The 60948-nt window shown below is 44.2% G+C and overlaps 2 protein-coding genes and 1 long non-coding RNA gene across 6 annotated transcripts; 1 reads left to right on the top strand and 2 right to left on the bottom strand.

The window, feature by feature from the left end:
- Positions 1-719: 719 nt before the first annotated feature.
- On the bottom strand, positions 720-12529 carry sec23b (SEC23 homolog B, coat complex II component). The gene is made up of 19 exons (XM_037108927.1): positions 12348-12529; positions 10169-10396; positions 9684-9741; positions 9450-9536; positions 8700-8936; positions 8432-8520; positions 7980-8124; positions 6441-6599; positions 6231-6346; positions 5976-6099; positions 5783-5863; positions 5588-5677; positions 5233-5339; positions 4722-4875; positions 4434-4511; positions 3559-3720; positions 3335-3421; positions 2963-3184; positions 720-1733 (listed from the first exon to the last, which is right to left on the bottom strand). Exons 2-19 carry the CDS (start codon positions 10387-10389, stop codon positions 1644-1646), a joined length of 2307 nt encoding a protein of 768 aa, XP_036964822.1. The 5' UTR covers positions 10390-10396; positions 12348-12529; the 3' UTR covers positions 720-1643.
- A 3140-nt stretch (positions 12530-15669) lies between these two features.
- Positions 15670-43080, top strand: ccdc85al (coiled-coil domain containing 85A, like). Of its 3 annotated transcripts, none has more exons than XM_037116276.1 (4): positions 15673-16552; positions 17851-18949; positions 39096-39153; positions 42007-43080. In XM_037116276.1, exons 1-4 carry the CDS (start codon positions 16307-16309, stop codon positions 42023-42025), a joined length of 1422 nt encoding a protein of 473 aa, XP_036972171.1. In that variant the 5' UTR covers positions 15673-16306; the 3' UTR covers positions 42026-43080. The 3 variants fall into 3 exon arrangements, with proteins under 3 accessions (XP_036972177.1, XP_036972171.1, XP_036972187.1); XM_037116292.1 differs by lacking the exon at positions 15673-16552 and adding an exon at positions 17202-17350; XM_037116282.1 differs by lacking the exon at positions 39096-39153 and having other exon boundaries at positions 15670-16552.
- Positions 43081-43088: 8 nt separating this feature from the next.
- LOC119029473 lies at positions 43089-52509 on the bottom strand. Of its 2 annotated transcripts, XR_005078003.1 has the most exons (10): positions 52290-52509; positions 51934-52075; positions 51632-51719; positions 49279-49309; positions 48919-49117; positions 48246-48362; positions 46414-46568; positions 45756-45878; positions 43992-44168; positions 43089-43723 (listed from the first exon to the last, which is right to left on the bottom strand). It is a non-coding gene; the product is annotated as an uncharacterized LOC119029473 (long non-coding RNA). The 2 variants fall into 2 exon arrangements; XR_005077999.1 differs by lacking the exons at positions 48919-49117; positions 49279-49309; positions 51632-51719 and having other exon boundaries at positions 45756-46568.
- Between the last annotated feature and the right edge of the window lie 8439 nt (positions 52510-60948).

The following is a 60948-nucleotide window of genomic DNA, read 5'->3' as shown; positions in this document are numbered from 1 at the left end:
CAACTGATAAAATGCATCAGCCTTTGGTATTGTGTTGTGCATAAGTATCCATGTCAGAGGGGATTAAGAGCCGTTTCACCGCATCTACTTTTTGGCATCGAATACCTTTGGAGCATATGTGGCTCCGGAGAGCAGCACTGTGAGGCCCCTAAGCTCTCGATGGACACAGACTTCATTTGTGTGTTTCAGCAGCAACTTCCGCTTAAAGCTGCTAAGAGTAGAATTTTCCTCTAAACAGATAGCCCCTTAGGATTAGTCTTCATAATCTGCCTTTCACTGATCCTCGAAATCATACTGTCTGGGTGCTCTGAAATCAGCTTACAGTACTACAGACAGTAGATGGTGTGTGAGTGGTTTCGTGATTGGGATTGCATGCTGTCCGGGCTTTATGTACAGCAGCACAGGATAAGAAAAAGACAATTGTTTAGGGAGAGTGTCGCTTCTAATCTGCACGGAGGATATGTCAACTAGTATTGTAGCGACATGCTGTCTCCTGACATCTTACACACAAGTGCGCACACACACACAGGCTGGCACGCAATCAGTCATCTCGCGATGCTAGACTGCAAGGCCTTTCCCTCTGTCGCAAACAGATGTCTGGTGTATGAACTGAGCATCCCTGGTAACCCCAGTGACTTCCGTGTGAAAATCCAGAGCAGTACGACTAAACGGCCTCGTGGCCTAGGTGCTGGTGCGAGGACAGACGACACGAGAGCCGGTTCCCTGCCAGCAAGCCTTTATATGAACAGACAGGACCTAGATCAAACAACCGCCCCTTTCATACAGTCGTACAGCATATTAAAGTTTGATTACAAAGACACTTGTGCAGTCATCAGGTGCAAAATACCAGACGGTGAAGGAGACGGGATGAAGAGGACTGAACTACACGGAGCGGAATTTAAAAAGAAATGTTCGTCATTGAAAACGGAGTCAGTCTCCGTTGATTTGATGCGACGTGACTTCCATTCCTCAGAACGTTAAGCCTCATTTTTCTGCGGGAATTTTCTTGGAAAACTAACGGTATAATCCACATAGGATTTAATTCTTTTGTTTTTACATGATTAACAAGCCATCAGTGTTGAGACCTTTCGGCCCCTGTGAACATCTCTTATCATTATAATTTATTCATGAGAAAATTCCAGGCATTTCTTTCTTTCTTTAGCTATAGACAAAGCAAACATGTAGAAGCATTCTATTAAACAGCACCTTCAACCAAGTGTGATGCAGTACATACACATTTTAGGACAAACAAAAACAATTAAATTATTAGTCTGATCATTCTGTGTGTCAGAGGTAATATCAAATATAAAAGAGAGATAGACAATTTGATATTGCTTAAGGACAGTCTGGTTGTGAAGTACCGGAGCCATTTCTCATAAATAACAAGTTAATGAACATGAGTACAAATGTCACTTGTTTTTCTTATTAGGAATGTGCTGTCAACCCCCTTGTTTCTGTTCCTTTTCAGCATGGAAATGTCACATGCAACTCCATTAAGGGCACAGTAAAATCAAGCACGCACACACACACAGTAGAGACTCTCTGGGTTTGGCTCCTTTACAAGAACAGTGGAAATGTTAATGGATCCCTAAATGAGAGCGGGAATGTCGGATCACTCCTCCTTTCTCTTTGTTGTGGATGTCTTATGCCGAGCTGGAAACGGCCAGTTTCTTCAAGTGGTCCATGAAGACCTGCAGGCTGACGTCATCGGTGAGGATCGGGGCCCCCGTCTCCTGCGGGTGCACCAGAGGAAAGGTGAGACAAAAACAGTGGGTGAGTGATTTACACGAGCGGATCTTTATGTGACATAACTTGAAGCTAACACGTTTACTGCCAAGATTGGCTTACGCAAGACCTTGATCTCTCAATAATCACATTTTCAGACTGTCATGTGTATTCACAGTGTTGATAGACTGCAGGTTACGGCTCCTCCTTGACTTGGAAAATAAAGGATTAATATCATTTTTCATCTTTCAATCTCCCTCACTTCAGTCAGAGGTCGACTAATCCAGGGCCTGTGTTTGCTGACAGTCTGACTTTAAACCCTTCGAGTCATCAGAAATTGTTTTTTCACCCAGTATATAGACATGTCTGGGGTTTTAAAGTCTGGGTTTGGACGTATGAAGGAAATGAAACATTTTCGAATTTCATTTACTGGTTTATACGATAAACACTTGATGGTTGGTCTGCTCAAAATATTAAACCTTTACATTTGACAGTACAGCAGCTGAAAAAAGCCATGCTTGCTTGATTTTTAATACTGTTATGGAGATCAAATTATTTCATTATCAAAAAAGTTTTTAAAAAGTCTTTACAAAGTTTTCTTGTGATAACATGCTAATTTAACTAAATAACTTGAGGCAGATTTCCATGAAGTACACACACCTCTGTGAGGTGGGTTTGGGCATTACAGAGCCAAACATAGAAACTTTTGACAACAGTTTTAAGAATGTTTTCCAAAGTGACTCCATGTGAAGGTAATTTACAGCTGATTATCAGAAGGGATAGGCTAGCAGTCAGCGTTAACCTACTCCTACTTGCAGTAGCCTCCTCTTTCGACATGGCTGCTACTCCATTTAACTCTGGCAAACCAATCTTTGCTGGTTGCATCACTACTGGTGTGAAACAATCGTTTGTTTTCTTGTGATAATGTGTGATTATACCCTTATGTCTAGATAAAAAAACAACTTGTTTTCTCAATATATCAAAATTATACATTTGATCTTGACAGAATGACAAATTTTTTTTTATTGATATCATGGCCATTCTCAGCTTTCTTAAAACTGTGCTGAAAATCTGGAAATCATTAACTTTTAAAAAACAACATAATCTGAAAGAATTTACTGACTTGCCATGTCTTCCCTCAGTTTTTATACCCACAGGCTGTTTCTGCCTTGGATGAAGAATTTGACCCCTCTGAATATTTTCACATCTTAAATCGTAGTAGTTTATAACACTGTACCTGTCCCCAGGCGTAGAGGTTGTTGTGGGTCTGTGACGGGTTGACCTTGGAGAGAAGGAAGCGAGCCTGTGAGCCTCCGTGCTCTGTGTCGATGTAGCGCGGCATGGGGAAGCGTGTCTGTAGGATCTCCTGGGCATCATCGAGCGGAGCCTGCAGCAGCTGTTTGAAGTTCTCATATTCGGCCATTTCCTGGTAGCCAGCCTTTCGCCACTGGGCAATGGTCTGGGAATAAACAGATAAACGACTGCATTTAGAAATGTATGTACATATCATCAAATGTGTTTTCATTGTTTAGAATGAGAATTTTGGTGAGATTTTGGATTACTAATGGGGGTTAATGGCGTGCGGTCATTACTATATGATCTCTCTCACCTCTCCATGGAAAATAACCAACTGGAAGAAGGTGTCCATCAGCAGGATTCGATCTGGCAGGATGCTGCTGCTGTCTAGGAGAACGGGCTGTGAATGACACAAACATTTGGATCAGGCACCAAAAACATCAGCACTGTCGGACAGCAAACACTCTGAAGCTTCTGGAAAAAGGCCACATCTGCCTCCAACACTGATGATAATGATGGGGAGGGTGTGAGGCTGACCTCTGGTGGTCCGTGGAAGGAGTAGGAGTAGAGGATGGGCTGGACCATGATCAGAGACTGGGTCAGGTCCTGTCGGACGAAGTGGTGCCTGTAGTAGGATGACTCATCTGGGCTGTTGTTGAACACCTGCAGGAAGGGCGACCGCCGCAGGTGGAACATGAACTGCAGGTGGAGACGAGAGGAAGAAAATGAGCCTTTAAAATGAATTATCACATCATGTAAGCAAAGACAAAGCACACAGTCCCAATGCAAAGAGGTTCAAATAGGGAACAGTGTTATAATGACCTCTGCCAAGCAGGTTATGTATTTGCCTGAGTCCATTTGTTTGTTTATCAGCAGGATTACACAAACAAACCATTTATTTATTCATTTTTATGCTCAGACCCTGGGAAAAAAAGTGCTTTACTCCAACTGTGACGGCAGGATAGTAAGTGGTGGTAAAAAGAGATTCAAAAACACTGCAAACATGGCTCCAAACCGGAACTACTGGGAAGAGAAGTGTGGAGCAGATGGGGAATATTTCTGGAAGCACTGTTGAGTCTTCAGTTAACAACGGCAAACTGAACACGAGTGTAAGAAACAATTTAAGCAGTGCCGCTTAAGCGTCCACAACACTGGTTAATGTTAGCAGTAAACAACGCAAAACAGTAAGTTGAAATGAGCCTACACTCTGTCATAATGGTTTAACTCGGTGAGCCTTGTTTAAATATATTTTTTGAGGTTGTACACTATGTAAAAAGTTTCAGAGACACTTTTTTCATTTGATCTTGGACCAGACCTTCGATTAGATTAAAAGGGGACTGTTGGGCTTTTGTAGTAATAATTGATCCACCTCACACTGAAATGTGAGAGAAAGATTGCTCATCAAGGTGTACCTGTGGGTAGAGAGACAGAGACTCTGACAGTCTGAAGGATGTCGGATCGTCTTTGTTGAACTGGCCAAACTTCTGACACTGAAAACAGAGGAACAAAACATTGTTTAAATACTGAACATACTGTGTCATGGAGCAACCCTTATAACCTGCTAAGCAACACAGCTGTCAACAATCAGAGATTGTTTTTTGAATGATGTTCTACTGCTTTCATATATATATATAATCCTGACAGTGCCAACTATGCATTGTTCCTCTCATCACAAAAGGACCAGCAGGTGTGCCACTCACCAGGCGGATGAGCTGCCTGTCGAGCCAGCGCAGCACATCAGGTCCCTCCTCTGATTCGGCTCTGAAGACCCCCAGACGGGCCATGAGCACGGCGGCCGCTTCCTGGTCGAACGACGACTCGATGTGCTGAATTTGGGACTGTGCATCTGCCCAGCTTTGGTAGGGATAGAGAGGGAGAGAAAAGGGAGAGGACGGAAAGTGGGAGAGGTGCAGGTGAGCGTGGGTGTGGTGTGAATGACGCACACAGGTCCCTGAAGGCTTTGTCACAAATTGCCGGAATGTAAACATCCTTTCAGGCAGGGCTGATATTGATTTTAGATGACACTTTCTTGACACTAAGCAAGGCTCATTATCATCTCTAGACATAAAAATGTTAATGCTAAATATTTACTCTCTCAGTCTTTCATGCAAAAATAACCTCACTTCTTAACAATGATATTCCAAGCTGACATGGAATTACTACAGTTTCTGTACGGTCCTGTCCACACTAACAAGAAATCCAGAGTCTTACTTCCTGGCGATGGTGGTGACCCGTATCCTCCTCTGTGTGTTGGAGTGCTGGTACTGGGTTACAAACTGGACCACCCCTCGGCCACCCTGGGGGACTGGTGCATTGTGCTACACAAACAAACGCACAAGACAGTAAGACTACAATCGTTGATCACTATCCTGTTTCATGAGCTGAACAAATGGCCTTCTGCTACAAGCACAAAAAAGCCATTGTTTGGACAGTTCTGCTAAACAGAGCCTTCATCACAGTTATCCTCTGGTTTGATGTGATTAGCAGCTCAGCTTTCATCAGCCTACAGTAATCCCATCACAGCTCACAAGCTAAAGGTGAAAGTAAGTGGTTTTTTTTCGTTTACCTGATTCACCACCTCGAAATACATTCCCAAAGTGGTGGAGGGGTTGAGACTGCACACTTTCCACTGGCTCGTGCCACCAACACCCATCTCCTACACAACAACAGAGAACACATTGTGATGAATGGCGGCTCTCAGATTAGAATACAACTGTGAGAAGGAGAAGGGAGGAATCAGAATCTGCAGGCAGGGACTCACATTCTCTGAAACACAGGAGCCCTTGGAGTTGAGTGAAACACAAGGCCCGATGGCACCGCAAACCTTCAGTTCCCTTGATGTCTGTACACACACACACAACGTTTACACAACAATTCAACACACAATTTAACTTGCACAACAGCTAACGTTTGATTTAGCAAGTTTTAATCTGTCGACACTTTTGACTCTTTACCTTGACTTCCATGACGCCTCCAAAGGCCATGCGGAAATCGCCGTTGTAGTCTTTGCTAAAGACTCTCTGGAAGGTCTGCTTGAACAGGGAGGTGTTGAAGGAGTCTCCCATCACAATGTGACCCCTGTTCATACAATACAACAAATCATTTACAGTCATTAACATTTCCAAATAATTTCTAAAAACATCCTATCCTTTAGTTAGACCAATGCAATCCCACAACCATGACCAATTAAATGGTGAGTGCTGACGTACCCGGTGAGATTAGACAAACACTTCATCTCCAGCAGTCCGGTCTGGTCTAGAGCACAGGCGTAGATATCGATACTGTGGCCATTTACTGCCGAGCGGTTAGCCATGGCTTCATAATACTGTGAAACAAAAAGATATAAAGCCATTTAATTTGAGTACGCTGTGGATGATGAACACAATCACTGTTGCGTTGGCGTTCATGCATTGGCTCACCTTGGTGGCTTTCTTCAAATGGCGAGCGTTGTCCTTCTGGATGTCGTGCCAGGAGCGGATGGGGGTTTTCAGCTCGTCTCCCACCACCATGCCCGGGCCCTGGGTTGGCGGCCCTCCGATGAACAGCATCACGCGAGCCCCTGTGTTGGGGAATGTGCCCTGAGGAGAAAGAGAGGAGGAAACTGGCTTCATATAGGTATCTTTTTACATCCTCTGCTCAGGTCACATGCTTCTTATTTGACTGTCATGTAGTAGTCATACAAACAAATACATAGTTTGCAATAAGTCACTCTATAGTCATACCCCTTTTGTATTTCAGTGCAGCCAATTTTCCTTTTTTCCTTGGACGAGGAATGAGGAATGAATTCTTTATCTAATCAATTCTTGAATAGAAGTTAGACAAAAGAAGCAATATGAAGAAGTCACTTTGTGCTCTGGGAAATTGTTACAAGCTTTTTTCATGTATCTTGACATTTTATAAATGAAACGATTAATCATGGAAATAATGTCATTTGAGTAAAGACTACTTCTTTAAAAGAATACGGATCACCTGTGCAAATACAGCAAAGGTATTCAGTCACAGATAAAGATGTGATTTGAAAAAAAATTAATATGGGTAAGTCAGAACAGCAAATAAGATACCATAAAAATACAGAAATGCATTTTCTGCTTATGTTGTCAGTTATTTAGGCTGTTTTTTTTAACATAATATGACAAAAGAATGCAGAAATCCAGCTCAACTGAATGTATGTTTAAAGAGTGTAACGAGTCTGAATGAGAGCATTAAGTGATTCACTGTCAGCAAACATCAATGCCAACACTTACAACAAAGTCCACAGTCCAGGAGCCTGGGAAAGCCCAAGACTCAGACATTTGGAGGCAGGCCACACAGTAACAAAGTCACTGGAGAGAACTTTAAATACAACGTGGCTATTTGATAACGGCTTCTACGTAAACGGTGATTCATTTCTACAGGAAAAAGTGTACTCATTCAAACAGGAACATGTAAACAGATAAGCTTGCGAATAGTGGATTCTAATCACTTTCTGCATTTTATCTGTAAAGACCAGTTCATCAAGTCAAATGCCTCTTGACAAATCAGTGACTTGGAGTCACTGAAAGAGTCAAAATTTATTCTAATCATCGGGCCACATCTCCTGTCGGCTGAAGGGGAGCAGAGCGGGGGAATGATTTAGTGCATCAGTTATGTAATCACACAGATTAGCAGCAGGAGAGGAGAGGATAATGATAGTGGGGAGTAAAGACAGAACGCAAACATGGAACCAGCCTTTGGACTGACAAAGCATATGTACTGTTCCTGCAGAAGATAGCTATCCCGTGGTTTGTATCTCTGAATGGTTGTGGCTGAACATGTGGCACAGCTGTCTCCAAGAGGCTAAAGTTCAGCTTTTGTGAAGCACATGTGTGTGCTTGTGTTTGACAATAATATGTTGTACCCAGGTATAGTACAGTTTGGCATGACCTCTATCCACTCAATGTACAATGTTTTCCGTGTTTCTGCATATGTTTGTATTGTACCTCAAGCAGACCAACGGCAACAGACAGTGCAACGCCAGTGGAGCGGAGGGGGCGTTTGCCTTGAGGGACAGGCCACGGGTCTCTCTGGAGCTCGCCGAGCAAGTCAGTCAGATTCATGTCGACTCTGTGCACGGGCTGAAGGAACCTGAACAGGAACAAACACGCCTTAGATGACAAAGGCAAATAGCTGGAGGAACACAGGGTTTATTTATTTTTTTTTCCCCCATCTATTGAACGTGTCATGCTCCTTCTGAAATCACGCTTCAAGCTGTGTACTCATTAGTGCAAAGGCACTGAACCAATCAGTGTTGTAAGAGTGGCTACAGGCATGTTTTAGGTGTGACTACCAGCAAGAGAAGTTAGCATAGAAGTTTCTAGCTCGCCTTCACAGATCTCACTGAGTAACACTGAGTAACAAACGATCTGGCGGCGTGCGGTTAGCTCCTCCATACCTGCAAGTGGCTGCAGCTTCCTGAGGTCCCGGTGGGCGACCTTGCTGTTGTGCTGCTGCTGCTGCTGGCTTCGCTAAACCCAGCATCTCCTGAAACGCACAAAACATTGAGTTTTAACATCTGCTACTTTGTTCGTCGCTATTTATCTTGGCTTGGAACAATATATTTACTTTGCAAATGGAGAAAATCCCTTGAAGATATTTGCAAACGCCTTACTCTTAAAGGCTTTATGACTGCTTTTCCTATGTTTACACATGCCTCCACACACCTGGATCTGTTTGGAGGAGAGGTCCTTGGTGCCCCTGAACACATAACTCTTGGCGATCCCCTCGCAGCTGAGCTCGTGCACCTGAACCATGCGTCCGAACGTGATGAGGCCCACGAGGGCGTTGGGTGGAAGCAGGCTGAGTGACATCTGCAGTGACTCCTTGAGGGCCTGGAGGTCCTCTTCTTCTAAACATGTATCCACCACATACAGGAAGATGAGAGGAGTCGGGGGTCCACGCTGCAAAGATGTGGAACAGAATTGTTACACTCTTCAAATCATGACTATTCATTTTCTTGTCTGCAAAATAATAAAAAAATGTTTTGAATGAATGTTTAATGCTTGGTTTGTTGTTTATATGTTTGTAAACTTGCACTTGCAGAGACATCAGCCGCTCATATTACTTTTGTGCATTATTTATGATGCTCCACTCGTAAGCCACAGTAATAGTCCCGCACTCACTGGTTGGTTGCAAAGACAAGGATGCAATAGCGAAGTACAGAATCTTTTTTCAAAACCCTGAGCTTTTTATCATGGGAAGTGATCCATAACGAAGAGTGCTACATTGTTCAGAAGTGTCAGGGTTTCATAATTACACTAAACACATCGATTTGACTCATTACTGAAAAACTCTCTCCTATGGAGGCAATATTGGATACCATTAATATTCACCTTTGCACAGAACATCTTTGGTACGTGTAATCTTCCTGCATGTGGCTATGTTCAAAGTGCAGACATGTATGTAGTATTTACCTGTACTATGTACTCGATGGTAGAAAACTGTGGCATGAGTTCAGCTGGCTGGTTCACTTCCGATATGCCTGCATAAGAGGGAGGGAACTGCAGAGAGACAAAGAGACAAAGAGAGATCAAGTTTAGCCAGCCTGATAAAGGAATGTAGCTAGTCCACATGAAGCTATGCAGACTATTCTAATTATACAATTATATATGTCGAACTAAATCATGCAGGTGGAGGTCAGTACTTACTGGGTTTCTCTGGAAGCAGAAGTTGCACGCCCATATCTTTGCCCTGAAGTCAACTTGACTGTAAAAAGAGGGATCAAAACAATTTAGGGTTTGCATCCAATTGGCAGGAGTGTCACTGTGACTGATAGAGGGCTACACATGATGTATTTACTTTTCTTATGCACCACACCTTGTGCTTACGCTTATGACACCTCAGCATTTCCAAGTGCTGAGGTGTCCAAACATATTCACACACACAGCATCAAATTCAAATCCCATCCACCCCTCTCTTTCATCCCCATTATCTTTGACTTAAGAAACACTACAAGTAAATGTCCTAAAAATAGTTGGCTGCCAGATGGTTAAACACAACATTAAAAAAAGGTTCAATTACTCCAAAAGACTAAATTAAGGCGGAATACTCACTGTAATAAAATATCTTTTCTGATGCTTTGCAGCAAACAAAAACATCTGGTTTTAAACATCTGTTTTTTTGTGTTACTCACCATAGTGGGTTGAGCACTGCTTTGCAGTTGGCCCGGCTGCATAGAACTGGCTCGTACTGAACCGGTGGCAGGTCAGGCCTCTCCTTGAGCGGTGTGAAGAGGCAGGACACTGGGACCACTAGCCTGGTGGCTTCCAGCCTGCTGGACGGCCAGAGGTTCCAGCTGAATCTCACCCCATCCCTGTCCTCATTCTGTTGGATAAACTCCTGGTAGGTCGCCATCACAGAGCTGCAGAAGGGAAAGAGCCCAACAGAGCACAGTGAGGTTGAGTAGCTCCAATAGAAGACCTGGATGATGTGACACTGGCACTCTCAAATTGTTACTGATCCTCTCTAGCTGCACTGAGCTACTCTTTATACAGGTGCTCCTTTCTTTCCTGTGCTATAATAAGACACAGATATTCGACAGCATGACGCACAAATGTGTCATTGAGAAACCTGACCGACGTGTTTTGATGAGAACGAGTACGCAGAGGTATCCCAGAGGTATTTTTAGGCTCCACCTTTGTTAGCATGTAAGGGAAACATCAATGACGCCTTTAGTAAAGCATCACTAAGGACTCTATTGTAACAACAGTAAACTCTTTCGCGCTGTTATCAGAGGAACTTTATATTCCCTAAGCAATACAATGGAATTTCAGCAGGGTGACACGGTGCATTTGAAAAGACGACAGGACCAAGTTCCAATCTTTTGTTGCCAACTAGGCATAAGATATCAGTGTGCAGTAAGATCTATACGCCAGACAACTGTGTGCTAGGCGGCTTTTAATCTCCTGCACACTGTGTAACTTGCAAAATTACATTTGTTTGTGACTTTTCAGTGATAGATCTTCAAAGCATAGAACTGCAACGTCACAAATACATGTTATTTCACAAGTTTGACAGCGTGCACCACTATGTCTGCAACATCTGATCTACTCGTCCTTCTACATGTACCTGCCTCCTCATGAAACAGATTTATGAATGTGCAACTGTTTGGTCAATAAAATATCCATCACAATGTCCCAGGGCCCAACATATTCATATTGTGTGTTTTGTCTGATTGATAGTCAAAGGCACCAAAATGCTTAATTTTTGTATCACAAAAGACAAAATGAAATATGAAAGCCTAATTTTAGGTTGACAAATGATTTCAATAATCAGTTTATTATCAAAATAGCTGGCACCCTGACTTATAAGGATCCATCTCCAAATCAATTCTTGAAATAAGGGTTTCAGTGTTAGCAATACAGCAGAATGCTCCAAACCACAGAGATATCTGAAGAAAAGCCTACATTTAACTCTTATATAACTATTAATGGCCTTTTATTTTCCCAGTCTGAGATAAGAAGCTATTCATTTCTCAGTAGATAAAACGCCTCTGCAAACACGATCCACGCAGTAACTTTGGTTGTATCTAGCACTGCATTCTCATAACTGAAGGGTCATTTCAGTCCAACAAACAACACACTGCCAAACTTCGTCTCAAATGTGAGGGTTGTGCTGCTCTCCTCTGTCTTCTGTCACTGCAGGATGAATAGTTTTGGGCTGCTGGCCGGACAACAAAACTCAAATGAATACATCACTTTGACGAGATTAACTGATTATGTCTAATTAATTGTTAGTCTCCCCAGTGTTGATCTTGAGGAATGTGACCGTTGCCTGGCCACATCTGTTCGGGGGGATGTGGGGGTGATGTTGGGGGTTACTGGTGTTAGAAACAGTTTCTCTCCTTTCGCTTTCTGTGGGGAAGCACGGGGAATCCACAAAGCTGCGATTAATCACAGATTAATCGCTATATGAGGGATTTAGCTAAACACCGACTATATTTGAGTAACGTTACATACCAAAGGCTACAGGCCACGTATCACCACTGATAAACCCAGCAGTGAAGGTTATCTGTGAACGTTTCCACTCAGGAAATAGTAAAACACGATGGTTTTCGAGGCTTCTAACACCGCGACGAGGAACACAAAACCCGGTAAAACGAAGCTAAAGAATTCAGCGGCGGACGGTGTCGTGTTCAACATCGCTGCCAAATGTCTCTGCGCTCCTCTGTCACTCAACAAGCTAACGCTACGTCGGATAGCCTGTTGGGTTAGCTAACGGAACGTTAGCCTCAACCCACTTCCTGTCCCAAAATGAATGGAAGACTGTAGGGCGGCCTACATTCGAGCAAAATTAAGCCGAGTGCTGCTTACCTTGTTTTATCGGGTCGTCCTCGGGTCAAGACAAGAGCTAAAGAGTGGATTGTGTTCAGAACGAGTTACAGCATTTGGGGATGAAAGCGGACGGGTGTACCGGACAGAGAGACGACGGTGAGGGGATCACTCCCTTTCAGCCGGCTTCTGCACTTTACTAGAATGACGTGTTACTCCAAGTTCAAGCGCCTCCTATTGGCTCCCCTTTCCGTGACGTAGAGAAGGCGTGCTCTGCGTGCGCTCGGAACAGGGTGGACTATGGGAAATGGAGTCGATCGGCTAGTCAAAGCGTTATCGCAGTTGTTGTACCCTAATGACAGTATTTTACAGTGTGATAACGCGTGATTAGACAACTGTGACTGTTTTTTTTTTTTACTCTCTGTTATCTCACCATTAAGTAACACACTGTGTAGAGAACTGATACCATTATGACCTTTGACCTGTGGCAGAAAATGAATTAAGCTCATTTAGTCAACTCCATTGAATGCCCCATTGTGCTTCTACTCAGCTCTAATCATAACTATATTGAATGATATTATATGATATTATATTGAACTTTATTATATTTCCTGTACCACCTGCTGGAGGGTTTGTCTCTTAAGGCTGAGTTCTGTTTAGAAAAACAAAATACAAAATACATATACATATAATACTAAAATATATTTGTTCACAATTTACAAAAACATTTGACTTGCATACATACATTGACTGTTGTTGGTCATTGTTGGCATGTGGCATACACCAGGGTAGCTGTTGCAGTCGTGCCCAGGCCTGAACTTCCTCAGTCAGATCATCATGGATTTGGATTACAAATTCAGACGTGGATTTTCCATCAGCCAGCTCCTGTCCATGGATGGCATCCAGCCAGGTGTGAGAGCTACAACCACCTCACCAGGATCTACAGCGACGGCATCAGGACGTCATTTGAACTGTACAAATGTGGTCGAATGTTGGCTGAAAGAGGAGGACTGGTGGTGAGGACTGCAGGAGTGTGTTAGATGGCAGGATAACACACATAGGGCAGGTACCTTGGTAGCCCACAGGCAAATGGGATCCACGAGGAGGCAGCATGGAGCTACATTTTTCAGAGAGCGAGGCAGGTCCTGAGTGAGCGAGCTCAGTGGGATCCAAAAGATCCAAGCCATCAACCCTTCCCTTCTAGTCATCGGATATGCAGCTTGCCAAAAAAGGAGATAAAGGTCACGGAAATAAGGACATGCAAAATCCTCACAATGCAATGAGGCTCCATCCAAAGTCCAGCAGGCTGAGTCTGGATGGTAAGTGGGGGCTGAGGGTTAGTGAGCATCAGAGCCACAGTCCAGAATGAAAAAGAGGTTCATTCACAAGAACATCAGGAAGAGGCCTCGCAGGATGTACTGCTGAATGCCTTCACTGGATCTACAGATAGAAGACGGGCCCCTCTTGACTGAGGGATGTCATAGAGGCCCTGACTATGGCCCTCAGCACCAGATCATTTGAGTCAGGGTTCTAACACAGTAGACTACACCTAAGATGAGGGCTGTGCAAAGATGCCCCTGAGACAGTCCAGCACTCTGTTAGAGGACCTGAGCTCAAGGAAGACACACAAACCATCTGAAAAGGTGAGAAGTAGATTCATATATAAGCTATACATATTTATAGGCCTCGACAATAGTTCTTTGTTCAGCTGTGTTGCCCTTTTATTGCTGTATGTCTCCGTCTGTCTTGCCTGTGAATTGTTTCTTCAACTTAAAACTGGAGTTTCATACCTTGTGTGTGTACTTGCCACATGAATTGGATTTCGACAATTAACGATCACGCTAACACCACAGAGTCTGATTTTACATCCAAAACTAATGATCCATCCAAACACCCAGAAATCCACACGATCATCTTATAAAAACAATAAATCCAAAGTATTTTTGCCACCGGAGTCAAACCCACATGTTACTTTTTCATACAACTTGAGGCAAGCTTGATTTCTTTAGATAAAAGGAGGTTGACTGAAAAGTGCTTGCCTCCTCCAATAAGTGCTCCATGCAGGGCAAAGAAATAACATCCCTGTCGAAATGAATGATGCGTTACCTTCACTTCTCTGTGAGCATACAGTTATATATCTCAAGGTCACTGTTGCTCTCCACCAGCAGCTGGAGTGAAACAGCGGCCAACTGCTGCTCGTAGTCATGCTGCGTTCAAGGCTCACATACCGGGTCGTTTGGGATATGTCTGCGTCATATGCACCTACTATCCTGCATTAGATATCTGTTGTTGTATGCTGTGATTGAAATTTCAGTGACTGAGGATGGCGTGTGTAAAGAGGTCAAGTCAATGATGCTATTAGCACAGCTTAATTATGGCTTGAAGGAGGTTGAAAAGTATTTTTCACTAACCGAATAGAAATCAAGCTGGTTGCAAGTCTTTACTGCTGGTAAAGTTGACTGAATTATTCTAGAAAGTAAATCGCATAACCTACATTCATGAAGTACTGCTCTTAAGTATACATTTGAGGTACCTGTACATCCATTTTATACTACTTTATACTTCTATCTATTCCACCCCATTGATTCACCAGCTATATAGTTATTAGTTACTTTGCAGATTTAGATTACTGTAATATCGCAATACATAAATCAGCTCCTACATTATGATATATTATATAGGTTACCTGACTACCAAGCAGTATATGGCTTGTTCAATTCCTCCACCTTTATCAGCTGAAACATTAAAGGATAAGTTCACCCAAAAATGCAATTGGCCATTGTTGTGCTAGGTCTATATAAATGAGCACTCATAAGGCAAAGTGGCCAATTTCAGATAATATATAGGCCTATTATAGATTATGATGCATAAATGCATACGTACTTTTTTTTTTTTTAACATGCTAATACTTTTACTAAGAAAGAGTTTGAATGCAGGAGTATTTTAAAGGTGCACTATGTAGTTTTGGGGAAGAAATTTAATGAGAAGGGAAAGATTTTCACTGTCTGATTATATTTTCATGTCTCAACAAACAAAACAAACAAACTCTCTTCATTTTCATGACTGACTAAACTGAATAAATTAACTGATCTTAAAGGACAACACAATTTCATACTGTTTTACTCTACATGTGGCGGACCCTGCCACCTCTATAACTTCAAACAGTGTTCTGAAAACCTTATTTTCCTCCAAATACAGCTTCTTTATTCAGTAGTGGAAAAAAACGAATATACCTGAGTTTGTATTATCGCCTCATTAATATAATCCCGAGCTTGAATGTATTCTCCAAAACTACACAGCGCCCCTTTAACCTTGCATTTCTACTTCCATTTAAGAAGAAAGGTCTAAATGTGTCATTATGTTTCTGTGCCACACACTTTAAGCGTGCTGTGTTGATGTCAGGAGAGGACCTGAGTGAAGCCTGCAGGATCTCACACACCCTGATCAGAGCGTGTGTGAACGTTAGGTGGCGCTGTTACCAAGCTGTGCTCCTTGTGTGAGGCAGAAACCCCTGGAGGGAGAGAGCCACAGAGAGAGAGAGAGAGAGAGAGAGAGAGAGAGAGAGAGGGGAGAGCTTTGTGCCGTGCTCAGCGGACTCTCTCCTCTCTCCCTCGCAGAGTGCTGGACCTACAGGCGGCAGGTGTGCGCACCGGAGCTCGACCCTCACTTTCACCGCGCCCGGGACCCGATTCGGATACTGAACCGAGCCTGTACCTGTGAGTCGGCTGCCCGCGGTGCGTCCCCGGCTGCGAGGATGTTGCAGTGATCAGACGGCAGAGCATCTCCTCCTCTGTATCCACTCAGCCGGCATCGTCAGCTGTTGCTCTAGCCGAGAGTCCGCGGAAGAGTCGGGAGCAACAGAAAAGGCCAAACTATGCGACTGACTTTCTGCCGGTAGCCGTCTTCCACCCTTCAGTCGAGCCGGAGCGGATGCGAGCGGAGGTTGCCAGCGAGCCTCTGACGATTTTCTGCGCGTTGTCGGTGCCGGAGGAGCCGTGCCAATGGAGAAAGCGACTCCGCCGCCCCAGCCCCAGCTCCAGCTGTCGATAGCGAAGACTGAAAGTCCGGCGGAGGACGTCTCCGGCCTGACCGACGAGGAGCTGCTCAAGTGGACCAAGGAGGATCTGGTGCGGAGGCTGAGGCGGTCCGAGGCCGACAAGATGAGCGTGATCCTGGACCACGGCAATCTCATCCGAGAGGTCAACCGCAGCCTCCAGCTGCATCTGAACGAGATCAGGGGGCTGAAGGTGAGGGGGCGCGCGTCGGTGAGGGATGAGATCATAGGTTTGGAGCGCACCTGAGAGCGCGCATAGCGGGAGGGATGTTCCGCTGCTCGGAGGATAGATGGTATCACTGAAGTTCACTGTGCAGGCCCCGTATGGCAGTCTGATACGGATGGATGCGGACGATGAGCGAACGTAGGCTTTTGTGGGCGTGCTCGACCTCAGGCAGACTTGTGGTGCATTTTAACTTTTGCAGGGGAGCCAATAATTGACAAGCAAAGGGACACAAAATCAATTCTAAAATGTGTCCCAGAGAAAAAAACAAACAAACAGACAGTGCAGCGTGAGGTAGAAACTCATCCTCCTATTACTGGAGAGGAGGGCCTGTCTGTCTTTAAATCCACTCCTCTGTTCATATGCCAGTGCTCCAGTCTGGCATCCAGATCTCTCTCTCTCTCTCTCTCTCTCTCTCTCTCTCTCTCTCTCTCTCTCTCTCTCTCTCTCTCCCTGTGTCTTAGCCACACACACCTCACATTCCTAGAAAATCCCTGCCCATAAATCTACAGCATGTGCCGTAGACCAAACGTGGCATTTCCTCTTGAAAGCACATGCGCGTAACCTTTTCCCTCCTGCCTTCATTTCTCTGCACTCCTAACAAGAGGAGTGTGACACAGTGTCCACAGCGTTCACAGGGAAAGCTGCAGCCCGAGGTAGAGCCACAGATGCGGCGCGTGGGGATCATTTGCCTCTTTTCTCCGAGACCTCGTCACCTCTCCACCCATGCTGCCCGGGCTGCCTAATTACACAGGAAAGAGCTGGAGGGTGAGGGAGGGAGAAAGCAGGGGGGGAGAGAGAGGGGGGGAGGAAAAGAAGGAACTCCTGGGGAGGTGGGGAGGGGATGTTTAAGTGAGCGTTGCTGGGTGTAAAACGTTTCGGGGCGTGTGATTTCCCAGCCCTAACCCCGGTCTCATTTCTGTGTGTGGCCTCCTCGTCTCTTACAGAGCATTCTAATCTTCATTATGTACTTCACGTTGAATGGAACGCAGTGACTCAGTGCTTTTATGGGCAAGGCAGAGAGGATTAGGATTTCATCTCATTATGATTGCATACAGCGTTTGACTGATATCTAAAAGAGCAGCGAAATGGATTGAAAATTGGACAATGGTTGCAGCGATTTGAGTTAAATGGATAGAAGACAAACCGTTTAGTTTTTAAACCAAATGAAAAGCACATTTGTGCTCATGACCGGCATTGTCTTGTTTTGTAATGCCTCCTAAACCTTAGGCCTCATTTTCACTCTCTTTCCTTCTCTTCCTTTTCAGGACATCAATCAGAAGCTGCAGGAGGACAACCGTGAGCTGCGGGACTTGTGCTGCTTCCTGGACGATGACCGTCAGAAAGGCAAGCGAGTGTCCAGGGAGTGGCAGCGCTTGGGACGCTACAGCGCGAGCATCATGCGTAAAGAGGTGACCCTCTACCTCCAGAAACTCAAGGAGCTGGAGCTTCGACAGGAGGAGGTCATCCGGGAGAACCTGGAGCTCAAGGAGCTCTGCCTGCTGCTGGATGAGGAGAAAGGGGTGGTGGGTGGAGGAGGTGGCGGTGGAGGAAGTGTAGGGGGAGGGAGTGCCGGTATGGGAGGGTGCCGTAACTCTATAGACAGCCAGAATAGTTTGCTGCTGGTGCCCGGGCATGGGCTCCTGATGAGAGACGTGGGGGACGGGAGCAGCACCTCCAGTGCAGGGAGCGCCGACAGCTCCGATCACCCTCATCATAAGCAGGTCCACCTGGCTCCGGGGCTGGGTGGTGTTGGTAGTGGTGGGGAGAAGGGGAGCCCTGAGCTTGTGCACAAACCAAGGTGTAGCAGCATCAGTGGACTAGGCAGTGGAAGTCTAGGAGACAGGGATGTGTCCAGCCCTGAGCACCCTGCCGGACGCCACCGGAGTACCAGCCTGGAGTACCCCTACACCCTGCCCCAGCTCTGCCGGCCCCGCTGCGGCTCCATATCCGTGCCTGACCACAGCCGAGTCATGCGGGGCCTCAGCCCGGAAAAATACGGGAGGAACGTGGGCCGACGCAGTCCGGAACAGCACCCCAAGCACCACAGCTCTGATCTGGTCCTGGGCCAGAGGCAGCACTTCCTGGGTCAGGGAGACAGTGGGGAGCTCTACCAAAGGCACCACAGGAGCAGCATTAGCAGTACCGGCTGCGGGAGCCCCGAGCCCAGGCTGGCACATTTAGGGACCGGTGAGCACCACGAAAAGGGCTGCGTGGTCCAGGGGGGCAGCCCCGAAACTCATAGGCACCAGTACAGTATGAGCCCCGACCATGTGAAGTTTGGCAGCCCTGTGAGGGACGGGCAGAGGAGGCAGGCTGGAGACGAGCTGTCGCCACATCATCGGAGCATCTACAATGGCATGAATGGTAGGTGTGTGCATGGCGGTGCTGCTGTGTGAGCGCAGGTACGGAGGTCCCGCACTACAGATCCCACACTATGTGAACGAGCGTGGCCAGCAAACACTCATCTTTTCAAACTATTCTGCCTAGCCGGTCCAATCAAGCAAGCTAATGTTAGATAGTTATTAAGCTGAGCTAGACATATATGTTAACTGTTCAAATATGCTAACTGTTCAGATATGCTAACGTTAACTTCCACAGCTAACTTGTGATAGTTGAAGGAATGACGCTCAGCTCTCCAGACCTAAAAAGAAAGATTGTTCACAGAGTCCCAGACCCTGAGGCCGAGTCCAGTCTCAAGTCTTTTGAGCACGAGTCCGAGTCAAGTCTCCCTCGATCGCAGCGGATGACACTGCGCAACATCTTTTGAACACAGCAATACAAAAATTTACATTGACTCAAGCCACACAGCGGCAAAACCACATACTGCAACGCCCACACACACAAACTTGAGCACAAAAGCCTCTCAAGGTTTTTCCAGTTTATTATATTCTCTTTATACAGGAAGGATGCAGTAGAGCTGTAAAACTGTAACAATTAAAAAAAAAAAAGGGAATTTGCTGTGTGATACTCGATAGGGAATGATTTATTTGATTGAGAAAAATAGAGATACTCTTTCTGACTCTTCTGACTGTTGCAAAATTTCCAGCAATATTGATTTGTTTTTGGCGTCTCGAGAGGAGTGTGGGTTGACTCGTGCGTGAGAGGGAAAATAAAGGATTCAGAAATATTTGTTTTGCGTGTCGTGCGTCTAAGTCGAGCGGATTCCGCCCAAATGAACTTCGCTCAGATTTCAGTGCGTGGTGTCGGCTGACGTCGCAAACTGTTGGCACACACACACACACACGCACACACACACACACGGGCACCTCCCAGACGATGAATTACCCCCGAAACCTTTGCTGCAGCGATGCCTATCTCAGTGAGATCAGTGGGCGTTAAGGATGTCAGAGAGAAGGAGGAATATCAAAGTACCAACTTGGCTGCTGTTTAAATACCCCACAGTGGCTGATAATGATTTCTGGAGTCCGGGAGGGAAAAAAAAAAAAGTGCTGAGTGGCACAGAGCTGGCAGAAGCTAAAGGACAAATTCCTCAAGGTGAAATATCTGCCCGAGAATGCAATAAGAGGCTGAAATTACAGGAGAAAACACGGAAGGGGCTAAACAAAGCTGAATAAATCCAGCACTTAGACGAAGGATTCCAACAATGATCACGCAGTAATGTCCACAGTTATGTTAGATTATGCGCTGCTGTTCCTGAATGATGAGTTGTTTATGCCCATCGATTGTTCGGATGGATATTTTTTCTCTCCAAGCTCGTTTTCGTCAACACTGCAAAGGCACACATCCACAGGTCAGGGTGCTACTCAAAAACAGCTGTATAATGTCATCTGCGACAGCTCTTTCAAGAAAAATAACCCTGATGATGTAATGGTGATGTCATCAGGGTTACCTCAGCTGTGGTTTCGGAGAAAAGTGTCGGCAGAAAAGTTTGCGGTACAAATTGGGGTTGTAAAAACAGGGATATTCACCAGACAGGGCTGGTCTTTACAAAGAGACAAATATCAGGTTGCTTTATGGGAATTGGGTAACATTTTGTTTGGCTGGTCCCCCTGCCGAGAGCTCACAAGGTGTTTGTAACATTTCAGCATCTTATCAGCTGAGATTTGACGATTCAACTGCTTCTCTCTGCCTGTAGCTGTCCAACAGATTATCTATAGACTGTATGTGACGATTCATCAGCAGACCTACACACATCAGAATAATTTTGCTGAACTTGTACGACTCATTCAGCCCATCTTTACAGATGTTCAACAAATGATATACATGTACTTAACAAACACATAGAAAACTGTTAACAGTAAAGGTGCACTTTGTAGTTTTTTGGGATTTTTAATTGTACGATAATTGCATTTTTTTTGCTTGCGGCCTTCATTTCTGATCTAACGTTAGCTACTGTTGCTCTCTGTTAGCAGAGCGGAGGGAGGCACTGATATGAGGTAATCAGGAATGTGTGTTAAGTCACCTCACCTCTGCGCTGTCGCGGAAAATCTGACCTTCGTCAAAAAATCCACAGTCCAGCAGCGTTAAACAACAAAACCCATCATCCACAGGACTGTATAGGCAACCGACACAATCTACTCACAGATGGTCGATAAAAAATGGGATAAATACATGTCACATACCTTAATTACCCATTCTCTACCCATTCTAGCCCTTTAAGAATTATAACACGGCCACAGCATCGTAGCAGACAGTCTCGCAGTCATCATGCTGTCTCTTGCCATGTTGCAATCTATGGATTGCAGCGGATTATTATAAAGACACACATAAACTTTGATTCGGACTGTCGCTCTTGTTTCTATTTTCGCTCTCTCGGCGCAATCTGTAGCTCTATAAGAGATTTCAATCTTGATGCAACCTGAAACCTGTATGATGTGTGCAAAAGGCCACGGCACATTAATGCCTCGCAAATCCTTAATTGGAAAATGTTGTGAGTGCTCAGGGCACTCACTGGCCCTCGAGTCTGGTGGTTTGCCAACTGTGGCATAACTGTTTTGAACTTAGCTCGGTAGGGAAATGCACGCAGCGAATAGCCTTTAACCAGGTTCATAAAGGCTTCATTAAGCCTGTGTGTGAGAGAATTATGAGTGTGTGCGTGTTGCTGCAGAGTCATGTTGGTATATCAGGGCTAGTTGTCTGTCAGGACGGCTGTATCTCTATCACGGCCACGTCTCCGCGGGGCCTCCACTGACTTGACAAGGACACTAAGTAAAAGTGTCACAACATGATATTTACAGCTATATCAGGGCGTGCAATCAGTGCTTAGCCAGAGGTTGAAGTATTTTGCCTTTGTGGAATTTATTTGAAAATGTAAAATGTTGCTGACATTAAAATACAAACAACACTGCGCTGTAGAAGTTGAAGAAAAGAATAGATTTGTGAGGTAGGAGAAGCGAATAGAGCAGATTTGTGTCCGTGTCTGTGTGTGTCATCCACTGACCCATCCTTACTGCCATGTCCTTTTTTGGACGAAGAGGGAATTTAATTCCTGTGACGATGTAGTACACTCCACTCACTTGGATTATCCTCTAAGCCCTTTGCGCAGTATTATTTCATTTTTTATGTACTTGCCTGTGTGTTTGTGTGTCTGTGTGTGTGTGTAAATGTGTGCGTGATTTGGATGGATGTGCCTCGGTGTCCCATGCAGGGTCACTGTAGCAGTGTAGGCCTTCATTCAGACAAATGAGTGTCTCGCGTTCACGCGCCGCTCGACACTATCGAACCTCGGGGGCCATTTCAGTTCCTGACAAAATCCAAACAGAAAGCGGCACAACACTCCGCGACCTCTGCTGCCTTTTAATACAATCAGCTTTTTGCATCTTTCAGGAGGCTTATCACACGTACTCTCTTGTGTTTACAGCAACCCCGAATTGACGACAAGCCCTCTTAGCATGCTTTGTAGAATGACAGAGATGTGTAATTTTTATTTGTCAGATTGCATGAAAATGACCCTTTCAAGTGATCCCAAAAAGCATTTAGAGAATTCAAGTAAATGCACGTTACTTTGGAGTGCCTGCATAACAATGAGTATTGTCTTGCCTGGAGCCTGTGAAGTCAGTTGAGACCCAGCTGTTACACCGGTCAGTACAAATAAACAACGAAACCTTCAGTTCAGTTGTGACCCAGATCAAATACGTCCGGCTTTCCATGTGCTGCGTTCCCTGTTAGGGGAAGATAATCAGCCATGAAACACTGTAGTCTCCTGACCCAGACTGGATGGGTGACCGTTGGCTAAGCCCATAGGATCTCTGCACTGCAGAGGTTCTTTTTCAAACGGCCGAGAGACTTAATCATGTTTTCTGCTTTAGCAATCACAAGTTCTGCATATTAGTGTAAGCTGCTCAGATGATCGGGAGGAGGAAAAGAGGCCACGTGGGGAAAAAAAAAAAAAAACGACCTCTTCTGTGTGTGGGAGAACCTCTGCCCCTGCTGCGACAAACACACACACACACACACACACACACACACACACACACACACACACACACACACACACACACACACACACACACACAGAGTAAGACAATCACAAAGCCCCGGCCCCCCCATAGTGCTCCAGGCTTCCGGTCATGCACGGCACATACACGGTTCACAATGATAACATGTTTACCTGAAAAGACTTGAAAAAGACCTGAAAAGCACCAGACCAACTCCTACTTATTGCAACTTTAACTAATGATCCACAAAGAAGACATCACCGTAAAGCAAAATTGTTACTGTAGTATTGCTAATAGGTAGTGCTACTTATGTGTGGTATTATGAGGAAAATTGTAAAGTCAGGCTATTATTAAGCTTAGATCCTTGTAGTAAAATACTCAGACAGGAAACAGATACAGAATACATGATATATTGTTCAGGACAGAGCTGCTAATGTTAGCCTAAACTCTGATGGATAACCCATTCATGAACACGTTTTTATGACGTAGCCTGGAACCCCCCCCAAAAATGCTAGCTGATGATGTACTCCTCAGTAGAAAGCTAGTTAGCCAGACATGCTAAGGTGAGAGCAGATAATCACACTAGTTGATCCATTCGTTAGGGTACGTGTCCATTCTACAGTGTCGTGTTGCCTGCTCCTCGTTGGCATAACGTTGAGCTGTAGGGGAACTCATGCAAATCAGGTGCGCCCAATGTGACTTGCTGTCTTTGGAAACTCCTGAAAAACTATAGAACTTAAGCAATGTATATCTAAAATGAGGACACATTTTCAGAAATAAATTTCGGTGAGCCGAGTGAGTTTCCGAGCGACCCCGCCATGTTGGTCAGAGCTTGGAATCCAGGAGCAGAGAGGCCAATCAGGTGCAGGCACACAATACTGTGAAGCACCGTCACCTCCCTGTTGATATGTGCTGTTACACTTTTGCTCTCATGTCTTTGGGCTGCTGTGCCCACTTATAGTTGCTAAGCTATGACTGGATGATCACTGCTTGAGGGAGGGGTTTGGGCGGGTTAAACATATAAAGTTTTCCTTTAACAGAAACTGACTCTCCGAAGCCAGTATCTCGCAAACTTGTGCATATTAATGTCTAACTCTGTTTGGTGTCTTTTGACTTAACGAGACCAGACGAACGCGATTCTCCGTTCTTTAGCGTAAAGCATCTGATTGAATTAGCAGAGATCATCCGACTGTCTTATTGATTCTATTAATGTGTGAAATCGCAGCATCAGTTCAGGCGATCCAGCTCCTCTGGCTGTTGTTTAGAAGTGCTGCTGCCCGTCAGTGCAACAGGAAATCATCGCTGAGGCTTTGGCCACAGATCATGTTCTCCCTCTCCACCACTGTCACTGAGAGCCAGGCTAGCTCCCTCCCTCCTCTCCCCCTTTCTGTCCCCCCCTCTCTCCTTCCATCCTAATTGGCTGCCAGTGTGAACAGGCAGCTGTCGGACGGAGGGGAAACTCTGATTACAAAGCCCTCTTTCTGGAGGAAGTTGGAGGATGTAGCGTTTGCCAGGCAGAGCTGAGCAAAGAGGGTTGAGGAAGTATTTGAGTGGATTACTGGCAGTTCTCTTCCACTCCTTCTCTCTGCCTTTCTCTTTCTTTCGTTCGTTTTTCTTTCTTTCTTTCTCCTTCCTCCGGGTGGCTCTGACTGGAGCCCCATCCACCTCGTCCCCCGACCGTGTGCCAAGGCGACGGACGGAAAGCATCCCCTTGACAAATTGTGAAGTCTCGCAGCCTAAGCGGCGTGAAGAAACTCAACTGTTTGTCACAGCTGCTTGGCATGAAAGGATTTGGAGGGAGCATTAGGCCGCTGTAACTCACATGGATTAGTATTATCACCAGATAGCCTCTTCTGTACAGCTACCATCCCAGCTTCACCTTATGAGTACAACATGCGGAATGGCGCGGCGTTGTGGAGATTGACACCGACGGGTGTCGCAGCCATTATGCCCCACCTCGTTTGTGAAATGATTACTTTCGTCCCCGCCTACACTTTAAACATTTTGGAAATTTGTTGTTCTTTTCGGAGCGAGGCGTCTGTGGCTCATTAGCTTTTGTGTCCATCCTCCATGATCATTAAGAGAACGCCTGACTTAATGAAATGCCTCACCGCGTTTTTAACTGCTGCCTTGCACCAAGTCAGAACGACAAGCAGCTTGACGCAGAGTGCGAACATTAACCAGTCATCGAAGTCCCGATGCCAAGTGAGGGTTAGCGTGGGTCAGGGAAGCCTCAACCAGTGAGAGTAAACTAGGCAGGAAGAAGGGAAACATGACAGGAAAGAGCAAAGGATGGCGGTAAGTGAGACCAAAACAGAGGGAGGGAGAGAAAGAAAGGGATGAAGTGTGGAGGTTAAGAAGAAACAAGTAAAGTTAACAATAAGGGATGAGCTGGGGGAGGAGCTTTGGCAGTAAGATGTTATTTTTTTACTATTACCGTATTTTCACGACCATAGGGCGCACCGGGTTATAGGGCGCGGTTTCAGTTACGGGTGCTTTTTCTGTATTTAACAAATACATAAGGCGCACTGGACCATAGGGCGCAGGCATGGTAAAACACACCGGTAAAACATGCATGCTAGTGTGTGTATTTAAAAAGGCAGCGGGAGCAAAACTGAGTTTGGTTGTGCTTTATTGAAATCCTGGCCCGGATGGAAAGATGGCACCGTTTCATGAAGCGAAAGCACCAAGACGGACCTCCTTCATTTCATTTCATTTCTTCCGCTAGCGTTACTGCCCTTAGTCGTATGGTGATTGTAGAGACGCTTCTTCCAGCTGTCCTTTGACCGGCAATCCATTGCTCGAGTCGGTCTTCCAACTCGGGCCATCTCGCCTTGTGTCCGCGGAAACTCAGCTGCGTCTTCTTGAACTGTTGCAGCTCGTTTTCCATCTTCCTCCACTTGCGAACCATGGATTCATTGATATTGTATTCCCTCGTGGCTGCTCGATTCCCATGTTCCACCGCGTAACTGACAGCTTTCAGTTTAAACTGTACTTCGTAAGCGTGTCTCTTTGCCATTATCGGGGTTGCCAAAACAATGACGCACATACCGGCACAATGTTCTCATCTAGTCCTCTGTTACGTCCGCCTTACAACAACAACAATAACGCTCACACTTCACCCTTTAACGTTCTCATGTAATCCGCCTTACAAAAAAACAACACATTAGGCACACTGCACTATAGGGCGTGCCATACATTTTGGAGAAAATTTGAGACGTTTAGGTGCGCCTTATGGTCGTGAAAATACGGTATCTTTACATCTTTTAACTGTTACTGCCGTGCTACTGTTACATTAGCTGATACAACTGGACTCTTGATGAGGTTACTGAATTTATGAAAAAGTCTTTATTAAAGTATAAACTATTTATGAAAAAAGTATGAACGTGTGCCACAAAGCTATTATAAATTAGTCACTGAATCATTTTTGAGTCTTGGTTTAGCTTTAATTTTCTTCAAATATGGTGTCTGGGACTCTTCCTATGGATGAAACAAAAAAAATACAGACCTTCCGCTCATTTTTTTAATGCTACTATTGCCAGATAAAGTATCAGACCACCTGATAAAGGGCACCACAATACATGAAATTACATTTCCGAGGGGAGAGCCCTCAAACAGAGCTTTGAGGGTTTAACCCACTCACATTTTAAATGCTTCCTACACCCATGCAGACACATAATGCCGTCTTTCTAATTTCCGCAGATAAGAGTAGTATTTGTCGTTTTAAGTTGAGTCATTGTTCCCAGCTTGATGTAGTTAATCATTTAAAAACAGTAAAGGAATGAGAGCCAGGGTTAAGCGCTCCAGAGATAGTCAGGGGTTGAGGCCATCAGAGACGTGCGATTCTCAAGGTGGATGTCTGTTTCACATTCCCGCGACAGGGTAAAATGTTACTTTTAAAAGCCATCATGGCATTTGAATTTGTAATCACACCTGAGACCAATTATCCCAAACACCCTTGCCTATAGGCCATTAGAGCAGCCATTAACCGAGGAGTGCATGATTAGGCATTGTGTTTATCTACCTTTCGTGCATATCATTGTCATTTTTAATCAAGCCGCCGTCAGCTTTAAACGCGTGCTTCCCCTGGATGGAGCAAATAGGCGCGGGCTGCATCTTTGCCTTTTAGATACTTAAACAATGCAAGTTGTCACAGCCGTAAATTTAGCCAAACACTCATGAACACGGCAATGTCAAAGGGAAATGGAGTGTGAAACATCTCTCCAGCAAGAGGACAAAAATATTTTTGGCAAGCTAAATTATAAATTAGAGAGAGGCAGGAGAATGATTATGTACTGCAAATATAGCCAGGACGGATGTTTACAATATGAGTGTGTGCATGTGCGGCATTTTGGCGCTATTGCTGTCCGTTGAAGGAAAAGGTGAGAGCAGATAATTGGGTGTTTATTTATGAGCATGTCGGGATGTTCCCAAACATTCCTCCCCACCAGCGGCTCCTAAGTAGCTGTGTGAGTTATGAAGCGAGCTGCCTGGCATGTACTCGCGTCGCTCCGGCTCAAACCCCAGAGGTATGTGACAAATGTTCCACAGTAGCCCCAGTCATCCGGTAGACACGCGAACCCAGCGGAACGGAGAACAGTCTTTGTCCTCTTACGTCGTGCCAATGGGGAGCGGCCCACTGAGCTGAGAGGAAATTAGCTTGCTAGGCCAGGTAATTAACTGGAAGTTGAGTGGCTGCCACGTATGAGGGCAGGACTGGGCCTGGGGGAACCTCTGTCAGTCCCAAAGTCACCAGCAGTAACCACATTTAGCTGTGTTGCATTTACTTCAGCTGGAGATGTGTGCCACGCTGAGAGCTGGCAGCGTGAGGGGGGATCAGGTGATCAGGCGGGAGTGAAGGGAGGAGGGAGGTGGGCTGAGTCGGACAGATGCAGGGGAGAGCGTCGTTAAAGTGTGGCAGGATTATTGAGCTGTGTGTTTGGCAAGTTATATCCTCCGGGCGCCTCTTCACCACTGTACTGCTGTACAGCTGTACGACTCGAAGGAAGCTGAAGTGTACATTTCAGGATAGTGGTAGAATGGTAGAACACAGTGGAAGAGTAGAACAGGTCAAGAACAGGCAAGAGTGAAAGAGGAGTGCAATAAATTTGTCCTTAAAGATATTACATGTCATTGCTGCATTAAACGTCTAAAATCGATTAGACCTTTGTTATATTTTCATTTACGTTTTTGCTCACATCACCCCTAATGTTTCCACCAGTGTTCATACACGGAGACAGAGAGTGAGGAAGGAAGTTGGCGATGATGACTTAAAGTACCTTACTGTAAACATGTCTGTCATTCTCATCAGCAATGGCTGTTAAACAATGAAAACAACAACTACCATGATCCCATACTACTTATGTCTTTTGTTGTGTCTCGACAGAGGGACCCCTAGCAGCAGAAATGACGTACTGTGCCTTTACTTGTCATCCATTCAACCCTTATTGATAATGGGCGGCCCAATGACAGCAGTTACTCTCTTTTTCATGGTCGCCCTGTGTAAACTATAACTTTGGTAAAAATGAAAGTCACCTGTTAAAATTGCACTTGAGTAAAGGTCTGAATGTTCTTTACATTTAATTATTGTATCATTGTATTATTTAGCATGTTTCCAATCATCAAGACCAGTATTGTTGTGCTGCTAAATGTAAAAATGTGTTTCTTTGACTCTGATAGAGTACGGACTGCACAGTAACGAGTCACTACGGTTATCAATTAAATGTAGAAGGGTAAAATGTACAACATTTGCCTTTGGTATTTATGAAGTGAAAGTAGCAAAAACTGAAAAAACTCCAGCAAAAGTACAAGTACCTCAAGATTGTACTTAAGTACAGTACTGAGTAATTGTGCTTGCAGTCAAACACTGCCTGTGTATGTAGAACAAATATAACAAGGAATACAAATACAAATGCAAAATTACAGTAAAAACACATACAGCATATTTAGTGTATCTACAGTATAAACAAATCACACCAAACACTCACGCTGCTCCAGGCCAGCTAAAAGGGTCTTAAACTGGGTCAAATGGATCAGCGTGTCCGGCCCGTCAGGTGTCTGTGGTCTGTTCCAACTCTGTGGAACATAAAAGGTTAAAGCTAATTTGCTAATCTTGGCATGTGTATGGTGGTTTTTAAGGACCTAATAATCTTGGGATCTAGTGCAGTGTTTTCTTGATCTATGAGCCTCTTACACGCACATACACACACACACACACAAAAAGAGTCAGAAAAATCTGTTTGATGGATCACAAGACACTGTGAAAAACCCTCAAACGAGCTCACTAGCAATCACATCACCACTCCTTTTATATATTTCCATCAATGCCATACATAGAAATATACATTTATACATTCATATGCATGCATTTGGACCGATATAAATTGACTAAGGATCCCAATTTGATATTTTTAATATCCTGTAATTCAAATAAATGGTGGGAACATTTAAAAGGGGATTCACTGATGAAGGCTTCGATGACAAAAGAAATCCATCTCTGAACACTTTTCTGTCTTCGTACCATTAAATGTGGAACTCGCTGCTGTTATCCAGTGCTGACACCACTCCCTGTGGCGGACAATGTGCCAAACGCAGCACAAGCACTGTCCTGTCAAGTGTGAATGGAAGGCACAGAAAAGCATCTCTGTAACAGACGGATGGAAGGCAGCAGTGTTATAGATTATATGTCTGAACAGGGATTAAAGTTAGCTAACAGTAGCCGCCAGACGCCATTCGCCGTAAAGACTACATCATGGCGGTGTTCCTGTTTCTGAATTCAACATTTGATCTGTGAGAGAGAGAGAGAATGTGTTATTCCCTCCTTAAAAAGTGGCATCGTCTTGCTTCAGTGCTCGGTTAGCTTTGGTCTGTGGTGCCTGTCAGTTGTGCATTTGTCTCGCTGATCAAGCAGCAGCGGTGACCTGCTTTGCTGCTGCCATTGCTGTGATGGTTTTTAGAGCCCCGCCATCTGTTAAAACAGGGATAGAAAAGTGAGATAACACATCGTGACCGTAACATGTCAAAACCGCTGCAGCTGACAGCATTATTATCCCTCCCTTACACAACGCCCGGGATGTAGTTATCCATTTCCTGGGGCATAAATTTATCTCCTGCCCATATTGTGCATTATGTGCATCAGATGTAATGTCTTTCCTGATGAGGATGACAGCGAGGCATGTGTGTGTGGCTCCCATTACCGCGGACGGATGGGCTGATCCGACCAACCTGAAATGATTGGCACCGCACCCATTATATTTATATCATTATGTCTTACCCGTTCTTTCAGTGATGTCTTTTGGTCTGCGAGATTTCCTCTCAGAGATATTGAAATCAATTTCATTACCCCCCGCCGCTCCAGACTGACTGGCTCATTTCCTCTTCTGTTACAGCCAAAAAAAAAAGGTACATTTAATTATCTCTTTCATCTGGCTTAGCGAGAGTTTTGGCTGCAGGTAAAACATGTAATTGAGACAATTCTTGGGTCGCTCTGAATTAGAGAATAGGTCATTTTCTGTGCTGGTATGTTACTTTTTAAAAATAGTTTCTCTAAATGGAGGCTGATGGGTTTCTTTTTCCAAATTTGTAATGATATCCCTTAAAGAAGAGACATTATGCTAATGTTCGGGTTGCCCCCCCCCCCCCGGCCCCGCTGAATACAAAGTCTGCTCTGATTGGTCAGCTCACACACGCCTGAGCCAGCCCGCTTTTATCCCATGTGGCAGACAGATCTTACTCTTCTTCTGTCTAAGTGGGCTGTGTGAAACGTGCAGTTTTTTTGATAGCAGCAAAAATGTAAATTCATGTCCTCACCTCAATGTAACCCCCGACTCCTCTGTACACCAGCGTTAGTGTCAGCTCATCCTTCAGGCCACACGTGATGAAATGTTCCCTCTATCCTATATCTCATCGCATTGTTCTGAAGCAAACGGTAGGGAGGGGAGAGAAAGTGTAAACAAGCAGGACGTGGGTCATCGAGGTCCGAAAGGCTTGTGGGAGCTGGGAGGACGCAAAGTCATTAAATGCAGGCACGAGGCAGCAAAGAGTTTCTGGGATGCTTGAGGTCCCACATCATTTACAGCTGGAGAAATTAGCAATACCGTGTCTCATCCCCACCCGTCTGACACACACACACACACACACAATCTTCTACACGCTGCTGTGTGCCCGGCCTGTTATATTATTCAACAGCATCAAGAAGTGATGGCTGGCGACATGCTAAAATAGGACAACAACAGTTTATCTTGCAAAAGTCTGCTTAAATATTTAATTCACCTTTGAGAGTCATGGCAGAAAGCATACCACGCCCATGTGACTGACAACAGAGGCCCTTGTACAGCTGCGGAGGGATGATGATGTGGGGGCTTGAAGATGGAGGACGGAACCAACAGAAGAAGAGTTAAGGGCGGACGTTGTGACAGCTCTCGCTTCTGTAAATCTTTCTGACAGTTTTTTTTTTCCCCTGTTCTGTTCTGATCTCTCTCCGGTTGATTTCAGGACAAAGGGTTTTTTTTTTTTTTTCCTTTTCAAATTTTAGTGCCCGTCCGTGAAGCTAAACGAGCATGTGTTTGATCACCACGAAGCATAAAATCCCCGGTAAATTTCAAAATGTGACGCATGAGCTTACACACGGTTGCATGTTGAGTGCATGCTCCTTTTTGACTGAGATGTGTGTAGGTCCGTGCGAGATTGCAAAGGCAAAATAACTGTACGTACGTACACACACACACACACACGCACACACAGCCCTCGTAGGCTTGATCAGCCTACAGGGCACCAATTATCCAGCTCTACTTCAGTGAGTTTCCTGCTCTCGTCTCTCCACAGTCTCCCTTCAGCCTCACAGTGAGCCGAACTGCAGTAACCACGGCTTCAAGTCATTTGCTGTTTCTACCTGCTGCCACTTCATTACAGTTGTTTCGCAGTAGGCAGAAGACACCAATTACAGCAGCACGACAGATTCTGCTCCCTTTTTACAGTTTTTTTTTTACACCCGACGTAGTCTAATGTGACAAGAAAATGGGAGCTTAAATAATAAAGATATCGTTAAAGCGACGTTGAGATGGATTGCTGTGGCTGTACCCATTTCATCAGCCTAAAATACAGATAAAATAGATGTGATGAAGGAGACACAAGTCTGAAAAACACATTTTCTCCTAAAAGCAGCAAGTGATTTAGGAAACTACGGTTTTAAAGGAAACTAAATGGGCAGAAAGGAAATATACAAACTCTAATGATGATGAATCCGTCTGTTCCTTGTAAGGAATAGCTTCGCTCTTTGCTTGAGATGCTTATCCATCTTCTCTCCAAGAGTTAGATTGATAACACTTTCATTTGTCTGCATTAACTATGGCAATAGAGCCAGGAGTCAGTTAGCTTACCTTAACACACAGGCAAGCTACTACATCCCAAACTGCTCCTGATGTGCTGGTCTAAATGCAAATGTTAGGCAACACTGCTTCTTGCTTAGGTTCAGGCATCAAAAGTTCCTTATGTAGTGCAAGTTGCATCATTTACGAATGCTAACTTACTTATGCTGCATAATTTAAGAACAAATCACTCTTGGTCACAAATGGGATACAAATTCCAGTCTTGATCTGTACGATGCATCCAAACACTCTGACCAGCCTCTGCTTTTTATGCTTCCAGTCACTAGAGGGACGCATTGACATGTCACACTGGAGCAGTAACTACAGCGTCAAACGTAGAAGCATAGGGCCTCTGACCAGGCTGCCGAGTTTGATGCTTTGGGTGAGAGAACGGGTTGCAACAACACGACTGGAGCAGGATGTATGTCATACAGCTGCCTTCTCTAGTGTTACAGATGTTTTTATTAAAAATGCTTAAAGTAGTTTGTTTCCTCTCTTATAATATTTCTGCATCGAGCATTGTAGACACTATTATTGAGTTTGAAAAGGTCAGCAAATGACACCCGGAAATGTTGTTGTTTTTTTTTAAATACAGATTCCCCCTTAGTGTAATTCCATTGATTAAGAAAGAAAAGCCACCAAGGTCTCTCCGACACTGACAGCGACTACGTCCATGACTGACAACTAGCGAGTCGATCACTGTGTCGGCACTGCAGTGGATGACCAAAGAGATGAGACTCCCCCCGACCTGAAGGGGTATCGACTTGGAGCCCGGGTCTCCTCTGAGACAGTAGCTACTGACCAAACACTGACTTGACTGCATAAATATCCTGCACTTTGTTTCCACTGGCTGTATGTGCACTGGCCACACATAATCTCGGCATTTTACATGCAGAACTTGCCCCTCGTGCTCTGGAGTTGCACATAAGAGCACTGACTGCAGCTGCCCGAGGGACAGCGAGACAAGCAGCTCTCCTGCCAAGCAGCCTCACGGACTGACCGACCGACCGACCGACTGACTGACTGTCTGTCTGTCTCCCTGCTTGTCTGACTGACTGCTAGCTAAACGGAAGGTCACTGATCCGCCGTGCATCTCCATGGGCTCTCCTGCCCAGTCGGCCTGAATAATTTATGTGGCGGATTTTTAGGAGATCTGAGGGAACGGCCATGTGAAATTACCTTGCATTGATCCTGTAAGTTGAGAGAAGGAGGGAGAGGGAGGGGAGGACGGATCAAAGAGGACTGAGAGACGAGGAGCCCCGAGGAGAGAGGCTTCATGTGTTCACTGGCTTGACGCAGACATCAATAACAACTTGATTACTGGTTTTGACACCGCTCATTCAGGATTTTTTTTTTTTTTTTTTTTTGTCTTCCCAGAGCTGCTTTATTGTTATTGCTCGCCCTCCGAAATCATTTTTTCAGGCTTATTTCACCAATTTTCATTCAAACAAAAGAGATCTTAAACAGCGCTTTCTTGAACTGTGTGTTTATGAGTTGCATGGAGTTAATAATTGGTGTCTGGCTGCCGAGGGGGGAAAAAAAAGGATGATTTATTCACTGTGGGAGCAGAACCTCCCCAGCCAATCTCACAGATCTCTTTGTGGGGAAATTTAGAGGCTTTCACTGGAGCCCTGGTGTACAGGGGTGGAATTTAAGGGAGCTTTGGCCCCACATTATTCTGGAGTAATCACATTATCTATATACTCTTGCTCTGACCCACAAAGATCCCTCCTCCCTCTACACATCTCTCACATCCCCTTAAATCCAATTTTGGTTTTAATGCCCTGCCCGTAACTAAATCAACAAACACCATCCGAGTGTGCTGTATGTTTTCTCACTTCATAACTGTCCTTGAAAAGGTCGCGGACGCTGGCCGGGACTCAGAAAGAGTCGAGTTTGAAGGCTCTTTTTAAAAATGGATTCTCTGGGTTTTGGCACATGCCTGCTGTGCGTTAACAGGACTGCTCCATCACAAGACAGCAGTTTGTAATCTTGTGACCTGTGCGTGTGTGTGTGTGTGTTAGAGAGAGAGAGAGAGAGACAGCAAATCCATTTACACTAATTGTTCTGGTGCTTGACCGGGTGAAGCCTGAGTCCTAAGACCCAGAACTAAGTTAGCTTGATGTGTTGAACAAGTAACCGCATTGTTTCCGCTGGCTGGCTGCTTCACATCCGTCAGGCAGTGTCCTCCTTTGCCGACTGCGCTGCAAGATACCTGTGAGCATTGCGCTTTTTATCTCTTGGGATCGACAGAGCGGCCAGACCCAAAAAATAACGCATTGAGACAAAAATATCAAGTGTGTGAAAGTGATGTAGACATCCCAGACGAGTTAATGAGCTGAGGAGCAGAAGGGCGCCAACCTTCGTACAGCAGGGTGATGACAAGGCCCCCGCCGACATGTGTTTGTTATGAAGCATAATCTGGAACACATCTGGAACGAATCTGGCGGGCCTAATATTTGCTCTGCGCCGATATAACATTCACATGCACGTTCAAAACCTGCTGGGATGTCATTGCTAGTCCACTCTACAGTGTGCTCATATCGATCCATCAGAGCATGTTCAGACGGCTTTCAGATGAACCATCTAAACAGCCATCAGCTGCACTTCCTGTAGACTTTCTGTGCATTTGCGCTGGGAGGCTCTCGAAGCACAACTGCGAGGGGTCGGAAGGACGGAGACAGCCCACAGCGTCGGCGGGCTACTTTGTTGATACTCCCGCTCAGCGCTTCATTTGTATTAATTAGTCATTCTCGGAGCACAGAGAGGAGGCTGCTCAGGCGGGTCAGGGAGAGGGAGAGAGTCAAAAAGCCGCAGTTGGCTGGGTGCTGAGCAAAAATTAAAACTGTCAACATAAAAGGAGCACTATTTATCTGCGTTTATTGAAATCATAGCCTACACAGTAATCACTGTAAATCAGCAGGGAGAAGGCGTGCACCCGGCACGCTCTCGTTTGTCTTTTAAGGAAGGGGCAGAAGTTTTGCTTGCACGTGCACAAGACACATGAAAAACACATCACATCGCGCTTGAAAACAGGACACATTAAAACCCATTAACATAGAAACATGATAGGAGCTGCATTAAAGAGAGCTCCTGGCGCTCTGTGATTAGGAGTGAGTCTGGAAGAAAAGAGATGCTGTGTGATAGAAGTAGGAGACAAACAACCTGAGACACCGGGAGATGGTGGCTCCCTGTCTGCTTCCAGGTGGACTCTGGTGTGGTTTGTTTGGGGCGTTTAAGCGGGCAGTCCTACCACAGGATTTTCGATACTAGATATGTGATTTTGGCACAAAATACGAAGCTATTTTATTAATAACTCTATCTGCTGGCTGTGAACTGAACATGATCTTACGGTATTATCGATCTGCAGCTTATAATCTGCGTATTTCATGGAGGTACAGTAGCTCTGCTTGTCTTCATGGATATTTTCTCTGAGTAATAGGTCAAAAGACCTTAAAGCTGCTTTTAACTAACACAGTGTAGGCTCGGTTGTCAGTTCACTCAGTGCGTGACAGCGATCCCTCAGCGAGATGATCCCTCACTTGGTCTGGTCTCTACCTGTTAGGCATCACATGCAGTAGATGTGCAAGGATTTGAATCATTTCTGACCTCTTTGTGACATTAAATAACAAATGTCTCATACATATCAGTATATGTGTTTGATTTCCCCACATGGGTCATGATGACGCAGGATGTCAATCAGCAGAACTGTCCGATCAGCAATTTACCCGTCAGTCCGTCTGACTTCATGTTCCCTCTTCACGGTTCGTTTGTAAGAAGTCGGTGTGAACAGGAAGCAGAAATACAACGCAAAAATTGTATAATTCTTTTCCTAAATGAACTGAGCTGCAGGTGTGAAAACATCCTTAATCTGGACACACCAGACACGGCTCAGAGCTCGGACCTAGTGTGTGTTTGTTATGAAATTCATCTGGAACACATCTGGAACTGATCACATTGTACGGCGGGTACTCGGCCCACTATTTATTTTGAATTAATACGACCTTGATGAATTCAGACCTGCGTTGGGAGTCGTCGACTGTAAGGTTTTGAAAAGTGCTGGTTTCATTTCCAGCGTCAACTCAACACCACATGGGACACTGCTCGGATGTCACCGATAAGACCACTCTGTATTGATCCGTCAGAGCATGTTCAGGCAAAGTCCTGCATTTGCATGAACCACCTGAACATCCATCAGCTCCACTTTCCCTGGACTTTCTGGGTATTTGTTTGTGCTGGTGTGTAAGAAGGAAGTCAGACGCGATCGTGTATTTACCTCCCTGCAACCGGTCTATGAGCCCTGCTTTAGCCGTGAAATCAATTCCATTCCACACACGCTGACCTCCAAATAAAAATACCCTCCGGCCCACCGCTGCATCCCCCGACTCTTTAAAGGGGGTTTTCATATCTGCGCCGTCTTGCCCCCCTCCCCCCTTGCGAAGATAAACAGAGTGAGGGAAGGGGCAGCGAACGTAGTGAAGGTGGCTACTGGGATCTTTTGCAGAACTCGGCGGTCACAACAGCATTATGAATCTTTAATGCGAGATGTTAGCGCGCCAAGGAGAGGAAATGTGCTGAAAACATGATTATGGGCTCATGGGGGAGGAGACGGTCGGCGGAGAGAGAAAGAGAGAGAGTGAGATCTCCAGCAGGGGAGCACGGATAAAAGAATTGTTTTGAAGGGCAAAGGAGGTACAGAGGGATAACAGTTTTTTTAAAAGAGCTCAGACCGCTTCAGGCAAATCATTTTTTTCCTGCTTCTTAACCGAACCAAGTTGTGACCAGACGCGCTCACAGAGCCAGAGAGTCTGAGGAGAAGTATTGTGTGACCTGTACCTTTAAAACAGCTTCAGATTAACACCGTTTTTTGTTTTTTTCTCCCCGGCCGCATCACTTCTCCTGCCACACAAAAACAGAGCGGTGCAAGTTTGGTCAAGGATATCAAGATAGAAGTCAAGAGCCCGCCTTGTGATAGAGGACAGTCATTTTGAGTGTGAGTGGGGGTGTGTGTGTTACACTTCAGGTGGACAGCTGTTTCAATCTGTCACTCCTGAAGCAAATAAATCCTTATTTCAGTGTCTCACTATCTGCCCCCCCACTTCAATAAACTTTGAGATTAAGGGCTGGATAAATCAGTTTGTCTCGTAGGTGTGCATGCGTGTGTGTGTGCACAGGAAGCGAACATGTGAAGGTTGCAGCCGCTCCGCTCGCTGTCACTTGCACCATTGCAGCAGAGATTGAAACAGACGAGGGGGGGAAATGTGGAGAAAGTTGCTGCTTCATATGGCAAAATCTGAAGTGGTGGCCATCTCGATGCTGCTTAATGAGTCTGTGTCTGGCTCATCTACTTGCCTGTCTACATTGTCTCTTTTGTCTTGCCATGCTTTGACTTTATCGCAAAAAAGACATACTATAGTTTAATGAGATGTAACATACTGTGTAAATTTACAAAACTGTGCTAGAGTTAGATGAGAATAGTGATGTTGGTGTCTGTGCATGAAGTATGGAGCTAGAGGCTGGAGGCAGTTATTAGCTTAGCTTAGCATAGAGACTGGAAGCAAGTGGAACCACCCAGTCTGATTCTGTTTAAATCAACCAGCTATCAGCCAACATCCAGCTTTTGTATTCAACATGGATGAAGTTGGCATTGCATAACGCTTGAAATGTATATGACCAGTCACCCCTTTCACCCCTTTTCTGGCACGCTGCAATGACATGCATTTAAGTTTCTTTTTGAGTTCCTTTCAAGCAGCGCTCCAAAAATTCAGTTGGTGTTGAGTTTTAGGGAGAGCCTATGAAAAAGTACCCGCCATAACATTGTCACTGGCCTCCATGTCAGTACCAGATCTATGCTGACTGCCCGACGGGTGCTGCGCATGCACAACTCTCAGCAGACATTAGAATGAAGCGTGATGTCTCGCTACTCAGCTATTTTCATCTCTAACTCGATGTGTCTAATTTGGAATGTTTTGGAAAACAAGTTTTAACATCATGTGTTTGCAAGTCTGATGAGTTATATGGTTTGCTGTTTTCTACTCATCTGTGGTTTCCCAGTGCATTTGTCTCGACTTGTCTACGGGAAATGGGAAACAAGTGCATGGCCTATTTTTAGGGCTTTTGCCTGTGTTTAAAGAACCTGCCTATATATAGTAACAACAAACTAAAAATGCCAAAAACTTAAATTTGTGGTTTTGTAACATACACCCTGTTGCCATTTCTTGGTGAAAAGCCGCTTGCAATGACTTTTCCACCTCTTGTCATCTTCAGTCAGGGTTGCCAGACAAGCTGCACAGAATGAAATAGTATGAAGAGAGCCAGGCTAGCTGTTTCCACCCGCTTCCAGTCTTTCTGCTAAGCTACGCTAGTCACCTCCTGGCCATAGCCTCTTACTTCACACAGTCGTGACAGTGGTATCCATCTTCTCATCTAATTCTCTGTGATAAAGCATTCAGCTCATAAGAGTCAAGTATGATGTATGGTTATGTCAGGTTGTGGAGACAGGGATATGTTCGCTGACAGCCCAAACATTCCCACGTTTTGCACACGTTTCTGCTGATAACAAACAAACTGGTGCCACTCCGTCACCATGTTTTATTAATGAGCCACTTTCCCTTGTTTTGGCAGTCCGGACAGACAGACGTCAGCTCGAAGTCATGCGATTAATGAGGTGCTCTTCTCTTGTCACAACAACACATTTAAAACTCACGTCCTCCTGTGTCTCTCTCCCCCCGTCTGTCTTTGTCACAGCTTTGATATCAGCCGGCTGCTGCACCAACAACTGTAGAAATGTCAAGCTATGGGACAGGTAAGCACCCCTCTCCACCTTGTTTCTTTTTTTCATGAGCCTCTTTTCCGTTAATTAGAGTCTTTGACAGAAGAGGAGCAGCCGATGAAGGTCATTGTGCATTCTCTCCACAAGGGCCCATAATCCTGTAATTAGCCGCCATTATTCTATTTTGCCATACAGTGGGATTCGTTTAGCGGCGTCATCGAAACCTATTTACACGAAGATGTCGTCTCGGAGGGTGTTTGTGATTTATATAATAAAGTGACTTAAGTGGCACAAGCGCAGTGTCTCTCACTTGTATTCTGCCCTGATCCTGTGTCTTTGCGGGAGTCGGTCCTTGAGTTAGTCCAGTGTTCCGGCCTCAGATGAGTAATGTGTTTGCGTGCTTGGTCTGGCCCAGGTGTAATCACAGTGGGTTTACAGGGGGACTACAGAGCTAGAGGTGACCCTACGCTGTCCCCGTGCATATCCTACATCTTCAATCAGGCCCCAGTGGGAGGGCGAGATGGCTGTGTTAATATTTAATGACTGCAAGACAAGACACACCTCCCCCCTCGAGGATTGTCACGGCAACCCCCTCACGCGAAAAACTCACACATGGTCTCACGGTCGTTCCCATACACACGGTGACTTTTTCTACCTGTGGCTGAACACGTCTACCTCCATTCCTTTCACTCAAGTCCTTTGGCCTCGTCTTCGCTTCTGTGTGCGTGCCCCGGTGACTCAGGTGAGGCCAAGAAGAGGTACGTGTTCTTTATGTAAGCAGACGATTCGCGAGCTCAGAGAGAAAGCAACAAGGATGTGCAAACAATGCCGACTGAAGTCAGGTCCCCTGGCTCTGCGCTGTGGCGGAGACAGACGCAGGCTGGAACAAAAGGATCTGTCACCGATAAGCAACACAAAAGCCCGTAGTGATGAACATCTTACTCGCTCAAACTCTTTGTCACTTTTATTTGCTTCAAGGGATTCCTTCAGCGAATCTATCTATCTATCTATCTATCTATCTATCTATCTATCTATCTATCTATCTATCTATCTATCTATCTATCTATCTATCTATCTATCTATCTAGCTATCTATCTACCTACCTACCTACCTACCTACCTCATGGCGTCTCCAGCCATATTTTTTTGGCAACCAAAGTCAAAACATAACATTTTCCTAGTTTCAACTAGGAGTTTCAACATATTCATGGTCTGTAGAAATACATTGCCCACATTTGCTCTGGGGACTGGGCAGAAAAACACTAAATACCTTAAAGGTGCTATATGTAAGAATTTTAGATGAAAACATTCAAACATGTACTAAAATTGTCAACTTAATGTGAAGAAATAACAGTTTTGACTTCACGACATCTACGTATCGTGATGCAGAGATATCTACTGAGGCTAGCATGCTAACCAGCTAGCCCCGCCCCATCCTGGTCCAGAGCTCCCGTGGTAGAGCTCCCAGTTTGGACTGCCAGCTGCACAGCTAGCTGAGCTGATCTAGCTAACAGCAGTATAGTTAGCAGCAGTTTGAGATTATTCAAGCAACATGCTACCCCTATTTGTCTGAGTATAAATTCGACAGGGTGCCAATTCTTAAAAACTCCACATTTAAAGTCTCAGTGTTTGTGTTGGCGTGAGAGGCGGCCGCTTCGGTTTCAGGCGCCTGGTTTCGTGCATGCTGGCTCTCACACTGTCACCCTGCCAGGGCATTTGAAAAAGAGTGGAGACATCGTTAATGTTATTAGTCACACCTGTTCTGTTCCCACCACGACCAAGTGAAAATGACTGTGGTGAAACAGAGAATGAGGGTGGAATTTTATCTGTTTGTATTGCTAATGGTTGAGTATTCATCACCGTGAAATTGAGTAATGCTTTCTGGGAAATGCTTTGCCGTGCAGAATGTTCGTGGTGCCGTTCCATGCCGGCAATTATTCACCAAAATAACTGTGGTCTGGGCTTCCTACAAAAACAGATGAGTAATCCCGACTTCACACTGCTGAACGAAGCAGAGAGACATGGCTCATATCAAACATTACATATTAATTCTCATGAAATACACACGTACAAGATTCTTTACTATGCTGTGAAATCATGTTGCCGTAAACACACTCTAACCACCGTTTTTACACTTGTGCAGCGGCAAACTAGTTGTTTTGTTTTTCTTCCTCGTGCTTTGACACACCAAGTATAGCATATATCATGTAAAGCACATGGACCAGCGGTGAAGTCAACGTAAAGCATGCAAGAATGACACGTAAAGCTGTCACTTTTTCAGCAGACTAATTTGCCTGATCTTCATGGTTCTTTATATCACCGTGGAAACTCAACAACAACGGGCTGAATTTACATTTCATTTACCTGAAAAGTAGTTCCTGGGATGAAGAAATGGGTGGAGACCATCACGCAGGGAACTGATTACCTCAGAATGATTAAGTATAGTAACCATATAGTAACCAAAAAAGTTTTAACAATTAAGTCTTAGCCTACTTTACTTGGTAATTTTGAGGTAATTGGTTTCCTCAATTCTTTATGTTTTACATGGTACTTTGGGTTAAAACTTGCCTAAAAACTGTACATTAAGTGTTGATAACTTTTTTTAAAAATGGAGCATTTTGGGAGGAAGATTGAATGAACTCTGAACAAATGAGTGAGTTCAAAGTTTGAATAATTTGTAATGCTAATGCTAACGGTAATGGTAGGTGACCAGGAATAACAGAGAGAAAGTAATTGTCTTAAAAATACTAAAACTAGACTTTTTCTTTTGGATTGAAACTAGACTAGAACAACTAGAATAACTTTACTAAAACTTTTACACATTTCATACAAAAAGTTATGCTGTAATGATTAAATCTTTTTCTCCTCTTCTTCTGTTCCCATACAGCTTTGATGCCTCCTCTTGACCCCAGCTTTCCCAGATAGGCTCCTCAAACAGAGGGGGGGTCGCAGTGGTACAGCCCTCCTGCGTCTCTGGCCTTGACAGACACGAGGGCCCGTCCACGGCTCCGGATGGTCCGTAGTCCATGGCCTCATCCGTGTCCACAGCCCTGAAACAGCCTGCCTCCATGTTTTCATTTCTACATATCGAGAGTTTTAGGGAAGGGAGTTTTTTAATTTGAGGGGGAGGGGGGGATGCTATTGGACGGTTGATAAAACGTGTGAAGACTGCCACTGCTAAATGGATTAGAGTGGATATCTCTCCCTGCCAACTGTGACATGGCTACCTCCCGGAGGGCACCCAGAGGAGGGGAGGGATGCCGGGGATGGGTGAGAGAAGACGAGGGGTGAGGACTCTGCACTGTTCGTGCCGCTGCCCCTCTGTTTACACATGCAGATCGCCGGTAGAACTTTCTACACCCCGCTGCTCTGGATTATTCTCCCACACTTTCCCGCTCTCTCCTCTTTTCCCTCCCTGTTTTCCCAACTCTCTCTCCCCCCTTTCGTCCCCTCCATCTTCAAAGTGTGTAACGAGACCGGTGTAATCTAATGTTCTGTCTCTCAGTCTCCGAATCCAGCCATTCTTCAACTTTTTCAGCCATTTCAACTGAATCTTAAAAATAAAAACAAAAACGTATTTGTCAAAGATGTTCTAGCAAAGGAAAAAAAAAACAACCTCTTTCTGTGTCTTAAACCAACATGGTCACCATTAATAGCTGCTGACAGATGTTCTAGTTCTATAAGATGCAATGTTCAGGTGTAACCTTTCTTTTTTGTATTATCTTCTTTGCTCCCTTGAAGCGCCTATATTGAAGCTGGGGATAAGATTATACGTTTCTCCATGTTGTTTTTTACAAGGAAGTAAAGTCCAAGTAAAAAGTAGATTATTGGATTAGTTTTCTATATATCTATATATAAAAATATAATATGATTATTATTTTTGACTTACTGGTATTAGAAGTATTATATGAAGATGCATATGATATATATATATCAAACAATAAACAGACTTCTTTATGTAAAAGTGCATCCCTTGTTCAGGTTTTTATTTCAGCGTGCTGAAAGGACTCAGAGGTGAGTGTGGGCTGACCTTTGACCCTGCAGTCAAAGGTCACACTGAACTCACAGTAAAGCTGATCAGAAGGTTAGGAAAAAATCCATAAGTCACAAACAGCGGCAGCCAAGAAGAGGTATCAGACTGTAAGTTCTCCTTGTTTGTGGAATAAACCAATTCTGGAAAGTGTGATTAAAGAAATCAGACACGAGCAAAAACACATCCTGATCACAGCATGTTAGCACATCTCATCTCGTCCTGCAAGGTTGGAGACAATGGGACCAAAGTGGAAAGAATTTCCTGTGAAGTCACTGGAAATGAAAGAGCAAGCCCTTTTTCCTCTGCTCCCATCACCGTCCCTCACGTCCTGACCAGCAGGCTCGAGCCGGTTGTGTTATAGCATCCACCGCACTATTAAGGATTTCCGACACCACTGTGTGTGTGTGTGTGTGTGTGTGTGAGTGTGTGTTTGTGATTTGGGGTGAAGGATGATGCTGACGATGTTGTTCCATATGGTTGTGAATGTCAACACATTCGATGAAAGAGACCAGATCCAACAAAGCTGTCTTCTTTCCAACTGCACAGCCCTGTCTGTCACAACGGGATGAACCTGGCAAAATCAGAAAGAAGTAAAATAAAAAAGACATGGCTCAGTAAATAAGATACCGAGGCAGATGCAATGAAGTTAAAGCAGAAATATCTAATCGTGCATTTTTGCATTTATATATATTGAGTCATTTATATATTCTTCTTGATGCCCCAAACCCAATTCAGTCAGGAGAGAACGATCAAATTCAGTTATCTGACATGTATATATAATGTCAATAAATACATGAATATGAAGACTCTTTAGCAGCAAAACAACATTGTGACATCACCTTAAAGTGGCAGTGAAGCCGTGGGCTGTACAGAATATCCCTGTGGCGGTGGTGATGGAGGAGTGAGAGCTGGAGATCTGGACGGATGCAACGAAACACAGCTCTGGACCCCTTGACCTGGAATGTGATGAGGACTGCAGGTGAATGAGGTGGAGGCTGGACGATCGATCGATTTGACTGAAATGACAGCAGCGGAGAGAAGAACACTGATGATGATTGGCTCACAAAGGTCGTGGTAAAGTGTGATGGGATTTAGCTGAAAGAGAGAAATGCCTATGGTCAGCTGAGTTGGTGGTGGGAAAAGAGCGGGGCGGGGTGGAAATGAGAAGATCGTCACTCTCCTTTACTGGACTTTTGCAAAGCTGCACTTGTTCCGACTCAATACGCTTATTTTTCCCTCATATTTTGTGTTGAGACTAATTAATTTCGCGAAGCTGCTTGGCGCTGTAGGAGTGAACATTGAACTTGTTGGGAACTATTTTCAGCTGCAGAGTAATGAATGTTTGGTATTCTAGTGAGAATTTAACGCAGCAGGACGATGTACGCAGGTCTGACTAAAAACAAACTGCCATGCCCATGTTTATCATAATCAGGGCTGAACAACAGGCATAGACAGCCTAATTGTCTTAACTATTTTGACAGATTTTGCAGTTTCAACATGAGTTATGGTTCATTTCATTTTTAATGAAAGACTAATGTGATTTTTGCTGCAGTCTGCGCCATACAAGCTTGTCCCCTTACATTTGACTTCAATTAAAAAACTCCACCCCTGTAATTTAGATGTTGCTCAATGCCAGTATGGGATTTGGATACCGTTTTGAATTAACTGTTGATTCATGGTGGGTTTATGGTCTTTTTGCGGGATTTGTTTACCAAAACAAAAACGCAGCCTATCAATCATGTTTTAAAAGGAGCCATGTCACATTTTAAAGAGGTTCTTGTGTCACAATTTGGCGCGATTTACATGAGTTAATCATTTTAATAGTCTATTTTTTAGAGGTGACGTGACAAATGAGGTCTTCTCCTTCGCTCACGGTCACCTGTACAAGCCTGTGGACCATTCATTTGTTGAAGTAGTTTAATGTTGCTGGGCTGTGGATTTCTTTGAGAGGGACTCGGGTCAGATTTTCCGCTACAGTCTAAAATGTCAAATCAAATCAAATCACTTTTATTTATCACAGCCCAAAATCACAATCCCATCGCCTTAGTGGGCTTTACAAACTGTACAGTGACCAACATCCTCTGTCCTTAAACCCTCAATTAGGGGGAAAGACCTGCCATATTGAGAAAAAAACTAAACTTTTGACAGGTAAAAAGATGTTGCATGTACTGAACAGAACAACAAAATCACAGTGTAAAAAACTGCATGACGGTGACTTTGTGTACGCTCTCAAGTGCCTCTCTCTACTCCGCTAACAGAGGGCAACAGTAACCAACGTTGGTTTAAACATAAACAAACAACCAGCTTCCAGCACTCCACAGAGCCCCTTTAATATTGGCATTGAGATGAAGCATCTAGCTTTTATGGACAAGGTTAAGTACGGGTACGCCCCCAGGAAATGAATAAAAGTCAGCCCAAGGTCACCACAACTACCAGTGTGCATTAGCTTGTCCAGTGGGTAGAAGTATTACCAGTACACTCACAGCACAAGAGACGGCAAGATGAGGCTGATCTGGTTTGATCGGATGCTCAGAGTGATTAGGGTTTGCTTATTTGCCCCAGAAAGTCTCTCTAATGAGGGTCTGTGCTGCGCTGGTACTTACAGCAGATGTCTTGGCACGGCTGTTACATATTGTCCTCCTATGGGACGCCCCGCTGGGGTGCCCGGGGGATCTGGTGGCTGATGGAGCTGAGTGATCGCCTTATCTATAAAAGCTGTGAAGTAGCTGTTGATGCAGTTCAAAAGGAAAAACAAACACTGACGACTTTATATGTGTGTATGAAAAGAAGGACTTTGCTTGGATTATTTTGGGAAAACAGAGCGAAAAGGGTGAAATCAGTGCATCATTATTAATACATCCCTATGTGTTTTTTGACCATTTGCTTCTGTCTTGGTACTCCCACACCTCTGTAGTCCATAGCTTGTGTGCACATCTACAGTCGTGCTCCTTCTAAAGGGGTGTGGATGTAAATGTGTGTGAGCATGTGCGTGCTTACTCGCTGCTCATTATGCAGAGTCATGTGGGCGGTGTGTGCATCTCAGCCAGCCAGCGGCAGGTTGATTAAGACACACCCATGCCTGCTAATCCAGGAAGACGTAGAGCGTGCACACGCGTGTGTGTTCATATTGATTGTGTGCATCTGTGCAAGTTTTTGCTGTTTACTTGTTCTTATGTGCAGTAAGTGTATTTTTGTGTGAAAAGTGTGTAAATGAGCTGCAGTTTTTGAGTGTGTGTGTGTGTGTGTGACAGCATGCAGCACCACTGATCTGCTCTGCTGCATTGCAGCATGTCCTGCCCATCCCGAGGTCGCTGTCGTCCTCCGCCAGGGCACTCTTCCAAGGTCGCAGCAGGTCAATCCTCCCCATCTGCATACCCGGCCGATGCAAGGGTAAATCTATAAACACCACACCAAATCTGTCGGCCGTGAGAGCAACGAGACACAAGTAAGAACCAGAGCTGGAGGTAGCCATGCTTGGGCTGTGTGGTCCCGTTAATCTATCAACAGCGAGATCAGACATGTAATCTACCCAGATGACCGGTCGATCAACCCGGAAAAAAAATCATCACAAGATGAACTGCTGCAGCACACACGTTCTACATGCAAATGCATGCAGATGAAGTCAGATGTGGCGACACTGTTGGTGTGTAGGAATTTACTATCAATCTGTGGCAGATGAGGACTTTTATGGGAGCCGTCAAATAAGCATGTGCAGCCGAGGATTTATGACCAAAACTGTGATATCATTATTTTATTTATCACGACATGAGGGTATTAATGCTCCATATGTTACTGACTGAGATAATACGGAAAAGACACAAATTGGGAAAGACACACCACGCTGCAGATTGACTGTTTTCTTGCCAAGGACAAATCAAAGTTCAAGGGCAGAATCAAACTAATAATAAAAAACATGCTACCATGGATACAAGTAATTGCACAGTCTCAGCACATACACCCTGAGAGCTCCCAAACGCACCATTCTAGTGGTAGAAAACACAAAAAAGGGTTTCTTCTACAGTCAGTAGTGGTGTTAGTATGTCAGGTGACTGCACTCATGTGACAAGAGAACACAGGTGAATCAGGGTTCAGCCATGTCTGTCTGTCATCAAACATAAACATGAGCAACGCTTCCAGAGTGATGCATCGCCACAAGGGATCCCCTGTTAAATAAAGAATCACCAAAATACATTATGAAAAAGGTCCAAATGAAAGCAGGATTTTGTTAAAGAGAAGCTGTGGGCTGTAATAAAGATGCCTTTTGGTCTTACATCTAAGAAGAAGAAGGAGAAGAGAAGAAGTAGAATCTTTATTTCATCCCATAGCACACAATGCACAACATAGTGAAACTGGTCCACTGCATTTAACCCATTCCAAGGGAGCAATGGTCAATGTTTGCACCAGGGGACCAGCTCCAGATATTACACAGTGTTTTGGTCAATGGCACTGAATGGAGAATCAACCTAATGCACATGTAGATTTGTCCATAATTTCTATCACTCATGATGACACTGTCCTCACCAAAGTAATTATGGAGATTTGGGTAAATTAGAGGAGGCAAGAGACAAGCATTCAGGCAACTAAACAGGTTGTAATCACGCCAACACTTGAGCACTTGAAATCTTTACCAGGAGGTAAAACTTTTCGTCACCGTGCTTATAAGCTTGTATCCTCAAAATGATATTTTTTTAATAGCTGCCCTTTTTAAACACCAATTTTGAACTGATTTGTCTATTTTTTTCTTTTGAACTTTTTTCATTCCGTGAAGAAAAATGTAATCATTTATCTGTAAAAACACAGCCTTCAATTGTGGATATACTGTAAGTGGTTTTCACTGGACAGCGGTGTTGTGTTACTTTGTGTTGTCTTTGTGAATGATGGCCAAAACGATGACAATACAACCCAAGTTGTGTGACAGTATGACCTAAGATGTAATGAACATAATGATTTTGAGGATGGTTGCAGAGCCGGGTGCAAAGCCAGACCTCTAGGAGGAATCAACAAACTGAGTCACATTGAATTCTCCTTTGATTGTGTTACAATACAACCTAACTTGTAATAAATGTAATGAATGTAACAGTGCTAAGCCAGACCTTTTGGAGGAATAACCACCCCGAAGCACATCCAATTCTGCCCTGATCCAAGAGGGGATAAAGAAGAGTAAGCGATCCGGATTCTCTGGTGAGTGCTGAGGTACATAAGGGGTTGACCTGAAAAAACACATACACACACACACACACACACACACACTCGTTGTGGGCCCCCGCTTGCTATCTTGCAGCTAATTTATTGTAAAGTAATCTGCATGTTTGGGGCTGAATAAACATTTGTGTGAGTAAAATGAAAAAAACACAAATGATCCTGCGGTCAGACTCCCTCAAGTGAAGCCCTGCTGGCGGTGAACACGCCATTAAACGAGATGAAAATCTGTCCGACGTGATACAGGCACAAACTTTCACAGATGAGGTAACATTTTCAGCTTTTATTCATGTTGAGTTTAGTCTCATTTGCCAACTCGCATATCCCAAAAAGTACTGAGTGAGCGAACGAAACGCATCATTAACTTGTGGATTTCTCTGCGTTTGAACACTGTTGGGAACATTTATTTTTTTAACACGTTATATCTTTATATAAGGGAAGGCAATCCTAGCTCTATCACACATCGTCCTCATGCAAAAAAGCTACCACATACACATGCATTTGCCAGTCCTTTGCTTTTTTTTTCTTGTTTGAAAAGAACATTTGAAAATAAATCAGAGTGAGAACCTCTGGAAGTGCAGTTTGTGACAGCGGAGTGGCTTCCCTTCTGACTGCGTCTCCTGCTGGATGTGGCTTCAGGGAGCTGTCTGACAAGGAGTGGTTTGTCGTACAAATACTCAACCTCAGCTCATCTGCCAGGATGTTCAGGGTTTTATTACATTCTCGCAGCGGGAGGATTTCAACGGGGCTATCAATGATTTATTATCTAGACACAACGGAAACAAACAAATAGATCCCACCTATGATTTACTGTAACACAGTGAAGTCTCAGATTTCTCTGACATGAAAGAAAGTTCATTTATGCAAATGCAAAAATGTAAACCGTGTCAGACATGCTGAGCAGAAAGATAAAAATATATCACCTACTGCTTATGACGTTCTCCTTGCACTCTGACTGCTGACAGAAAGAAATAAGGAGTATGTTAAAGCTTCGCTGATATGAACAAACACACACAAGCACGAGTCCTGGACGGGCCTTTTATTGCTTTCCATATCCGTTGACACACGGCGGGCCTTTTTTTTTACTCAGCACAAACACTTTAATGAAGTGATAAATGTCCTCATAACGCTGCGTCTGCCCATGAAGTGAGGAAACAATGTGCTGCATCTGCGCTTGGTCTGCGATCACAAAGACACGAGCCCTTTGTGTTTCAGGGCCAAACACTCTGCTGTAAACACTGCATCATCACAGTCTCGCAACAGAGCGTGCCTAACGTCGCGCCCCATGTAGGTCACCATCACAAGAAGGAACGTTACGTCAATGCTACATGCATCTTAGACTCGTTTGATAATGACCCGTCTCTTGCACAATAGGAGTTAATTACATCCTCTAATGACTCCACACGCTAAGGCTAATGGCCGACAGAGATAACACATCTCTCATTACCACTCGTCCCATATCTTGGCTCGAAACAGAGGAATTATTACACAAACTGCGCACACTTCACTGTGGAGATACTTGCTACTTTACGGGGGTCCTGCAGGGAAGGGACATTAATGTATTTAAATCTGTCAGGTAGCGCTGCTGCCGTTAAAACAAGCACTTAACCACTTGTGAGGTAGCTGTGTGCTCTTTGTGACCAGCACTGCAATGGGGTCGGCTGGTAATGCAGCCGAGCAACTGTCACGGAGAGTCAGAAAACTATTTTAATCCATATTCCTACTAATGATCTGTGAAAATATAATACTAAAGAAATAACACAGGGCTTAGCTTTGGGAACAGCATTTTATCGATCAACTAGAAAGGAGTCGCAAACGCTAAAGGGCACATATCTCTGACACAACCTTTTGTTGTTATATAAATTTAGAATGTTGTGAAATGGACACCTAGAACCTAGCGCTACGTACAAGAATGAATTGTGCACAATGTTAAGTAAGAATAATCTGTCATGACTTGTAGCCTTTACCTTCATCGTGCTGCTGTTGCTCCATCTATAGCATATGTATAAGGCAAGCATACTTGGATGATTGACTCAAAGCGTTTATCTGTGAACTTCATTTGGTTGCAGTAGACCCTTTTCACGTAAGATGTTTTCACTTGTCAAAGCAGAAAACTAGCCACTTCCAAGGCTCTGGTATTGTTCACGCTCACTCACCGACACGGCTCACTGAGACACTTAATGGAATGCAGCCATCTCTAACGTTAAAACCTGTGCTTTGCAAACTGTCTGCCATGAAAAAGGTTGACTGCAAAATGCATTCAGTCAGTTTAAGATCCCATATTATACTGTTTTCCTTTGTCAGAGGTCCAACAACACTATATTTGAAATGCATTGCCCCAAACCTATCCGTGGTCCTGAATTTCAGCTGTCTAAAAGTCGTTCTACTGAGCTGTACTGAAAGCAGGCTGTTTCTGTGCCTGCACATTTAAATGCTAATGAGCTCCGTTTGTCAGCGCCTACCTTGCCTGCTATACGCTCCTCTCAGGGAGACGATGCCGCTTGCGCTAGAGATAGCATGCACTAATGTTTTAGATGGATGCATCGCTATGGTTAGCCGAGATACTGTTGTTCAAACATACCAGTTTGACCCAGAATGGAGAGGCTCCCAAAGAAATACAGACTGTGTGGCTGCAGCAGGACGTTTCAGAATGGTTAGTGTGTGTTCATATGTCTTGTTACAGTTACTACCTTGTAGCTGATGGCTAACAGCTAGCGAAAGCTGTGTTTGTCTCCAAACTGGTGGACACTGTTCGCATCTACTTTCTCTCCAGTCTGCACGTCTGCACGACAACCAAGTTCCATTGTGATATTATTAACATTAAACTCGCTTCAAATGCCACTGCATAGTGGACTGAAGCAGAGCTAACTAGTTAGCCAGTTTCCAGCTGACTTCACCATACTTTTAGGCAACTGTAAATACTATCAGCAGTTGCTGGGTCCGGTATGGTTGTGACTGACCCTTTTACGAGGGTAAAAGTCAGCTTTGTCCTGACCCTCATTACTGAAGCAGTCCGAGGTGAAGTGGTTAGCACACACATACAAGCTGACACGAACCGCAGCCGGCACGTTGTCGTTAAAAATGAAACACAACCACTGTCTCTTCTGTTGTTCTGTAGCTGGGACAGAATATAGGCACTTATGTTGATTTTTACAACCAACAATGGAGCTATTTGCGTGTCTAACTCCTATTACTGCGCAGAGGAGGCCTGCCCCTGAAAATGACTCCTTTCGTTACAGATGGAGATGAATCTGAACAGCCTGTAGGAGCGTCATTTTACCAGTGGGTGGGCTGCAGAGACCATGCAGGACTTGTTTGCTTTTATCAACCTGGGAGTTGGTAGGCTCAGGGAGGACCAGCTTATACATCTAGAGACCAGAGAAAACGTGTTTCATAATATGGGACATTTAAAACAATTCAAACCTAGAAATATTTGGATATCTGCTCCAAACTGAGCTGAAATTTGGATTAAAAGTTGTGAAATACACTATGTTTATGTTGATCAAGTTCCAGATTAGCATTCAGGTTTCCTAGTTACTGCTAGTAACTGCTGCTAACTGTAGCTGCTACCTAGCCAGTTACCTTGGATAGCCGTGCATCTAGTGGTTCAGAGTGGGAGCTCGGTGCAACAGAGGAGGGCTGGTGTTTACACTCTAGGCACAGGAACTTTGGACCGGGGTGGGCCAGTGCTAGCTGGGTAGCATGCAAACTTCTGTAGAACTATCTGCAACACAGTAGAAGCGCAATACATGTACGTCATCATAATGTAAATGCTGTTAATTCTTTACATTCTGTTGATAATTAGAATTTATTGTTAGATTCTTTTCAAACAAAATTCTTACATATTGTCCTGTTATTGATATATTTTTTGATTCAGATTTTTGGTAGTAAAATTCAAAATGTCTCAACAAAGTCTTAAAACAATGCACCATACATACCATTCTTCAATTTGGATGCTTGGTGAGGTTTATCTGTCTTGCAGTGTACATAAAAGCCACATTTGTACAGCTGCACTGACGCTCTGCTCCTAGTTGCTGAGTAGAATAAAGAACATTCAGACTGACTGAAAAAAAAAAAAAAAAAAATGAAATGCCCCCGATCCTCCACACGTCCACACTGCTGTCTTCTCAGCAGTGCTTCAGGGTGGCAAGCCACGGGAAGAATAACTACTGGAACTATTTTGTCCGACGTTCAATAAAACTAACCAGCCAATAAAGCATACTGAGGCAATGAGGCGGTAAACTAACTCGTGTTATGGGCTTTGGTGACTTGATCATGATAGACAGACGAGCTGATTGATGAATGTGCAAGGACTCAGCGCCAGAAAGCATTCATTCTATTTGCAGTCGCAATCTGTGTGTAATTAGCATCTGATTTACTAAAGGCAGCAGCTAATTATGCAATCAGAGACAGCTACTGCCTGCTTTCCGAGCAACGAAGAGCTTAAAAGGTGCAGATCGGCACGGAATTGATGTGAAAACTGCTTCTTTTCTTCCGATTCCCCCCGAGACTTATGTGATGTGCTCACACTGTCTGCTGTCAGTGAGATTTCATTGGGGAAAATTAAATTAATTTGCAATATGCCTGCATGATCTGTACCTGCATTTGGAGTTGTAGAATCACAAAGAGACTTATTTTATCTTATCTTATCTTATCTTGTCTGTGTTTGTGTACTGTTGGCATTTTGGGCATTGCGTCTACAATCTCACTGTCTCACTTGTTTCTTTCCATCATTTGTTCCATCTCCTGAGTGGGTGAGCAGTGTCAGGAGGGGTGAAGTGAGACGTTAGCATTAACACAACACTGATATGCAGTGACAGCGGTGGAAGCAGGCAGAGGTGGGAGCCGAACTCGGAGAGAGACCCAGGACTGACTCATAGAGACAGGGGTGAGAACAAGGGACCAGACCCTTACGCAGAACTCCCACATGAAACGGCCTCCACTTCCGCGACCTCTCATCCACATCCTTTCTATTGCGGCATCTCTTTGTTTTCACTTTGTTTCTTTTTTTTGTCTTCGAGAGTCAGCACCTCGGCTGAGTGTGAAGTCTCTCAGTCCTAAGTGATACGTCTGTGTGTGAGTTTCACTGTGCTGCGAGTGTCTCAGGTGGCCTTGCAGATATTACAGCCCTGTTGCCTCTTAAGTAATCCTCAGTAATGCCGGACACTGCTGATCCGAAAAGCCATTTCCACAGCAACATCCTTTATTGCTCACACTGTGATACAGAGTTGTGACAAAAGGAAACTGAATGAATTAAAAGAATGTGCATTCCCTGCAATGGAAGGATATTAGAAGTGGAGAAACAGGACGGTAAAGGTGCAATTTGTAGAATATGGCCAGAATTTGTCAGCTGCATGCAAACCACATCATGCCTGCTAAATGAAAATATTTCTCAAGAAGCTAGCAGGCAGAGAGCCTCAGCTGGACTTAAAACTACTCAAGGAAGTGGATTTGAATTCACTGCACTGCTGGAAGGCATACCATGTACTGCATGCACAAACAACACCTGGTACAACGACAAATTCGTATTCTATGATGGGGGGAGAAAGTGCCTTTTGCCTGTCTCTGTCAAAGATCACATCATTAGAAAAGTGCCTCTACCAGAGCAATAACAGCAGAAATAAGCAATCCAACCCAACCACACATTCACATGCAACACGAAGATCAGACTGCCAAGCTGCAGATAGATGTGTCCAGCTTTACAGCCAAGTCAAAGTGACAGCAGATGCTTTGGTTAGTATTGATAATGCTATTTCTCAAAACCAAATGAATAAAATTGGTTAAAAAGTGCAATATGTAAGAACTGCTCGAATTCCATCACACAAAAAAGGTGGCAGCATATCACCAGGGTTACCGCTAGCTGCTGCTAACTGTACCTGCTGTTAGCTAGCAAGTTCAATCAGCAGTGTTATTGTTGTTTACTACCACACTTTCAAGTCAAGAGCTAGCTAGTTAGCATGCTACCTTCATTAGATATCTCTGCAACACACTACATAGATTGAAGTACATACAAGCTCTTACTCATTGCACCTTTAAATGATCTGCTCTGATTCGGATGTCAGGTTATTTCCCGCATGTGATTGGTAAGTCACACAATAAAATGTCCGTGCATGACTTGCTAACGTTTCCGTGGTGGGCCATTGTGCGAGGTTAGCAAAGTTTAATCTCCCGCAGAAAGGGAATCTATGGACAAAATGCTCAAGCCAACAGGGTACGATTTTCGCAACCCTCCTCACAATGATCAGGCACAAGGGTGTATTCACGGACGTGCATGTACACACACGGACGCACAAATGCATACACCCAGAAGATGAGGTTGAGAAATAAAGGGCCATCTTAGATCGTTTCACTATATTACTTTAGCTACGGGGCTTGAAATAAAGGATGAGATGACTCCTTTGGGATATTTTTGATGACTTTGTCCCCTACTGTTCTTAACCACACCGACATTCCGAGTCCCCTCTTTTCAGTGGTTTTATTGTCGCTTTAAAAATAGCGGATCCCCAAGAACCATGAGCAGACTGCTGCCGTGCCGCCTGCCAAAGTAGATGCATTTGCAAAAGCAAATTGTGATTGAGGAGGGACCAGACATCCCTGCATTTGATTTTTTAAATGATAATCTTAATACCTATGTCAGTGAAATATTAAATAGTTCAGTTACTGTTGGAAACTCTGAAAAATGTTGTTTTCACAGAGCTGCAGTTGATTATGATGCACCTTTCTAGCTGAGTCAGTTCCCAATGAATCAAAAAGGTCTGAACAAAGTTCCCGTGAATCATCGTGCTGGTGGTAACTCATGCTAATGTATGCAAGTTTTAGGTGGGAGGGAAAAAAGGACAAGTTGAGATTTCTTCTGAGTGATCCGAATGATAAAAGATGCTTGGAAGTTGGATTAAAACGCACACTGATGTGACTGTGCACTCCCCGCCCAGTGTACACACACAAATACAGTAATCTGTTAATCTGCATGCACGTCAATATGCCATTAGAGTCGTTTGAAATGAGAGGGAATAGGTATCATTCCTGTGAGACCGTCAGCCCCAGCAAAAGGCTTTAGGCAGATTTGTTTGGGGCTTATCCCTCTTGTTGATGGAGAGACTCTGAGACAGAAAGGAAAGAGAGATGGAGTAAATGAACAGGGGGCATGAAGGAGACTCAAAGCACGGAATGAGTTTGGATGAGATAAAATGGGCGGGCCCTTGTGAGGCCAACGTGGCAACACATCAGTGAGCCTGCAGAAGGGGCATGGATAACAAAGGAAGAAAAGACACAGGATTCATAGTTATTTAACTATTTTGGAGATTTTCTGTCCTCATCGGCTACGGCAGTAATTGTCAATAAGGCCATTGCTCTTACTCCTGCCATGACACTGCAAACAAACCCCCTTTGAGAATGTAGATAAATACTGATAGCAGCAAAACAATCCTCCAAATATCTCTATTACCTCAGTCTAGTGTAACAAGGCCATGCTCGAACCTCTGTGAGGCTGTGCTGATACACAGCAAGGCTTTGAGCTAAATGGTAATGTCAATCTTAGTTTTGCATGTTAACATTCTAACAGCTGCTAATTGGCACAAAACACAAAGAACAGCTAAGGGTGATGGGAAAGTACAGAACGGAGAATTTGACCTGATTGTGGCGTTAGATGAAAAGTCCAGGAATCAAAGTTATTGCAGTTCATCCTGTGGAGACTACGGATGCATAAACGTCAAGCCATTCAACAACCTTAAAGGTCAATCTGCTGGTGGCATTAAAGAAAAAGTTATGGGATCACCAATGGCTGCCTCGTAAAAGTGTTAGATATTTCACAGAATAATTGAAAACTCAGGAGATCATCTAAATCAACCTTCTATGTGATTTCAATGTCCGTACCAAGTTCTCTCACACAACATTTAACCCGAAAGATATTCCTACTGAACCACAGTGACTGTCCTGATGGTGCCACTTGATGGAATGTCAGGAGATTACTAAAGTGAGAAGGAATCATTCTCAGTTGTACAAAATTTCATAGCAAAAAAAACAACTTGTTGCACCAGCAGATGGCCAACACTTGTGCTGCTGAATGAGACAGAGGAGAAAACAAGGACATTTAAACTCCTATAATCCCATGGTAACTGGCTCATTTCTATCTGCTGATTTAGATCATGTGATGTGACTAAAAGTAACAGAACATGTTGTAAATAGACCGGAATGTAAGTAGATTTAGATAAAGTGCTATACCATACATTGTGTTTGTAAATAGACTTGCATATCTATTGCGCTTTTCCAGTCTACTGACCATGCAAAGCGCTTTACAGTGCTGGCCACATTCACCCATTCACACACATTCATACACTGATGGCAGAGGCTGACATGCCAGGTACCATCTGCACATCAGGAGCAATTTGGGGTTCAGCATCTTGGATACTTCCACATGCAGCTCAGCTCAGCCAGGAGGAGCTGGGATTCGAACCAGTGACCCTGAGCATGTGTGCTTTATATCATTAGTTTTGTTAGTCATAGTTATACTTTTTTGGAATGAAGAATTTGCTGTTGAACTATTATACAAATGAAAAATGGTTGCAAAACATTAGCTAATGCATCTTGTTTCCTCTGACTAGATGTTTGAGGGTATTCATATGTTGTGAAAACAGATTGAGTATCTTAATAAGATAAGTCGAGTTCAGTTACTTTGAAATGTTTTTTTTAATTCAAATAGAGAATATATTTTTTTAATGAGACCTGAATAGTTAATCATGCTATTTTTTCATGTATAATCATTATTTATTCTTTTTTTTCTTGGGTTTGATGGTGTTGGTGTAACAGTTTACGTACTCAAGATGTCCTGATATGGACAATAATAAGTGAAGCTGAAGGAAAGCAATCAGTGCCTTTCTCTTTCTTTTGTGTTCTATTCAATCCATTCTGCTGTAGTCCAGTCTAATCAAGTCTGTTGATGTGACGCTCCAACGCTGGGAGGAAACATCGCTGAGTGTAAAACAGTGCGGTTGGTGTGAAACAGTGGATGACGCGTGAGGAGCTTTGGGACAAGAATCAGAGAGCCAGAGACAGGCTGGAACAGCCGTCCTGCTGCCCAGCAGGCCTCGGCCTCATTAGAATCAGCCGCAGTTTGGTTCTGAGTGCGCGTGTGTGTGTATGTGTGTGAGAGTGTGAGTGTTTGCTTGCACTAGCTGGGAGGCCCAGTGGGTAGGAGCAGATGCTCCATCCTCACACTCAAACTCCCCCAGTAGAGTGTGTTATCTCTGTCTGAGTAAGGATTTTTGCTTGCCTCGTCTCTTTCTCTGTTTCACTCTCACTTGGCCTTTCAACCTCTGATACTGATATATATACAGTATATACAGTTGGCCACGTCAAACTCATTGTACAACTTCCACTTTAGCTGCAGCCTCTCCTGTTATTCTTTCCTTCTGCAGCACTGAAATCATACTTGCATCATGAACAGTTATGGTTGTAGTGCCATCTCACTGTTTGAAAAAGGGTCTACAGATGTCTAATCTTACCATACCATATGTACCATACGAAAGCTGAATAGACAAATTGAGTTCATTTACTGCTGTTTTCTAGTCATCTTACACTTTTATTATTTGACTAATAATCCTTGGCATGCCATGCTGTGCAGCACTCATCTGCATTTCCCTTTGGATTCTCACAGCAGAGGGTTATGCGCTGACCCGTGCTAATACGGCCGTGCTCCCAAGCAGAGCCAGACTGTGATGCTCCCTGCCCTCGACGCACGGCGCTGACATCACAGTGACCCGATTGGCTCCACGTGTGTGGTCATGCGGTTGACAAGAGACAAGGTGCCTATTTTTAAAAGTTCAACATTCAGTCATCGTGAAGCTTCTGTGTAGCGCTGGAATTGTTTGGACGCTTCACTTCTGTTTGTTCTTTCCCTCAGAGAAAGACCTTCGCAATTGTCTTGATCTGCTGTCTTGTGCTTCTGCTGTGATTTCAGCATTGTATAATGTTGATGCGAAGATTACCATCCGCAGTGTTTAGCCAGGCTGGTGGTGTGACTCCTGGGATGTCAGTGTCAGTCTTCTGGTCCATCACTCATGTGCAGACTGAAATAACTCAACTCAACTATCTGATGGATTGGCATGAAATCTAGAAGACATCCAAACATCTAATGGATATAGAAACGTGATCGCTGCAACATGATGCGTGATGTCATCAGTGTTGGAGAAGAAAGCGGGAGTTTTAGATTAAGTGCAGCGGACTTTGAGACCATCAAGGCCCATGGTGTCTGGCGACCATCCAACCTGACCGGCTGCACTGCTCCAGGGAAGAAGAGAGTTGGAATAAGAGCCATGCTGACCCAGCTTGGTTTAAGGCTCTGCTCCTGGCTAACGTCTGGTCGCAGGAAATGGAAATGTACAAAATGGGACTGAGGCTTGCCATACAACATGACATCAAAGGCCGCTGTGCCGATGGAGAAACTGTCTCCACCGCAACATCTCAGATCAAGCTGTTTCACTCAATGGGCAGAGTGCCTGGCTGCCTGGCTGAAGTGACAGAGCGCAGGACTACAGCTGTAGGAGGGGAGGTGGACTCTGTGTTTACAACTTTGAAGCTTGGTGCTCACACACAGTCAAAGTTGATGGGTAGTGTTTCACAGATGTCGAAATGTCATCATGGCGATGCCAACCACATTATCATCACCACCTTGTTACTGTCATTTACGTTCATCCTGATGCATATTAAAAAGGTGCACTATTTGTATATTAGTATATAAAAATAACTGTATACATGTTTTGTTTGTAGAATTTAATGTCATTATGCCACCATGTTTTATATCATTTCAAATAAATTACCTTGTTTCTTGTATAAATTGGCGCAAAATCTTGTCAAGGTATACATGGTTCCTAGATGATGTGTCCTACCTACTTCGATGAAATTCCATGTCAGCCATGGTTATCTTTAACTTAACTGTTCTTTATGTTGCAACTATATGTTTCTTTTGTTGATTTTGTTTTATGTTGTTACAACGCTGCGCTTATGCTGTGGTTTAATTTTTGCACAAAAAACACTTCATTAGCATTAGGAAATAACCATGTTTTGGCTTAAAATACCTGTTGTGCACTGAGAAGTACATTTTGTAAAAACTTCAAACTTTTTGCTGCCCATGGTGACACCAATCCCCCTGCATTCACTGTCATATGAAAACTTGACCGGTGTGTCTCTGCATCATGGGGCTTTCATCACAGTGGCTCTCAGTGTGGTACCAAGCTGTTAGGCAGCCGTCTTGACAGCCACAACGCCGCAAGTGAGACGTGTTTGAAAATAAAGTTTGTTGGACAACATGGTTTCGAGGGTAGAAACTTCTGTTTATTCCTGCGGGTGGTGGACGACTGACATTAAGCTCAGAGTGACATGATGTTGGTACTCATAACTCTCAGATATGCTTGATGAAGCAACAATGATGAAAAGGGAGCTTTGACTCGATGTAACCAAGGGAAGGATTACGAAGTTGTTGGAAGGTGATCATCATATAGTTTTCACAAATATCGGAAAGTTATTTCTAATAGAAAGGAATGCTACTGCTTAACTCCCATATAATTCCAGTTTTTTTCAGGTTCAAACTTTTTTTTTGGTCCTCCTAGATAAATGTTTCATGTTTCAATGTTCAATAACACATAATTTCCCTCATGCTGTCTATTGCAGCAGAACCTCTGTTCACCCTCTGTTCAAATGCTTCCATTTTAATGTCTGTCTCTTGCCCACTCTGAAAAGTCTGCTCTGACTGGTCAGCCTTCAGGTTGCCGGGACAGGGACAACCCACTGTTTTTCTGCATCGCTTCTGCAGCTGTTTTTGCAATTTAAGCTGTACTGGGGTGCGGCTGAGAGTGGTGATGGTATAGTTGTGACATCACAACATTACAGAAGTTGGCTTGTTTGAAGGTATAGTTGCACTGTGCATTTCTCTGTGGACTGAGTGATTGTATAACTAGACCTCCTTTATAATAAAAAAAGGAAGGAAATCATCATTTCTACAATTTCAAATCTTTGAAGAACAGACTTATCCTTTAAGAGACATTATATTCAGCAATAATAATAATAATAATAATAATAATAATAATAATATAATAATATTGACATATTTTATCTTCTTCTTAAGCTTCTTTTAGTAGAGAATCTAAAAATAGGAGCATCATATATGTTTACATAATAATAGGAGCATTTGAAATCTGATGACGCATTCAGGCAAGCTTTCATCGTATAAATGCGGCGCGAACATGTAGTATGTGCGCATGCATGCACACACTGTCCATAAGCTGCCTCAGATCCCCCATTATGTCTGCTGCCTCGTCCTTGTCTCTGCCAGCCTCGCTGCCTTCTCTTATCTCCAACACGGAGCTTTATCATTTTGTCTGAGCAGCAGTGTCAACAGCCCAGGCTAAATGGCCTTTTCCAGGACCCATTTGGCTCCACATCGATTAAAGACCCTGCCACCCTGATGGGCGATAGCGGCAGGAGGAGAGGATGTCAGCGAGAAGGCCCATTGATAGAGTGACTCGGCCTGGTAAGAAATATAAACCCGGTTGGGTAACACTAGTAAATTTCGAATGGAGGCTGTTTACTGACCTGTCAGAGAGC

This window comes from Acanthopagrus latus, chromosome 1 (assembly GCF_904848185.1).
Source record: "Acanthopagrus latus isolate v.2019 chromosome 1, fAcaLat1.1, whole genome shotgun sequence".
NCBI lineage: Eukaryota > Metazoa > Chordata > Actinopteri > Spariformes > Sparidae > Acanthopagrus > Acanthopagrus latus.
This window is presented reverse-complemented; position numbering and strand designations above follow the sequence as displayed.

Excerpts from the sequence above, each read along its gene's own strand:
- ccdc85al (XM_037116276.1), top strand. The coding sequence starts at position 16,307 with ATGGAGAAAGCGACTCCGCCGCCCCAGCCCCAGCTCCAGCTGTCGATA. Across the intron at positions 16,553-17,850 it reads ACGAGATCAGGGGGCTGAAG|GACATCAATCAGAAGCTGCA; the intron begins GTGAGGGGGCGC and ends CTTCCTTTTCAG. Across the intron at positions 18,950-39,095 it reads CATCTACAATGGCATGAATG|CTTTGATATCAGCCGGCTGC; the intron begins GTAGGTGTGTGC and ends TCTTTGTCACAG.
- sec23b (XM_037108927.1), bottom strand. The coding sequence starts at position 10,389 with ATGGCGACCTACCAGGAGTTTATCCAACAGAATGAGGACAGGGATGGG. Across the intron at positions 8,937-9,449 it reads CCATCGAGTACATAGTACAG|CGTGGACCCCCGACTCCTCT; the intron begins GTAAATACTACA and ends ACATCTTTGCAG. Across the intron at positions 6,600-7,979 it reads TTGCCGTTGGTCTGCTTGAG|GGCACATTCCCCAACACAGG; the intron begins GTACAATACAAA and ends CTTTCTCCTCAG.